Source organism: Fringilla coelebs (genome assembly GCF_963513975.1).
Source record: "Fringilla coelebs genome assembly, contig: SCAFFOLD_124, whole genome shotgun sequence".
Lineage (NCBI taxonomy): Eukaryota > Metazoa > Chordata > Aves > Passeriformes > Fringillidae > Fringilla > Fringilla coelebs.
The window spans coordinates 230,283-299,153 of NW_028167555.1; positions in this window are offsets into that span (position 1 = coordinate 230,283).

Consider the following 68,871-nt stretch of genomic DNA (forward strand, 5'->3'; position numbering starts at 1 on the left):
AGGGCATCCCAGGGGCATCGCAAAACTGCCACAACCTGGCCTCCTCGAGGCCTTTCTCCTTGGCACCTGCCCTAACCCTAGGCTGATTTCCTGCCCAGCCTAGGGTTAGGGTTAGGGTTAGGCCTAGGGTTAGGGTTCCGCAAACTAAAAGGCCCAGAGCTGCGGGCACACTGCAGCTGCAAAGGGCATCCCAGGGGCATCGCAAAACTGCCACAACCTGGCCTCCTCGAGGCCTTTCTCCTTGGCACCTGCCCTAACCCTAGGCTGATTTCCTGCCCGGCCTAGGGTTAGGGTTAGGCCTAGGGTTAGGGTTCCGCAAACTAAAAGGCCCAGAGCTGCGGGCACACTGCAGCTGCAAAGGGCATCCCAGGGGCATCGCAAAACTGCCACAACCTGGCCTCCTCGAGGCCTTTCTCCTTGGCACCTGCCCTAACCCTAGGCTGATTGGCTGCCCTGCCTAGGGTTAGGGTTAGGCCTAGGGTTAGGGTTCCGCAAACTAAAAGGCCCAGAGCTGCGGGCACACTGCAGCTGCAAAGGGCATCCCAGGGGCATCGCAAAACTGCCACAACCTGGCCTCCTCGAGGCCTTTCTCCTTGGCACCTGCCCTAACCCTAGGCTGATTTCCTGCCCGGCCTAGGGTTAGGGTTAGGGTTACGCCTAGGGTTAGGGTTCCGCAAACTAAAAGGCCCAGAGCTGCGGGCACACTGCAGCTGCAAAGGGCATCCCAGGGGCATCGCAAAACTGCCACAACCTGGCCTCCTCGAGGGCTTTCTCCTTGGCACCTGCCCTAACCCTAGGCTGATTTCCTGCCCGGCCTAGGGTTAGGGTTAGGCCTAGGGTTAGGGTTCCGCAAACTAAAAGGCCCAGAGCTGCGGGCACACTGCAGCTGCAAAGGGCATCCCAGGGGCATCGCAAAACTGCCACAACCTGGCCTCCTCGAGGGCTTTCTCCTTGGCACCTGCCCTAACCCTAGGCTGATTTCCTGCCCAGCCTAGGGTTAGGGTTAGGGTTAGGCCTAGGGTTAGGGTTCCGCAAACTAAAAGGCCCAGAGCTGCGGGCACACTGCAGCTGCAAAGGGCATCCCAGGGGCATCGCAAAACTGCCACAACCTGGCCTCCTCGAGGCCTTTCTCCTTGGCACCTGCCCTAACCCTAGGCTGATTTCCTGCCCGGCCTAGGGTTAGGGTTAGGGTTAGGCCTAGGGTTAGGGTTAGGGTTCCGCAAACTAAAAGGCCCAGAGCTGCGGGCACACTGCAGCTGCAAAGGGCATCCCAGGGGCATCGCAAAACTGCCACAACCTGGCCTCCTCGAGGGCTTTCTCCTTGGCACCTGCCCTAACCCTAGGCTGATTGGCTGCCCTGCCTAGGGTTAGGGTTAGGGTTAGGCCTAGGGTTAGGGTTCCGCAAACTAAAAGGCCCAGAGCTGCGGGCACACTGCAGCTGCAAAGGGCATCCCAGGGGCATCGCAAAACTGCCACAACCTGGCCTCCTCGAGGCCTTTCTCCTTGGCACCTGCCCTAACCCTAGGCTGCTTGGCTGCCCTGCCTAGGGTTAGGGTTAGGGTTAGGCCTAGGGTTAGGGTTCCGCAAACTAAAAGGCCCAGAGCTGCGGGCACACTGCAGCTGCAAAGGGCATCCCAGGGGCATCGCAAAACTGCCACAACCTGGCCTCCTCGAGGGCTTTCTCCTTGGCACCTGCCCTAACCCTAGGCTGATTTCCTGCCCGGCCTAGGGTTAGGGTTAGGCCTAGGGTTAGGGTTCCGCAAACTAAAAGGCCCAGAGCTGCGGGCACACTGCAGCTGCAAAGGGCATCCCAGGGGCATCGCAAAACTGCCACAACCTGGCCTCCTCGAGGCCTTTCTCCTTGGCACCTGCCCTAACCCTAGGCTGCTTGGCTGCCCTGCCTAGGGTTAGGGTTAGGGTTACGCCTAGGGTTAGGGTTCCGCAAACTAAAAGGCCCAGAGCTACGGGCACACTGCAGCTGCAAAGGGCATCCCAGGGGCATCGCAAAACTGCCACAACCTGGCCTCCTTGGGGGCTTTCTCCTTGGCACCTGCCCTAACCCTAGGCTGATTTCCTGCCCGGCCTAGGGTTAGGGTTAGGCCTAGGGTTAGGGTTCCGCAAACTAAAAGGCCCAGAGCTGCGGGCACACTGCAGCTGCAAAGGGCATCCCAGGGGCATCGCAAAACTGCCACAACCTGGCCTCCTCGAGGGCTTTCTCCTTGGCACCTGCCCTAACCCTAGGCTGATTGGCTGCCCTGCCTAGGGTTAGGGTTAGGGTTAGGCCTAGGGTTAGGGTTCCGCAAACTAAAAGGCCCAGAGCTGCGGGCACACTGCAGCTGCAAAGGGCATCCCAGGGGCATCGCAAAACTGCCACAACCTGGCCTCCTCGAGGGCTTTCTCCTTGGCACCTGCCCTAACCCTAGGCTGATTTCCTGCCCGGCCTAGGGTTAGGGTTAGGGTTAGGGTTAGGGTTCCGCAAACTAAAAGGCCCAGAGCTGCGGGCACACTGCAGCTGCAAAGGGCATCCCAGGGGCATCGCAAAACTGCCACAACCTGGCCTCCTCGAGGGCTTTCTCCTTGGCACCTGCCCTAACCCTAGGCTGATTGGCTGCCCTGCCTAGGGTTAGGGTTAGGGTTAGGCCTAGGGTTAGGGTTCCGCAAACTAAAAGGCCCAGAGCTGCGGGCACACTGCAGCTGCAAAGGGCATCCCAGGGGCATCGCAAAACTGCCACAACCTGGCCTCCTCGAGGGCTTTCTCCTTGGCACCTGCCCTAACCCTAGGCTGATTGGCTGCCCTGCCTAGGGTTAGGGTTAGGGTTAGGCCTAGGGTTAGGGTTCCGCAAACTAAAAGGCCCAGAGCTGCGGGCACACTGCAGCTGCAAAGGGCATCCCAGGGGCATCGCAAAACTGCCACAACCTGGCCTCCTCGAGGGCTTTCTCCTTGGCACCTGCCCTAACCCTAGGCTGATTTCCTGCCCGGCCTAGGGTTAGGGTTAGGGTTAGGGTTAGGGTTCCGCAAACTAAAAGGCCCAGAGCTGCGGGCACACTGCAGCTGCAAAGGGCATCCCAGGGGCATCGCAAAACTGCCACAACCTGGCCTCCTCGAGGGCTTTCTCCTTGGCACCTGCCCTAACCCTAGGCTGATTTCCTGCCCGGCCTAGGGTTAGGGTTAGGCCTAGGGTTAGGGTTCCGCAAACTAAAAGGCCCAGAGCTGCGGGCACACTGCAGCTGCAAAGGGCATCCCAGGGGCATCGCAAAACTGCCACAACCTGGCCTCCTCGAGGCCTTTCTCCTTGGCACCTGCCCTAACCCTAGGCTGATTTCCTGCCCGGCCTAGGGTTAGGGTTAGGGTTAGGCCTAGGGTTAGGGTTCCGCAAACTAAAAGGCCCAGAGCTGCGGGCACACTGCAGCTGCAAAGGGCATCCCAGGGGCATCGCAAAACTGCCACAACCTGGCCTCCTCGAGGCCTTTCTCCTTGGCACCTGCCCTAACCCTAGGCTGATTTCCTGCCCGGCCTAGGGTTAGGGTTAGGCCTAGGGTTAGGGTTCCGCAAACTAAAAGGCCCAGAGCTGCGGGCACACTGCAGCTGCAAAGGGCATCCCAGGGGCATCGCAAAACTGCCACAACCTGGCCTCCTCGAGGCCTTTCTCCTTGGCACCTGCCCTAACCCTAGGCTGATTTCCTGCCCAGCCTAGGGTTAGGGTTAGGGTTAGGCCTAGGGTTAGGGTTCCGCAAACTAAAAGGCCCAGAGCTGCGGGCACACTGCAGCTGCAAAGGGCATCCCAGGGGCATCGCAAAACTGCCACAACCTGGCCTCCTCGAGGGCTTTCTCCTTGGCACCTGCCCTAACCCTAGGCTGATTGGCTGCCCTGCCTAGGGTTAGGGTTAGGGTTAGGCCTAGGGTTAGGGTTCCGCAAACTAAAAGGCCCAGAGCTGCGGGCACACTGCAGCTGCAAAGGGCATCCCAGGGGCATCGCAAAACTGCCACAACCTGGCCTCCTCGAGGCCTTTCTCCTTGGCACCTGCCCTAACCCTAGGCTGCTTGGCTGCCCTGCCTAGGGTTAGGGTTAGGGTTAGGCCTAGGGTTAGGGTTCCGCAAACTAAAAGGCCCAGAGCTGCGGGCACACTGCAGCTGCAAAGGGCATCCCAGGGGCATCGCAAAACTGCCACAACCTGGCCTCCTCGAGGGCTTTCTCCTTGGCACCTGCCCTAACCCTAGGCTGATTTCCTGCCCGGCCTAGGGTTAGGGTTAGGGTTAGGGTTAGGGTTCCGCAAACTAAAAGGCCCAGAGCTGCGGGCACACTGCAGCTGCAAAGGGCATCCCAGGGGCATCGCAAAACTGCCACAACCTGGCCTCCTCGAGGCCTTTCTCCTTGGCACCTGCCCTAACCCTAGGCTGATTGGCTGCCCTGCCTAGGGTTAGGGTTAGGGTTACGCCTAGGGTTAGGGTTCCGCAAACTAAAAGGCCCAGAGCTACGGGCACACTGCAGCTGCAAAGGGCATCCCAGGGGCATCGCAAAACTGCCACAACCTGGCCTCCTCGAGGGCTTTCTCCTTGGCACCTGCCCTAACCCTAGGCTGATTTCCTGCCCGGCCTAGGGTTAGGGTTAGGCCTAGGGTTAGGGTTCCGCAAACTAAAAGGCCCAGAGCTGCGGGCACACTGCAGCTGCAAAGGGCATCCCAGGGGCATCGCAAAACTGCCACAACCTGGCCTCCTCGAGGCCATTCTCCTTGGCACCTGCCCTAACCCTAGGCTGATTTCCTGCCCGGCCTAGGGTTAGGGTTAGGGTTAGGCCTAGGGTTAGGGTTCCGCAAACTAAAAGGCCCAGAGCTGCGGGCACACTGCAGCTGCAAAGGGCATCCCAGGGGCATCGCAAAACTGCCACAACCTGGCCTCCTCGAGGCCTTTCTCCTTGGCACCTGCCCTAACCCTAGGCTGATTGGCTGCCCTGCCTAGGGTTAGGGTTAGGGTTAGGCCTAGGGTTAGGGTTCCGCAAACTAAAAGGCCCAGAGCTGCGGGCACACTGCAGCTGCAAAGGGCATCCCAGGGGCATCGCAAAACTGCCACAACCTGGCCTCCTCGAGGGCTTTCTCCTTGGCACCTGCCCTAACCCTAGGCTGATTTCCTGCCCGGCCTAGGGTTAGGGTTAGGGTTAGGGTTAGGGTTCCGCAAACTAAAAGGCCCAGAGCTGCGGGCACACTGCAGCTGCAAAGGGCATCCCAGGGGCATCGCAAAACTGCCACAACCTGGCCTCCTCGAGGCCTTTCTCCTTGGCACCTGCCCTAACCCTAGGCTGATTGGCTGCCCTGCCTAGGGTTAGGGTTAGGGTTAGGCCTAGGGTTAGGGTTCCGCAAACTAAAAGGCCCAGAGCTGCGGGCACACTGCAGCTGCAAAGGGCATCCCAGGGGCATCGCAAAACTGCCACAACCTGGCCTCCTCGAGGCCTTTCTCCTTGGCACCTGCCCTAACCCTAGGCTGATTGGCTGCCCTGCCTAGGGTTAGGGTTAGGGTTACGCCTAGGGTTAGGGTTCCGCAAACTAAAAGGCCCAGAGCTGCGGGCACACTGCAGCTGCAAAGGGCATCCCAGGGGCATCGCAAAACTGCCACAACCTGGCCTCCTCGAGGCCTTTCTCCTTGGCACCTGCCCTAACCCTAGGCTGATTGGCTGCCCTGCCTAGGGTTAGGGTTAGGGTTACGCCTAGGGTTAGGGTTCCGCAAACTAAAAGGCCCAGAGCTGCGGGCACACTGCAGCTGCAAAGGGCATCCCAGGGGCATCGCAAAACTGCCACAACCTGGCCTCCTCGAGGGCTTTCTCCTTGGCACCTGCCCTAACCCTAGGCTGATTTCCTGCCCGGCCTAGGGTTAGGGTTAGGCCTAGGGTTAGGGTTCCGCAAACTAAAAGGCCCAGAGCTGCGGGCACACTGCAGCTGCAAAGGGCATCCCAGGGGCATCGCAAAACTGCCACAACCTGGCCTCCTTGAGGGCTTTCTCCTTGGCACCTGCCCTAACCCTAGGCTGATTGGCTGCCCTGCCTAGGGTTAGGGTTAGGGTTAGGCCTAGGGTTAGGGTTCCGCAAACTAAAAGGCCCAGAGCTGCGGGCACACTGCAGCTGCAAAGGGCATCCCAGGGGCATCGCAAAACTGCCACAACCTGGCCTCCTCGAGGGCTTTCTCCTTGGCACCTGCCCTAACCCTAGGCTGATTTCCTGCCCTGCCTAGGGTTAGGGTTAGGCCTAGGGTTAGGGTTCCGCAAACTAAAAGGCCCAGAGCTGCGGGCACACTGCAGCTGCAAAGGGCATCCCAGGGGCATCGCAAAACTGCCACAACCTGGCCTCCTCGAGGGCTTTCTCCTTGGCACCTGCTCTAACCCTAGGCTGATTGGCTGCCCTGCCTAGGGTTAGGGTTAGGGTTACGCCTAGGGTTAGGGTTCCGCAAACTAAAAGGCCCAGAGCTGCGGGCACACTGCAGCTGCAAAGGGCATCCCAGGGGCATCGCAAAACTGCCACAACCTGGCCTCCTCGAGGGCTTTCTCCTTGGCACCTGCCCTAACCCTAGGCTGATTTCCTGCCCAGCCTAGGGTTAGGGTTAGGGTTAGGCCTAGGGTTAGGGTTCCGCAAACTAAAAGGCCCAGAGCTGCGGGCACACTGCAGCTGCAAAGGGCATCCCAGGGGCATCGCAAAACTGCCACAACCTGGCCTCCTCGAGGGCTTTCTCCTTGGCACCTGCCCTAACCCTAGGCTGATTTCCTGCCCGGCCTAGGGTTAGGGTTAGGCCTAGGGTTAGGGTTCCGCAAACTAAAAGGCCCAGAGCTGCGGGCACACTGCAGCTGCAAAGGGCATCCCAGGGGCATCGCAAAACTGCCACAACCTGGCCTCCTCGAGGCCTTTCTCCTTGGCACCTGCCCTAACCCTAGGCTGATTGGCTGCCCTGCCTAGGGTTAGGGTTACGCCTAGGGTTAGGGTTCCGCAAACTAAAAGGCCCAGAGCTGCGGGCACACTGCAGCTGCAAAGGGCATCCCAGGGGCATCGCAAAACTGCCACAACCTGGCCTCCTCGAGGCCTTTCTCCTTGGCACCTGCCCTAACCCTAGGCTGATTTCCTGCCCGGCCTAGGGTTAGGGTTAGGGTTACGCCTAGGGTTAGGATTCCGCAAACTAAAAGGCCCAGAGCTGCGGGCACACTGCAGCTGCAAAGGGCATCCCAGGGGCATCGCAAAACTGCCACAACCTGGCCTCCTCGAGGCCTTTCTCCTTGGCACCTGCCCTAACCCTAGGCTGATTGGCTGCCCTGCCTAGGGTTAGGGTTAGGGTTAGGCCTAGGGTTAGGGTTCCGCAAACTAAAAGGCCCAGAGCTGCGGGCACACTGCAGCTGCAAAGGGCATCCCAGGGGCATCGCAAAACTGCCACAACCTGGCCTCCTCGAGGCCTTTCTCCTTGGCACCTGCCCTAACCCTAGGCTGATTTCCTGCCCGGCCTAGGGTTAGGGTTAGGGTTAGGCCTAGGGTTAGGGTTCCGCAAACTAAAAGGCCCAGAGCTGCGGGCACACTGCAGCTGCAAAGGGCATCCCAGGGGCATCGCAAAACTGCCACAACCTGGCCTCCTCGAGGCCTTTCTCCTTGGCACCTGCCCTAACCCTAGGCTGATTGGCTGCCCTGCCTAGGGTTAGGGTTAGGCCTAGGGTTAGGGTTCCGCAAACTAAAAGGCCCAGAGCTGCGGGCACACTGCAGCTGCAAAGGGCATCCCAGGGGCATCGCAAAACTGCCACAACCTGGCCTCCTCGAGGCCTTTCTCCTTGGCACCTGCCCTAACCCTAGGCTGATTTCCTGCCCGGCCTAGGGTTAGGGTTAGGGTTACGCCTAGGGTTAGGGTTCCGCAAACTAAAAGGCCCAGAGCTGCGGGCACACTGCAGCTGCAAAGGGCATCCCAGGGGCATCGCAAAACTGCCACAACCTGGCCTCCTCGAGGGCTTTCTCCTTGGCACCTGCCCTAACCCTAGGCTGATTTCCTGCCCGGCCTAGGGTTAGGGTTAGGCCTAGGGTTAGGGTTCCGCAAACTAAAAGGCCCAGAGCTGCGGGCACACTGCAGCTGCAAAGGGCATCCCAGGGGCATCGCAAAACTGCCACAACCTGGCCTCCTCGAGGGCTTTCTCCTTGGCACCTGCCCTAACCCTAGGCTGATTTCCTGCCCGGCCTAGGGTTAGGGTTAGGGTTAGGCCTAGGGTTAGGGTTCCGCAAACTAAAAGGCCCAGAGCTGCGGGCACACTGCAGCTGCAAAGGGCATCCCAGGGGCATCGCAAAACTGCCACAACCTGGCCTCCTCGAGGCCTTTCTCCTTGGCACCTGCCCTAACCCTAGGCTGATTTCCTGCCCGGCCTAGGGTTAGGGTTAGGGTTAGGCCTAGGGTTAGGGTTAGGGTTCCGCAAACTAAAAGGCCCAGAGCTGCGGGCACACTGCAGCTGCAAAGGGCATCCCAGGGGCATCGCAAAACTGCCACAACCTGGCCTCCTCGAGGGCTTTCTCCTTGGCACCTGCCCTAACCCTAGGCTGATTGGCTGCCCTGCCTAGGGTTAGGGTTAGGGTTAGGCCTAGGGTTAGGGTTCCGCAAACTAAAAGGCCCAGAGCTGCGGGCACACTGCAGCTGCAAAGGGCATCCCAGGGGCATCGCAAAACTGCCACAACCTGGCCTCCTCGAGGCCTTTCTCCTTGGCACCTGCCCTAACCCTAGGCTGCTTGGCTGCCCTGCCTAGGGTTAGGGTTAGGGTTAGGCCTAGGGTTAGGGTTCCGCAAACTAAAAGGCCCAGAGCTGCGGGCACACTGCAGCTGCAAAGGGCATCCCAGGGGCATCGCAAAACTGCCACAACCTGGCCTCCTCGAGGGCTTTCTCCTTGGCACCTGCCCTAACCCTAGGCTGATTTCCTGCCCGGCCTAGGGTTAGGGTTAGGCCTAGGGTTAGGGTTCCGCAAACTAAAAGGCCCAGAGCTGCGGGCACACTGCAGCTGCAAAGGGCATCCCAGGGGCATCGCAAAACTGCCACAACCTGGCCTCCTCGAGGCCTTTCTCCTTGGCACCTGCCCTAACCCTAGGCTGCTTGGCTGCCCTGCCTAGGGTTAGGGTTAGGGTTACGCCTAGGGTTAGGGTTCCGCAAACTAAAAGGCCCAGAGCTACGGGCACACTGCAGCTGCAAAGGGCATCCCAGGGGCATCGCAAAACTGCCACAACCTGGCCTCCTTGAGGGCTTTCTCCTTGGCACCTGCCCTAACCCTAGGCTGATTTCCTGCCCGGCCTAGGGTTAGGGTTAGGCCTAGGGTTAGGGTTCCGCAAACTAAAAGGCCCAGAGCTGCGGGCACACTGCAGCTGCAAAGGGCATCCCAGGGGCATCGCAAAACTGCCACAACCTGGCCTCCTCGAGGCCTTTCTCCTTGGCACCTGCCCTAACCCTAGGCTGATTGGCTGCCCTGCCTAGGGTTAGGGTTAGGGTTAGGCCTAGGGTTAGGGTTCCGCAAACTAAAAGGCCCAGAGCTGCGGGCACACTGCAGCTGCAAAGGGCATCCCAGGGGCATCGCAAAACTGCCACAACCTGGCCTCCTCGAGGCCTTTCTCCTTGGCACCTGCCCTAACCCTAGGCTGATTTCCTGCCCAGCCTAGGGTTAGGGTTAGGGTTAGGCCTAGGGTTAGGGTTCCGCAAACTAAAAGGCCCAGAGCTGCGGGCACACTGCAGCTGCAAAGGGCATCCCAGGGGCATCGCAAAACTGCCACAACCTGGCCTCCTCGAGGGCTTTCTCCTTGGCACCTGCCCTAACCCTAGGCTGATTTCCTGCCCGGCCTAGGGTTAGGGTTAGGCCTAGGGTTAGGGTTCCGCAAACTAAAAGGCCCAGAGCTGCGGGCACACTGCAGCTGCAAAGGGCATCCCAGGGGCATCGCAAAACTGCCACAACCTGGCCTCCTCGAGGCCTTTCTCCTTGGCACCTGCCCTAACCCTAGGCTGATTGGCTGCCCTGCCTAGGGTTAGGGTTACGCCTAGGGTTAGGGTTCCGCAAACTAAAAGGCCCAGAGCTGCGGGCACACTGCAGCTGCAAAGGGCATCCCAGGGGCATCGCAAAACTGCCACAACCTGGCCTCCTCGAGGCCTTTCTCCTTGGCACCTGCCCTAACCCTAGGCTGATTTCCTGCCCGGCCTAGGGTTAGGGTTAGGCCTAGGGTTAGGGTTCCGCAAACTAAAAGGCCCAGAGCTGCGGGCACACTGCAGCTGCAAAGGGCATCCCAGGGGCATCGCAAAACTGCCACAACCTGGCCTCCTCGAGGCCTTTCTCCTTGGCACCTGCCCTAACCCTAGGCTGATTTCCTGCCCGGCCTAGGGTTAGGGTTAGGGTTAGGCCTAGGGTTAGGGTTCCGCAAACTAAAAGGCCCAGAGCTGCGGGCACACTGCAGCTGCAAAGGGCATCCCAGGGGCATCGCAAAACTGCCACAACCTGGCCTCCTCGAGGCCTTTCTCCTTGGCACCTGCCCTAACCCTAGGCTGATTGGCTGCCCTGCCTAGGGTTAGGGTTAGGGTTAGGCCTAGGGTTAGGGTTCCGCAAACTAAAAGGCCCAGAGCTGCGGGCACACTGCAGCTGCAAAGGGCATCCCAGGGGCATCGCAAAACTGCCACAACCTGGCCTCCTCAAGGGCTTTCTCCTTGGCACCTGCCCTAACCCTAGGCTGATTGGCTGCCCTGCCTAGGGTTAGGGTTAGGGTTACGCCTAGGGTTAGGGTTCCGCAAACTAAAAGGCCCAGAGCTGCGGGCACACTGCAGCTGCAAAGGGCATCCCAGGGGCATCGCAAAACTGCCACAACCTGGCCTCCTCGAGGCCTTTCTCCTTGGCACCTGCCCTAACCCTAGGCTGATTTCCTGCCCGGCCTAGGGTTAGGGTTACGCCTAGGGTTAGGGTTCCGCAAACTAAAAGGCCCAGAGCTGCGGGCACACTGCAGCTGCAAAGGGCATCCCAGGGGCATCGCAAAACTGCCACAACCTGGCCTCCTCGAGGCCTTTCTCCTTGGCACCTGCCCTAACCCTAGGCTGATTGGCTGCCCTGCCTAGGGTTAGGGTTAGGGTTACGCCTAGGGTTAGGGTTCCGCAAACTAAAAGGCCCAGAGCTGCGGGCACACTGCAGCTGCAAAGGGCATCCCAGGGGCATCGCAAAACTGCCACAACCTGGCCTCCTCGAGGCCTTTCTCCTTGGCACCTGCCCTAACCCTAGGCTGATTTCCTGCCCGGCCTAGGGTTAGGGTTAGGCCTAGGGTTAGGGTTCCGCAAACTAAAAGGCCCAGAGCTGCGGGCACACTGCAGCTGCAAAGGGCATCCCAGGGGCATCGCAAAACTGCCACAACCTGGCCTCCTCGAGGGCTTTCTCCTTGGCACCTGCCCTAACCCTAGGATGATTTCCTGCCCGGCCTAGGGTTAGGGTTAGGGTTAGGGTTAGGCCTAGGGTTAGGGTTCCGCAAACTAAAAGGCCCAGAGCTGCGGGCACACTGCAGCTGCAAAGGGCATCCCAGGGGCATCGCAAAACTGCCACAACCTGGCCTCCTTGAGGGCTTTCTCCTTGGCACCTGCCCTAACCCTAGGCTGATTTCCTGCCCGGCCTAGGGTTAGGGTTAGGCCTAGGGTTAGGGTTCCGCAAACTAAAAGGCCCAGAGCTGCGGGCACACTGCAGCTGCAAAGGGCATCCCAGGGGCATCGCAAAACTGCCACAACCTGGCCTCCTCGAGGGCTTTCTCCTTGGCACCTGCCCTAACCCTAGGCTGATTGGCTGCCCTGCCTAGGGTTAGGGTTAGGCCTAGGGTTAGGGTTCCGCAAACTAAAAGGCCCAGAGCTGCGGGCACACTGCAGCTGCAAAGGGCATCCCAGGGGCATCGCAAAACTGCCACAACCTGGCCTCCTCGAGGGCTTTCTCCTTGGCACCTGCCCTAACCCTAGGCTGATTGGCTGCCCTGCCTAGGGTTAGGGTTAGGGTTAGGTCTAGAGTTAGGGTTCCGCAAACTAAAAGGCCCAGAGCTGCGGGCACACTGCAGCTGCAAAGGGCATCCCAGGGGCATCGCAAAACTGCCACAACCTGGCCTCCTCGAGGCCTTTCTCCTTGGCACCTGCCCTAACCCTAGGCTGATTTCCTGCCCGGCCTAGGGTTAGGGTTACGCCTAGGGTTAGGGTTCCGCAAACTAAAAGGCCCAGAGCTGCGGGCACACTGCAGCTGCAAAGGGCATCCCAGGGGCATCGCAAAACTGCCACAACCTGGCCTCCTCGAGGCCTTTCTCCTTGGCACCTGCCCTAACCCTAGGCTGATTGGCTGCCCTGCCTAGGGTTAGGGTTAGGCCTAGGGTTAGGGTTCCGCAAACTAAAAGGCCCAGAGCTGCGGGCACACTGCAGCTGCAAAGGGCATCCCAGGGGCATCGCAAAACTGCCACAACCTGGCCTCCTCGAGGCCTTTCTCCTTGGCACCTGCCCTAACCCTAGGCTGATTTCCTGCCCGGCCTAGGGTTAGGGTTAGGGTTACGCCTAGGGTTAGGGTTCCGCAAACTAAAAGGCCCAGAGCTGCGGGCACACTGCAGCTGCAAAGGGCATCCCAGGGGCATCGCAAAACTGCCACAACCTGGCCTCCTCGAGGGCTTTCTCCTTGGCACCTGCCCTAACCCTAGGCTGATTTCCTGCCCGGCCTAGGGTTAGGGTTACGCCTAGGGTTAGGGTTCCGCAAACTAAAAGGCCCAGAGCTGCGGGCACACTGCAGCTGCAAAGGGCATCCCAGGGGCATCGCAAAACTGCCACAACCTGGCCTCCTCGAGGGCTTTCTCCTTGGCACCTGCCCTAACCCTAGGCTGATTTCCTGCCCGGCCTAGGGTTAGGGTTAGGGTTAGGCCTAGGGTTAGGGTTCCGCAAACTAAAAGGCCCAGAGCTGCGGGCACACTGCAGCTGCAAAGGGCATCCCAGGGGCATCGCAAAACTGCCACAACCTGGCCTCCTCGAGGCCTTTCTCCTTGGCACCTGCCCTAACCCTAGGCTGATTTCCTGCCCGGCCTAGGGTTAGGGTTAGGCCTAGGGTTAGGGTTCCGCAAACTAAAAGGCCCAGAGCTGCGGGCACACTGCAGCTGCAAAGGGCATCCCAGGGGCATCGCAAAACTGCCACAACCTGGCCTCCTCGAGGGCTTTCTCCTTGGCACCTGCCCTAACCCTAGGCTGATTGGCTGCCCGGCCTAGGGTTAGGGTTAGGGTTAGGCCTAGGGTTAGGGTTCCGCAAACTAAAAGGCCCAGAGCTGCGGGCACACTGCAGCTGCAAAGGGCATCCCAGGGGCATCGCAAAACTGCCACAACCTGGCCTCCTCGAGGCCTTTCTCCTTGGCACCTGCCCTAACCCTAGGCTGCTTGGCTGCCCTGCCTAGGGTTAGGGTTAGGGTTAGGCCTAGGGTTAGGGTTCCGCAAACTAAAAGGCCCAGAGCTGCGGGCACACTGCAGCTGCAAAGGGCATCCCAGGGGCATCGCAAAACTGCCACAACCTGGCCTCCTCGAGGGCTTTCTCCTTGGCACCTGCCCTAACCCTAGGCTGATTTCCTGCCCGGCCTAGGGTTAGGGTTAGGCCTAGGGTTAGGGTTCCGCAAACTAAAAGGCCCAGAGCTGCGGGCACACTGCAGCTGCAAAGGGCATCCCAGGGGCATCGCAAAACTGCCACAACCTGGCCTCCTCGAGGCCTTTCTCCTTGGCACCTGCCCTAACCCTAGGCTGCTTGGCTGCCCTGCCTAGGGTTAGGGTTAGGGTTACGCCTAGGGTTAGGGTTCCGCAAACTAAAAGGCCCAGAGCTACGGGCACACTGCAGCTGCAAAGGGCATCCCAGGGGCATCGCAAAACTGCCACAACCTGGCCTCCTCGAGGGCTTTCTCCTTGGCACCTGCCCTAACCCTAGGCTGATTTCCTGCCCGGCCTAGGGTTAGGGTTAGGCCTAGGGTTAGGGTTCCGCAAACTAAAAGGCCCAGAGCTGCGGGCACACTGCAGCTGCAAAGGGCATCCCAGGGGCATCGCAAAACTGCCACAACCTGGCCTCCTCGAGGCCTTTCTCCTTGGCACCTGCCCTAACCCTAGGCTGATTGGCTGCCCTGCCTAGGGTTAGGGTTAGGGTTAGGCCTAGGGTTAGGGTTACGCAAACTAAAAGGCCCAGAGCTGCGGGCACACTGCAGCTGCAAAGGGCATCCCAGGGGCATCGCAAAACTGCCACAACCTGGCCTCCTCGAGGGCTTTCTCCTTGGCACCTGCCCTAACCCTAGGCTGATTTCCTGCCCGGCCTAGGGTTAGGGTTAGGGTTAGGGTTAGGGTTCCGCAAACTAAAAGGCCCAGAGCTGCGGGCACACTGCAGCTGCAAAGGGCATCCCAGGGGCATCGCAAAACTGCCACAACCTGGCCTCCTCGAGGGCTTTCTCCTTGGCACCTGCCCTAACCCTAGGCTGATTGGCTGCCCTGCCTAGGGTTAGGGTTAGGGTTAGGCCTAGGGTTAGGGTTCCGCAAACTAAAAGGCCCAGAGCTGCGGGCACACTGCAGCTGCAAAGGGCATCCCAGGGGCATCGCAAAACTGCCACAACCTGGCCTCCTCGAGGGCTTTCTCCTTGGCACCTGCCCTAACCCTAGGCTGATTTCCTGCCCGGCCTAGGGTTAGGGTTAGGGTTAGGGTTAGGGTTCCGCAAACTAAAAGGCCCAGAGCTGCGGGCACACTGCAGCTGCAAAGGGCATCCCAGGGGCATCGCAAAACTGCCACAACCTGGCCTCCTCGAGGGCTTTCTCCTTGGCACCTGCCCTAACCCTAGGCTGATTTCCTGCCCGGCCTAGGGTTAGGGTTAGGCCTAGGGTTAGGGTTCCGCAAACTAAAAGGCCCAGAGCTGCGGGCACACTGCAGCTGCAAAGGGCATCCCAGGGGCATCGCAAAACTGCCACAACCTGGCCTCCTCGAGGCCTTTCTCCTTGGCACCTGCCCTAACCCTAGGCTGATTTCCTGCCCGGCCTAGGGTTAGGGTTAGGGTTAGGCCTAGGGTTAGGGTTCCGCAAACTAAAAGGCCCAGAGCTGCGGGCACACTGCAGCTGCAAAGGGCATCCCAGGGGCATCGCAAAACTGCCACAACCTGGCCTCCTTGAGGGCTTTCTCCTTGGCACCTGCCCTAACCCTAGGCTGATTTCCTGCCCGGCCTAGGGTTAGGGTTAGGCCTAGGGTTAGGGTTCCGCAAACTAAAAGGCCCAGAGCTGCGGGCACACTGCAGCTGCAAAGGGCATCCCAGGGGCATCGCAAAACTGCCACAACCTGGCCTCCTCGAGGGCTTTCTCCTTGGCACCTGCCCTAACCCTAGGCTGATTGGCTGCCCTGCCTAGGGTTAGGGTTAGGCCTAGGGTTAGGGTTCCGCAAACTAAAAGGCCCAGAGCTGCGGGCACACTGCAGCTGCAAAGGGCATCCCAGGGGCATCGCAAAACTGCCACAACCTGGCCTCCTCGAGGGCTTTCTCCTTGGCACCTGCCCTAACCCTAGGCTGATTGGCTGCCCTGCCTAGGGTTAGGGTTAGGGTTAGGTCTAGAGTTAGGGTTCCGCAAACTAAAAGGCCCAGAGCTGCGGGCACACTGCAGCTGCAAAGGGCATCCCAGGGGCATCGCAAAACTGCCACAACCTGGCCTCCTCGAGGCCTTTCTCCTTGGCACCTGCCCTAACCCTAGGCTGATTTCCTGCCCGGCCTAGGGTTAGGGTTACGCCTAGGGTTAGGGTTCCGCAAACTAAAAGGCCCAGAGCTGCGGGCACACTGCAGCTGCAAAGGGCATCCCAGGGGCATCGCAAAACTGCCACAACCTGGCCTCCTCGAGGCCTTTCTCCTTGGCACCTGCCCTAACCCTAGGCTGATTGGCTGCCCTGCCTAGGGTTAGGGTTAGGCCTAGGGTTAGGGTTCCGCAAACTAAAAGGCCCAGAGCTGCGGGCACACTGCAGCTGCAAAGGGCATCCCAGGGGCATCGCAAAACTGCCACAACCTGGCCTCCTCGAGGCCTTTCTCCTTGGCACCTGCCCTAACCCTAGGCTGATTTCCTGCCCGGCCTAGGGTTAGGGTTAGGGTTACGCCTAGGGTTAGGGTTCCGCAAACTAAAAGGCCCAGAGCTGCGGGCACACTGCAGCTGCAAAGGGCATCCCAGGGGCATCGCAAAACTGCCACAACCTGGCCTCCTCGAGGGCTTTCTCCTTGGCACCTGCCCTAACCCTAGGCTGATTTCCTGCCCGGCCTAGGGTTAGGGTTACGCCTAGGGTTAGGGTTCCGCAAACTAAAAGGCCCAGAGCTGCGGGCACACTGCAGCTGCAAAGGGCATCCCAGGGGCATCGCAAAACTGCCACAACCTGGCCTCCTCGAGGGCTTTCTCCTTGGCACCTGCCCTAACCCTAGGCTGATTTCCTGCCCGGCCTAGGGTTAGGGTTAGGGTTAGGCCTAGGGTTAGGGTTCCGCAAACTAAAAGGCCCAGAGCTGCGGGCACACTGCAGCTGCAAAGGGCATCCCAGGGGCATCGCAAAACTGCCACAACCTGGCCTCCTCGAGGCCTTTCTCCTTGGCACCTGCCCTAACCCTAGGCTGATTTCCTGCCCGGCCTAGGGTTAGGGTTAGGCCTAGGGTTAGGGTTCCGCAAACTAAAAGGCCCAGAGCTGCGGGCACACTGCAGCTGCAAAGGGCATCCCAGGGGCATCGCAAAACTGCCACAACCTGGCCTCCTCGAGGGCTTTCTCCTTGGCACCTGCCCTAACCCTAGGCTGATTGGCTGCCCGGCCTAGGGTTAGGGTTAGGGTTAGGCCTAGGGTTAGGGTTCCGCAAACTAAAAGGCCCAGAGCTGCGGGCACACTGCAGCTGCAAAGGGCATCCCAGGGGCATCGCAAAACTGCCACAACCTGGCCTCCTCGAGGCCTTTCTCCTTGGCACCTGCCCTAACCCTAGGCTGCTTGGCTGCCCTGCCTAGGGTTAGGGTTAGGGTTAGGCCTAGGGTTAGGGTTCCGCAAACTAAAAGGCCCAGAGCTGCGGGCACACTGCAGCTGCAAAGGGCATCCCAGGGGCATCGCAAAACTGCCACAACCTGGCCTCCTCGAGGGCTTTCTCCTTGGCACCTGCCCTAACCCTAGGCTGATTTCCTGCCCGGCCTAGGGTTAGGGTTAGGCCTAGGGTTAGGGTTCCGCAAACTAAAAGGCCCAGAGCTGCGGGCACACTGCAGCTGCAAAGGGCATCCCAGGGGCATCGCAAAACTGCCACAACCTGGCCTCCTCGAGGCCTTTCTCCTTGGCACCTGCCCTAACCCTAGGCTGCTTGGCTGCCCTGCCTAGGGTTAGGGTTAGGGTTACGCCTAGGGTTAGGGTTCCGCAAACTAAAAGGCCCAGAGCTACGGGCACACTGCAGCTGCAAAGGGCATCCCAGGGGCATCGCAAAACTGCCACAACCTGGCCTCCTCGAGGGCTTTCTCCTTGGCACCTGCCCTAACCCTAGGCTGATTTCCTGCCCGGCCTAGGGTTAGGGTTAGGCCTAGGGTTAGGGTTCCGCAAACTAAAAGGCCCAGAGCTGCGGGCACACTGCAGCTGCAAAGGGCATCCCAGGGGCATCGCAAAACTGCCACAACCTGGCCTCCTCGAGGCCTTTCTCCTTGGCACCTGCCCTAACCCTAGGCTGATTGGCTGCCCTGCCTAGGGTTAGGGTTAGGGTTAGGCCTAGGGTTAGGGTTACGCAAACTAAAAGGCCCAGAGCTGCGGGCACACTGCAGCTGCAAAGGGCATCCCAGGGGCATCGCAAAACTGCCACAACCTGGCCTCCTCGAGGGCTTTCTCCTTGGCACCTGCCCTAACCCTAGGCTGATTTCCTGCCCGGCCTAGGGTTAGGGTTAGGGTTAGGCCTAGGGTTAGGGTTCCGCAAACTAAAAGGCCCAGAGCTGCGGGCACACTGCAGCTGCAAAGGGCATCCCAGGGGCATCGCAAAACTGCCACAACCTGGCCTCCTCGAGGGCTTTCTCCTTGGCACCTGCCCTAACCCTAGGCTGATTTCCTGCCCGGCCTAGGGTTAGGGTTAGGGTTAGGGTTAGGGTTCCGCAAACTAAAAGGCCCAGAGCTGCGGGCACACTGCAGCTGCAAAGGGCATCCCAGGGGCATCGCAAAACTGCCACAACCTGGCCTCCTCGAGGGCTTTCTCCTTGGCACCTGCCCTAACCCTAGGCTGATTTCCTGCCCGGCCTAGGGTTAGGGTTAGGCCTAGGGTTAGGGTTCCGCAAACTAAAAGGCCCAGAGCTGCGGGCACACTGCAGCTGCAAAGGGCATCCCAGGGGCATCGCAAAACTGCCACAACCTGGCCTCCTCGAGGCCTTTCTCCTTGGCACCTGCCCTAACCCTAGGCTGATTTCCTGCCCGGCCTAGGGTTAGGGTTAGGGTTAGGCCTAGGGTTAGGGTTCCGCAAACTAAAAGGCCCAGAGCTGCGGGCACACTGCAGCTGCAAAGGGCATCCCAGGGGCATCGCAAAACTGCCACAACCTGGCCTCCTCGAGGCCTTTCTCCTTGGCACCTGCCCTAACCCTAGGCTGATTTCCTGCCCGGCCTAGGGTTAGGGTTAGGCCTAGGGTTAGGGTTCCGCAAACTAAAAGGCCCAGAGCTGCGGGCACACTGCAGCTGCAAAGGGCATCCCAGGGGCATCGCAAAACTGCCACAACCTGGCCTCCTCGAGGCCTTTCTCCTTGGCACCTGCCCTAACCCTAGGCTGATTTCCGGCCCGGCCTAGGGTTAGGGTTACGCCTAGGGTTAGGGTTCCGCAAACTAAAAGGCCCAGAGCTGCGGGCACACTGCAGCTGCAAAGGGCATCCCAGGGGCATCGCAAAACTGCCACAACCTGGCCTCCTCGAGGCCTTTCTCCTTGGCACCTGCCCTAACCCTAGGCTGATTTCCTGCCCGGCCTAGGGTTAGGGTTAGGGTTAGGCCTAGGGTTAGGGTTCCGCAAACTAAAAGGCCCAGAGCTGCGGGCACACTGCAGCTGCAAAGGGCATCCCAGGGGCATCGCAAAACTGCCACAACCTGGCCTCCTCGAGGGCTTTCTCCTTGGCACCTGCCCTAACCCTAGGCTGATTGGCTGCCCTGCCTAGGGTTAGGGTTAGGGTTAGGCCTAGGGTTAGGGTTCCGCAAACTAAAAGGCCCAGAGCTGCGGGCACACTGCAGCTGCAAAGGGCATCCCAGGGGCATCGCAAAACTGCCACAACCTGGCCTCCTCGAGGCCTTTCTCCTTGGCACCTGCCCTAACCCTAGGCTGATTTCCTGCCCGGCCTAGGGTTAGGGTTAGGGTTAGGCCTAGGGTTAGGGTTCCGCAAACTAAAAGGCCCAGAGCTGCGGGCACACTGCAGCTGCAAAGGGCATCCCAGGGGCATCGCAAAACTGCCACAACCTGGCCTCCTCGAGGGCTTTCTCCTTGGCACCTGCCCTAACCCTAGGCTGATTGGCTGCCCTGCCTAGGGTTAGGGTTAGGCCTAGGGTTAGGGTTCCGCAAACTAAAAGGCCCAGAGCTGCGGGCACACTGCAGCTGCAAAGGGCATCCCAGGGGCATCGCAAAACTGCCACAACCTGGCCTCCTCGAGGGCTTTCTCCTTGGCACCTGCCCTAACCCTAGGCTGATTGGCTGCCCTGCCTAGGGTTAGGGTTAGGGTTAGGTCTAGGGTTAGGGTTCCGCAAACTAAAAGGCCCAGAGCTGCGGGCACACTGCAGCTGCAAAGGGCATCCCAGGGGCATCGCAAAACTGCCACAACCTGGCCTCCTCGAGGGCTTTCTCCTTGGCACCTGCCCTAACCCTAGGCTGATTTCCTGCCCGGCCTAGGGTTAGGGTTACGCCTAGGGTTAGGGTTCCGCAAACTAAAAGGCCCAGAGCTGCGGGCACACTGCAGCTGCAAAGGGCATCCCAGGGGCATCGCAAAACTGCCACAACCTGGCCTCCTCGAGGCCTTTCTCCTTGGCACCTGCCCTAACCCTAGGCTGATTGGCTGCCCTGCCTAGGGTTAGGGTTAGGCCTAGGGTTAGGGTTCCGCAAACTAAAAGGCCCAGAGCTGCGGGCACACTGCAGCTGCAAAGGGCATCCCAGGGGCATCGCAAAACTGCCACAACCTGGCCTCCTCGAGGGCTTTCTCCTTGGCACCTGCCCTAACCCTAGGCTGATTTCCTGCCCGGCCTAGGGTTAGGGTTAGGGTTACGCCTAGGGTTAGGGTTCCGCAAACTAAAAGGCCCAGAGCTGCGGGCACACTGCAGCTGCAAAGGGCATCCCAGGGGCATCGCAAAACTGCCACAACCTGGCCTCCTCGAGGGCTTTCTCCTTGGCACCTGCCCTAACCCTAGGCTGATTTCCTGCCCGGCCTAGGGTTAGGGTTACGCCTAGGGTTAGGGTTCCGCAAACTAAAAGGCCCAGAGCTGCGGGCACACTGCAGCTGCAAAGGGCATCCCAGGGGCATCGCAAAACTGCCACAACCTGGCCTCCTCGAGGGCTTTCTCCTTGGCACCTGCCCTAACCCTAGGCTGCTTGGCTGCCCTGCCTAGGGTTAGGGTTAGGGTTAGGCCTAGGGTTAGGGTTCCGCAAACTAAAAGGCCCAGAGCTGCGGGCACACTGCAGCTGCAAAGGGCATCCCAGGGGCATCGCAAAACTGCCACAACCTGGCCTCCTCGAGGCCTTTCTCCTTGGCACCTGCCCTAACCCTAGGCTGATTTCCTGCCCGGCCTAGGGTTAGGGTTAGGCCTAGGGTTAGGGTTCCGCAAACTAAAAGGCCCAGAGCTGCGGGCACACTGCAGCTGCAAAGGGCATCCCAGGGGCATCGCAAAACTGCCACAACCTGGCCTCCTCGAGGCCTTTCTCCTTGGCACCTGCCCTAACCCTAGGCTGATTTCCTGCCCGGCCTAGGGTTAGGGTTAGGGTTAGGCCTAGGGTTAGGGTTCCGCAAACTAAAAGGCCCAGAGCTGCGGGCACACTGCAGCTGCAAAGGGCATCCCAGGGGCATCGCAAAACTGCCACAACCTGGCCTCCTCGAGGGCTTTCTCCTTGGCACCTGCCCTAACCCTAGGCTGATTGGCTGCCCTGCCTAAGGTTAGGGTTAGGGTTAGGCCTAGGGTTAGGGTTCCGCAAACTAAAAGGCCCAGAGCTGCGGGCACACTGCAGCTGCAAAGGGCATCCCAGGGGCATCGCAAAACTGCCACAACCTGGCCTCCTCGAGGCCTTTCTCCTTGGCACCTGCCCTAACCCTAGGCTGCTTGGCTGCCCTGCCTAGGGTTAGGGTTAGGGTTAGGCCTAGGGTTAGGGTTCCGCAAACTAAAAGGCCCAGAGCTGCGGGCACACTGCAGCTGCAAAGGGCATCCCAGGGGCATCGCAAAACTGCCACAACCTGGCCTCCTCGAGGGCTTTCTCCTTGGCACCTGCCCTAACCCTAGGCTGATTTCCTGCCCGGCCTAGGGTTAGGGTTAGGCCTAGGGTTAGGGTTCCGCAAACTAAAAGGCCCAGAGCTGCGGGCACACTGCAGCTGCAAAGGGCATCCCAGGGGCATCGCAAAACTGCCACAACCTGGCCTCCTCGAGGCCTTTCTCCTTGGCACCTGCCCTAACCCTAGGCTGCTTGGCTGCCCTGCCTAGGGTTAGGGTTAGGGTTACGCCTAGGGTTAGGGTTCCGCAAACTAAAAGGCCCAGAGCTACGGGCACACTGCAGCTGCAAAGGGCATCCCAGGGGCATCGCAAAACTGCCACAACCTGGCCTCCTCGAGGGCTTTCTCCTTGGCACCTGCCCTAACCCTAGGCTGATTTCCTGCCCGGCCTAGGGTTAGGGTTAGGCCTAGGGTTAGGGTTCCGCAAACTAAAAGGCCCAGAGCTGCGGGCACACTGCAGCTGCAAAGGGCATCCCAGGGGCATCGCAAAACTGCCACAACCTGGCCTCCTCGAGGGCTTTCTCCTTGGCACCTGCCCTAACCCTAGGCTGATTGGCTGCCCTGCCTAGGGTTAGGGTTAGGGTTAGGCCTAGGGTTAGGGTTACGCAAACTAAAAGGCCCAGAGCTGCGGGCACACTGCAGCTGCAAAGGGCATCCCAGGGGCATCGCAAAACTGCCACAACCTGGCCTCCTCGAGGGCTTTCTCCTTGGCACCTGCCCTAACCCTAGGCTGATTTCCTGCCCGGCCTAGGGTTAGGGTTAGGGTTAGGGTTAGGGTTCCGCAAACTAAAAGGCCCAGAGCTGCGGGCACACTGCAGCTGCAAAGGGCATCCCAGGGGCATCGCAAAACTGCCACAACCTGGCCTCCTCGAGGGCTTTCTCCTTGGCACCTGCCCTAACCCTAGGCTGATTTCCTGCCCGGCCTAGGGTTAGGGTTAGGGTTACGCCTAGGGTTAGGGTTCCGCAAACTAAAAGGCCCAGAGCTGCGGGCACACTGCAGCTGCAAAGGGCATCCCAGGGGCATCGCAAAACTGCCACAACCTGGCCTCCTCGAGGGCTTTCTCCTTGGCACCTGCCCTAACCCTAGGCTGATTGGCTGCCCTGCCTAGGGTTAGGGTTAGGGTTACGCCTAGGGTTAGGGTTCCGCAAACTAAAAGGCCCAGAGCTGCGGGCACACTGCAGCTGCAAAGGGCATCCCAGGGGCATCGCAAAACTGCCACAACCTGGCCTCCTCGAGGGCTTTCTCCTTGGCACCTGCCCTAACCCTAGGCTGATTTCCTGCCCGGCCTAGGGTTAGGGTTAGGGTTAGGGTTCCGCAAACTAAAAGGCCCAGAGCTGCGGGCACACTGCAGCTGCAAAGGGCATCCCAGGGGCATCGCAAAACTGCCACAACCTGGCCTCCTCGAGGGCTTTCTCCTTGGCACCTGCCCTAACCCTAGGCTGATTTCCTGCCCGGCCTAGGGTTAGGGTTAGGCCTAGGGTTAGGGTTCCGCAAACTAAAAGGCCCAGAGCTGCGGGCACACTGCAGCTGCAAAGGGCATCCCAGGGGCATCGCAAAACTGCCACAACCTGGCCTCCTCGAGGCCTTTCTCCTTGGCACCTGCCCTAACCCTAGGCTGATTTCCTGCCCGGCCTAGGGTTAGGGTTAGGCCTAGGGTTAGGGTTCCGCAAACTAAAAGGCCCAGAGCTGCGGGCACACTGCAGCTGCAAAGGGCATCCCAGGGGCATCGCAAAACTGCCACAACCTGGCCTCCTCGAGGCCTTTCTCCTTGGCACCTGCCCTAACCCTAGGCTGATTGGCTGCCCTGCCTAGGGTTAGGGTTAGGGTTAGGCCTAGGGTTAGGGTTCCGCAAACTAAAAGGCCCAGAGCTGCGGGCACACTGCAGCTGCAAAGGGCATCCCAGGGGCATCGCAAAACTGCCACAACCTGGCCTCCTCGAGGCCTTTCTCCTTGGCACCTGCCCTAACCCTAGGCTGCTTGGCTGCCCTGCCTAGGGTTAGGGTTAGGGTTAGGCCTAGGGTTAGGGTTCCGCAAACTAAAAGGCCCAGAGCTGCGGGCACACTGCAGCTGCAAAGGGCATCCCAGGGGCATCGCAAAACTGCCACAACCTGGCCTCCTCGAGGGCTTTCTCCTTGGCACCTGCCCTAACCCTAGGCTGATTTCCTGCCCGGCCTAGGGTTAGGGTTAGGCCTAGGGTTAGGGTTCCGCAAACTAAAAGGCCCAGAGCTGCGGGCACACTGCAGCTGCAAAGGGCATCCCAGGGGCATCGCAAAACTGCCACAACCTGGCCTCCTCGAGGCCTTTCTCCTTGGCACCTGCCCTAACCCTAGGCTGCTTGGCTGCCCTGCCTAGGGTTAGGGTTAGGGTTACGCCTAGGGTTAGGGTTCCGCAAACTAAAAGGCCCAGAGCTACGGGCACACTGCAGCTGCAAAGGGCATCCCAGGGGCATCGCAAAACTGCCACAACCTGGCCTCCTCGAGGGCTTTCTCCTTGGCACCTGCCCTAACCCTAGGCTGATTTCCTGCCCGGCCTAGGGTTAGGGTTAGGCCTAGGGTTAGGGTTCCGCAAACTAAAAGGCCCAGAGCTGCGGGCACACTGCAGCTGCAAAGGGCATCCCAGGGGCATCGCAAAACTGCCACAACCTGGCCTCCTCGAGGGCTTTCTCCTTGGCACCTGCCCTAACCCTAGGCTGATTTCCTGCCCGGCCTAGGGTTAGGGTTAGGGTTAGGCCTAGGGTTAGGGTTACGCAAACTAAAAGGCCCAGAGCTGCGGGCACACTGCAGCTGCAAAGGGCATCCCAGGGGCATCGCAAAACTGCCACAACCTGGCCTCCTCGAGGGCTTTCTCCTTGGCACCTGCCCTAACCCTAGGCTGATTTCCTGCCCGGCCTAGGGTTAGGGTTAGGGTTAGGGTTAGGGTTCCGCAAACTAAAAGGCCCAGAGCTGCGGGCACACTGCAGCTGCAAAGGGCATCCCAGGGGCATCGCAAAACTGCCACAACCTGGCCTCCTCGAGGGCTTTCTCCTTGGCACCTGCCCTAACCCTAGGCTGATTGGCTGCCCTGCCTAGGGTTAGGGTTAGGGTTAGGCCTAGGGTTAGGGTTCCGCAAACTAAAAGGCCCAGAGCTGCGGGCACACTGCAGCTGCAAAGGGCATCCCAGGGGCATCGCAAAACTGCCACAACCTGGCCTCCTCGAGGCCTTTCTCCTTGGCACCTGCCCTAACCCTAGGCTGATTGGCTGCCCTGCCTAGGGTTAGGGTTAGGGTTAGGCCTAGGGTTAGGGTTCCGCAAACTAAAAGGCCCAGAGCTGCGGGCACACTGCAGCTGCAAAGGGCATCCCAGGGGCATCGCAAAACTGCCACAACCTGGCCTCCTCGAGGGCTTTCTCCTTGGCACCTGCCCTAACCCTAGGCTGATTTCCTGCCCGGCCTAGGGTTAGGGTTAGGGTTAGGGTTAGGGTTCCGCAAACTAAAAGGCCCAGAGCTGCGGGCACACTGCAGCTGCAAAGGGCATCCCAGGGGCATCGCAAAACTGCCACAACCTGGCCTCCTCGAGGGCTTTCTCCTTGGCACCTGCCCTAACCCTAGGCTGATTTCCTGCCCGGCCTAGGGTTAGGGTTAGGCCTAGGGTTAGGGTTCCGCAAACTAAAAGGCCCAGAGCTGCGGGCACACTGCAGCTGCAAAGGGCATCCCAGGGGCATCGCAAAACTGCCACAACCTGGCCTCCTCGAGGCCTTTCTCCTTGGCACCTGCCCTAACCCTAGGCTGATTTCCTGCCCGGCCTAGGGTTAGGGTTAGGGTTAGGCCTAGGGTTAGGGTTCCGCAAACTAAAAGGCCCAGAGCTGCGGGCACACTGCAGCTGCAAAGGGCATCCCAGGGGCATCGCAAAACTGCCACAACCTGGCCTCCTCGAGGCCTTTCTCCTTGGCACCTGCCCTAACCCTAGGCTGATTTCCTGCCCGGCCTAGGGTTAGGGTTAGGCCTAGGGTTAGGGTTCCGCAAACTAAAAGGCCCAGAGCTGCGGGCACACTGCAGCTGCAAAGGGCATCCCAGGGGCATCGCAAAACTGCCACAACCTGGCCTCCTCGAGGCCTTTCTCCTTGGCACCTGCCCTAACCCTAGGCTGATTTCCTGCCCGGCCTAGGGTTAGGGTTAGGGTTAGGCCTAGGGTTAGGGTTCCGCAAACTAAAAGGCCCAGAGCTGCGGGCACACTGCAGCTGCAAAGGGCATCCCAGGGGCATCGCAAAACTGCCACAACCTGGCCTCCTTGAGGGCTTTCTCCTTGGCACCTGCCCTAACCCTAGGCTGCTTGGCTGCCCTGCCTAGGGTTAGGGTTAGGGTTAGGCCTAGGGTTAGGGTTCCGCAAACTAAAAGGCCCAGAGCTGCGGGCACACTGCAGCTGCAAAGGGCATCCCAGGGGCATCGCAAAACTGCCACAACCTGGCCTCCTCGAGGGCTTTCTCCTTGGCACCTGCCCTAACCCTAGGCTGATTGGCTGCCCTGCCTAGGGTTAGGGTTAGGGTTACGCCTAGGGTTAGGGTTCCGCAAACTAAAAGGCCCAGAGCTACGGGCACACTGCAGCTGCAAAGGGCATCCCAGGGGCATCGCAAAACTGCCACAACCTGGCCTCCTCGAGGGCTTTCTCCTTGGCACCTGCCCTAACCCTAGGCTGATTTCCTGCCCGGCCTAGGGTTAGGGTTAGGCCTAGGGTTAGGGTTCCGCAAACTAAAAGGCCCAGAGCTGCGGGCACACCGCAGCTGCAAAGGGCATCCCAGGGGCATCGCAAAACTGCCACAACCTGGCCTCCTCGAGGGCTTTCTCCTTGGCACCTGCCCTAACCCTAGGCTGATTTCCTGCCCGGCCTAGGGTTAGGGTTAGGCCTAGGGTTAGGGTTCCGCAAACTAAAAGGCCCAGAGCTGCGGGCACACTGCAGCTGCAAAGGGCATCCCAGGGGCATCGCAAAACTGCCACAACCTGGCCTCCTCGAGGCCTTTCTCCTTGGCACCTGCCCTAACCCTAGGCTGATTTCCTGCCCGGCCTAGGGTTAGGGTTAGGCCTAGGGTTAGGGTTCCGCAAACTAAAAGGCCCAGAGCTGCGGGCACACTGCAGCTGCAAAGGGCATCCCAGGGGCATCGCAAAACTGCCACAACCTGGCCTCCTCGAGGCCTTTCTCCTTGGCACCTGCCCTAACCCTAGGCTGATTTCCTGCCCGGCCTAGGGTTAGGGTTAGGGTTAGGCCTAGGGTTAGGGTTCCGCAAACTAAAAGGCCCAGAGCTGCGGGCACACTGCAGCTGCAAAGGGCATCCCAGGGGCATCGCAAAACTGCCACAACCTGGCCTCCTCGAGGGCTTTCTCCTTGGCACCTGCCCTAACCCTAGGCTGATTGGCTGCCCTGCCTAGGGTTAGGGTTAGGGTTAGGCCTAGGGTTAGGGTTCCGCAAACTAAAAGGCCCAGAGCTGCGGGCACACTGCAGCTGCAAAGGGCATCCCAGGGGCATCGCAAAACTGCCACAACCTGGCCTCCTCGAGGGCTTTCTCCTTGGCACCTGCCCTAACCCTAGGCTGATTTCCTGCCCGGCCTAGGGTTAGGGTTAGGGTTAGGCCTAGGGTTAGGGTTCCGCAAACTAAAAGGCCCAGAGCTGCGGGCACACTGCAGCTGCAAAGGGCATCCCAGGGGCATCGCAAAACTGCCACAACCTGGCCTCCTCGAGGGCTTTCTCCTTGGCACCTGCCCTAACCCTAGGCTGATTGGCTGCCCTGCCTAGGGTTAGGGTTAGGCCTAGGGTTAGGGTTCCGCAAACTAAAAGGCCCAGAGCTGCGGGCACACTGCAGCTGCAAAGGGCATCCCAGGGGCATCGCAAAACTGCCACAACCTGGCCTCCTCGAGGGCTTTCTCCTTGGCACCTGCCCTAACCCTAGGCTGATTGGCTGCCCTGCCTAGGGTTAGGGTTAGGGTTAGGTCTAGGGTTAGGGTTCCGCAAACTAAAAGGCCCAGAGCTGCGGGCACACTGCAGCTGCAAAGGGCATCCCAGGGGCATCGCAAAACTGCCACAACCTGGCCTCCTCGAGGGCTTTCTCCTTGGCACCTGCCCTAACCCTAGGCTGATTTCCTGCCCGGCCTAGGGTTAGGGTTAGGCCTAGGGTTAGGGTTCCGCAAACTAAAAGGCCCAGAGCTGCGGGCACACTGCAGCTGCAAAGGGCATCCCAGGGGCATCGCAAAACTGCCACAACCTGGCCTCCTCGAGGGCTTTCTCCTTGGCACCTGCCCTAACCCTAGGCTGATTTCCTGCCCGGCCTAGGGTTAGGGTTAGGCCTAGGGTTAGGGTTCCGCAAACTAAAAGGCCCAGAGCTGCGGGCACACTGCAGCTGCAAAGGCCATCCCAGGGGCATCGCAAAACTGCCACAACCTGGCCTCCTCGAGGCCTTTCTCCTTGGCACCTGCCCTAACCCTAGGCTGCTTGGCTGCCCTGCCTAGGGTTAGGGTTAGGGTTACGCCTAGGGTTAGGGTTCCGCAAACTAAAAGGCCCAGAGCTACGGGCACACTGCAGCTGCAAAGGGCATCCCAGGGGCATCGCAAAACTGCCACAACCTGGCCTCCTCGAGGGCTTTCTCCTTGGCACCTGCCCTAACCCTAGGCTGATTTCCTGCCCGGCCTAGGGTTAGGGTTAGGCCTAGGGTTAGGGTTCCGCAAACTAAAAGGCCCAGAGCTGCGGGCACACTGCAGCTGCAAAGGGCATCCCAGGGGCATCGCAAAACTGCCACAACCTGGCCTCCTCGAGGGCTTTCTCCTTGGCACCTGCCCTAACCCTAGGCTGATTGGCTGCCCTGCCTAGGGTTAGGGTTAGGGTTAGGCCTAGGGTTAGGGTTACGCAAACTAAAAGGCCCAGAGCTGCGGGCACACTGCAGCTGCAAAGGGCATCCCAGGGGCATCGCAAAACTGCCACAACCTGGCCTCCTCGAGGGCTTTCTCCTTGGCACCTGCCCTAACCCTAGGCTGATTTCCTGCCCGGCCTAGGGTTAGGGTTAGGGTTAGGGTTAGGGTTCCGCAAACTAAAAGGCCCAGAGCTGCGGGCACACTGCAGCTGCAAAGGGCATCCCAGGGGCATCGCAAAACTGCCACAACCTGGCCTCCTCGAGGGCTTTCTCCTTGGCACCTGCCCTAACCCTAGGCTGATTTCCTGCCCGGCCTAGGGTTAGGGTTAGGGTTAGGGTTAGGGTTCCGCAAACTAAAAGGCCCAGAGCTGCGGGCACACTGCAGCTGCAAAGGGCATCCCAGGGGCATCGCAAAACTGCCACAACCTGGCCTCCTCGAGGGCTTTCTCCTTGGCACCTGCCCTAACCCTAGGCTGATTTCCTGCCCGGCCTAGGGTTAGGGTTAGGCCTAGGGTTAGGGTTCCGCAAACTAAAAGGCCCAGAGCTGCGGGCACACTGCAGCTGCAAAGGGCATCCCAGGGGCATCGCAAAACTGCCACAACCTGGCCTCCTCGAGGCCTTTCTCCTTGGCACCTGCCCTAACCCTAGGCTGATTTCCTGCCCGGCCTAGGGTTAGGGTTAGGGTTAGGCCTAGGGTTAGGGTTCCGCAAACTAAAAGGCCCAGAGCTGCGGGCACACTGCAGCTGCAAAGGGCATCCCAGGGGCATCGCAAAACTGCCACAACCTGGCCTCCTCGAGGCCTTTCTCCTTGGCACCTGCCCTAACCCTAGGCTGATTTCCTGCCCGGCCTAGGGTTAGGGTTAGGCCTAGGGTTAGGGTTCCGCAAACTAAAAGGCCCAGAGCTGCGGGCACACTGCAGCTGCAAAGGGCATCCCAGGGGCATCGCAAAACTGCCACAACCTGGCCTCCTCGAGGCCTTTCTCCTTGGCACCTGCCCTAACCCTAGGCTGATTTCCTGCCCGGCCTAGGGTTAGGGTTAGGGTTAGGCCTAGGGTTAGGGTTCCGCAAACTAAAAGGCCCAGAGCTGCGGGCACACTGCAGCTGCAAAGGGCATCCCAGGGGCATCGCAAAACTGCCACAACCTGGCCTCCTTGAGGGCTTTCTCCTTGGCACCTGCCCTAACCCTAGGCTGCTTGGCTGCCCTGCCTAGGGTTAGGGTTAGGGTTAGGCCTAGGGTTAGGGTTCCGCAAACTAAAAGGCCCAGAGCTGCGGGCACACTGCAGCTGCAAAGGGCATCCCAGGGGCATCGCAAAACTGCCACAACCTGGCCTCCTCGAGGGCTTTCTCCTTGGCACCTGCCCTAACCCTAGGCTGATTGGCTGCCCTGCCTAGGGTTAGGGTTAGGGTTACGCCTAGGGTTAGGGTTCCGCAAACTAAAAGGCCCAGAGCTACGGGCACACTGCAGCTGCAAAGGGCATCCCAGGGGCATCGCAAAACTGCCACAACCTGGCCTCCTCGAGGGCTTTCTCCTTGGCACCTGCCCTAACCCTAGGCTGATTTCCTGCCCGGCCTAGGGTTAGGGTTAGGCCTAGGGTTAGGGTTCCGCAAACTAAAAGGCCCAGAGCTGCGGGCACACCGCAGCTGCAAAGGGCATCCCAGGGGCATCGCAAAACTGCCACAACCTGGCCTCCTCGAGGGCTTTCTCCTTGGCACCTGCCCTAACCCTAGGCTGATTGGCTGCCCTGCCTAGGGTTAGGGTTAGGGTTAGGCCTAGGGTTAGGGTTCCGCAAACTAAAAGGCCCAGAGCTGCGGGCACACTGCAGCTGCAAAGGGCATCCCAGGGGCATCGCAAAACTGCCACAACCTGGCCTCCTCGAGGGCTTTCTCCTTGGCACCTGCCCTAACCCTAGGCTGATTTCCTGCCCGGCCTAGGGTTAGGGTTAGGGTTAGGGTTCCGCAAACTAAAAGGCCCAGAGCTGCGGGCACACTGCAGCTGCAAAGGGCATCCCAGGGGCATCGCAAAACTGCCACAACCTGGCCTCCTCGAGGCCTTTCTCCTTGGCACCTGCCCTAACCCTAGGCTGATTGGCTGCCCTGCCTAGGGTTAGGGTTAGGGTTAGGCCTAGGGTTAGGGTTCCGCAAACTAAAAGGCCCAGAGCTGCGGGCACACTGCAGCTGCAAAGGGCATCCCAGGGGCATCGCAAAACTGCCACAACCTGGCCTCCTCGAGGGCATTCTCCTTTGCACCTGCCCTAACCCTAGGCTGATTTCCTGCCCGGCCTAGGGTTAGGGTTACGCCTAGGGTTAGGGTTCCGCAAACTAAAAGGCCCAGAGCTGCGGGCACACTGCAGCTGCAAAGGGCATCCCAGGGGCATCGTAAAACTGCCACAACCTGGCCTCCTCCAGGGCTTTCTCCTTGGCACCTGCCCTAACCCTAGGCTGATTGGCTGCCCTGCCTAGGGTTAGGGTTAGGGTTACGCCTAGGGTTAGGGTTCCGCAAACTAAAAGGCCCAGAGCTGCGGGCACACTGCAGCTGCAAAGGGCATCCCAGGGGCATCGCAAAACTGCCACAACCTGGCCTCCTCGAGGGCTTTCTCCTTGGCACCTGCCCTAACCCTAGGCTGATTTCCTGCCCTACCTAGGGTTAGGGTTAGGGTTACGCCTAGGGTTAGGGTTCCGCAAACTAAAAGGCCCAGAGCTACGGGCACACTGCAGCTGCAAAGGGCATCCCAGGGGCATCGCAAAACTGCCACAACCTGGCCTCCTCGAGGGCTTTCTTCTTGGCACCTGCCCTAACCCTAGGCTGATTGGCTGCCCTGCCTAGGGTTAGGGTTAGGGTTACGCCTAGGGTTAGGGTTCCGCAAACTAAAAGGCCCAGAGCTGCGGGCACACTGCAGCTGCAAAGGGCATCCCAGGGGCATCGCAAAACTGCCACAACCTGGCCTCCTCGAGGGCTTTCTCCTTGGCACCTGCCCTAACCCTAGGCTGATTTCCTGCCCGGCCTAGGGTTAGGGTTAGGCCTAGGGTTAGGGTTCCGCAAACTAAAAGGCCCAGAGCTGCGGGCACACTGCAGCTGCAAAGGGCATCCCAGGGGCATCGCAAAACTGCCACAACCTGGCCTCCTCGAGGGCATTCTCCTTGGCACCTGCCCTAACCCTAGGCTGATTGGCTGCCCTGCCTAGGGTTAGGGTTAGGGTTACGCCTAGGGTTAGGGTTCCGCAAACTAAAAGGCCCAGAGCTGCGGGCACACTGCAGCTGCAAAGGGCATCCCAGGGGCATGGCAAAACTGCCACAACCTGGCCTCCTCGAGGCCTTTCTCCTTGGCACCTGCCCTAACCCTAGGCTGATTTCCTGCCCGGCCTAGGGTTAGGGTTACGCCTAGGGTTAGGGTTCCGCAAACTAAAAGGCCCAGAGCTGCGGGCACACTGCAGCTGCAAAGGGCATCCCAGGGGCATCGCAAAACTGCCACAACCTGGCCTCCTCGAGGCCTTTCTCCTTGGCACCTGCCCTAACCCTAGGCTGATTGGCTGCCCTGCCTAGGGTTAGGGTTAGGGTTAGGCCTAGGGTTAGGGTTCCGCAAACTAAAAGGCCCAGAGCTGCGGGCACACTGCAGCTGCAAAGGGCATCCCAGGGGCATCGCAAAACTGCCACAACCTGGCCTCCTCGAAGCCTTTCTCCTTGGCACCTGCCCTAACCCTAGGCTGATTTCCTGCCCTGCCCAGGGTTAGGGTTAGGGTTACGCCTAGGGTTAGGGTTCCGCAAACTAAAAGGCCCAGAGCTGCGGGCACACTGCAGCTGCAAAGGGCATCCCAGGGGCATTGCAAAACTGCCACAACCTGGCCTCCTCGAGGGCATACTCCTTTGCACCTGCCCTAACCCTAGGCTGATTTCCTGCCCGGCCTAGGGTTAGGGTTACGCCTAGGGTTAGGGTTCCGCAAACTAAAAGGCCCAGAGCTGCGGGCACACTGCAGCTGCAAAGGGCATCCCACGGGCATCGCAAAACTGCCACAACCTGGCCTCCTCGAGGCCTTTCTCCTTGGCACCTGCCCTAACCCTAGGCTGATTGGCTGCCCTGCCTAGGGTTAGGGTTAGGGTTACGCCTAGGGTTAGGGTTCCGCAAACTAAAAGGCCCAGAGCTGCGGGCACACTGCAGCTGCAAAGGGCATCCCAGGGGCATCGCAAAACTGCCACAACCTGGCCTCCTCGAGGGCTTTCTCCTTGGCACCTGACCTAACCCTAGGCTGATTTCCTGCCGGGCCTAGGGTTAGGGTTAGGCCTAGGGTTAGGGTTCCGCAAACTAAAAGGCCCAGAGCTGCGGGCACACTGCAGCTGCAAAGGGCATCCCAGGGGCATCGCAAAACTGCCACAACCTGGCCTCCTCGAGGCCTTTCTCCTTGGCACCTGCCCTAAACCTAGGCTAATTTCCTGCCCGGCCTAGGGTTAGGGTTACGCCTAGGGTTAGGGTTCCGCAAACTAAAAGGCCCAGAGCTGCGGGCACACTGCAGCTGCAAAGGGCATCCCAGGGGCATCGCAAAACTGCCACAACCTGGCCTCCTCGAGGGCTTTCTCCTTGGCACCTGCCCTAACCCTAGGCTGATTGGCTGCCCTGCCTAGGGTTAGGGTTAGGGTTAGGCCTAGGGTTAGGGTTCCGCAAACTAAAAGGCCCAGAGCTGCGGGCACACTGCAGCTGCAAAGGGCATCCCAGGGGCATCGCAAAACTGCCACAACCTGGCCTCCTCGAGGGCTTTCTCCTTGGCACCTGCCCTAACCCTAGGCTGATTTCCTGCCCGGCCTAGGGTTAGGGTTAGGGTTATGCCTAGGGTTAGGGTTCCGCAAACTAAAAGGCCCAGAGCTGCGGGCACACTGCAGCTGCAAAGGGCATCCCAGGGGCATCGCAAAACTGCCACAACCTGGCCTCCTCGAGGGCATTCTCCTTGGCACCTGCCCTAACCCTAGGCTGATTGGCTGCCCTGCCTAGGGTTAGGGTTAGGGTTAGGCCTAGGGTTAGGGTTCCGCAAACTAAAAGGCCCAGAGCTGCGGGCACACTGCAGCTGCAAAGGGCATCCCAGGGGCATCGCAAAACTGCCACAACCTGGCCTCCTCGAGGGCTTTCTCCTTGGCACCTGCCCTAACCCTAGGCTGATTGGCTGCCCTGCCTAGGGTTAGGGTTAGGGTTAGGCCTAGGGTTAGGGTTCCGCAAACTAAAAGGCCCAGAGCTGCGGGCACACTGCAGCTGCAAAGGGCATCCCAGGGGCATCGCAAAACTGCCACAACCTGGCCTCCTCGAGGGCTTTCTCCTTGGCACCTGCCCTAACCCTAGGCTGATTGGCTGCCCGGCCTAGGGTTAGGGTTAGGGTTACGCCTAGGGTTAGGGTTCCGCAAACTAAAAGGCCCAGAGCTGCGGGCACACTGCAGCTGCAAAGGGCATCCCAGGGGCATCGCAAAACTGCCACAACCTGGCCTCCTCGAGGCCTTTCTCCTTGGCACCTGCCCTAACCCTAGGCTGATTGGCTGCCCTGCCTAGGGTTAGGGTTAGGGTTACGCCTAGGGTTAGGGTTCCGCAAACTAAAAGGCCCAGAGCTGCGGGCACACTGCAGCTGCAAAGGGCATCCCAGGGGCATCGCAAAACTGCCACAACCTGGCCTCCTCGAGGGCATTCTCCTTTGCACCTGCCCTAACCCTAGGCTGATTTCCTGCCCGGCCTAGTGTTAGGGTTACGCCTAGGGTTAGGGTTCCGCAAACTAAAAGGCCCAGAGCTGCGGGCACACTGCAGCTGCAAAGGGCATCCCAGGGGCATCGCAAAACTGCCACAACCTGGCCTCCTCCAGGGCATTCTCCTTGGCACCTGCCCTAACCCTAGGCTGATTGGCTGCCCTGCCTAGGGTTAGGGTTAGGGTTACGCCTAGGGTTAGGGTTCCGCAAACTAAAAGGCCCAGAGCTGCGGGCACACTGCAGCTGCAAAGGGCATCCCAGGGGCATCGCAAAACTGCCACAACCTGGCCTCCTCGAGGGCTTTCTCCTTGGCACCTGCCCTAACCCTAGGCTCATTTCCTGCCCTGCCTAGGGTTAGGGTTAGGGTTACGCCTAGGGTTAGGGTTCCGCAAACTAAAAGGCCCAGAGCTGCGGGCACACTGCAGCTGCAAAGGGCATCCCAGGGGCATCGCAAAACTGCCACAACCTGGCCTCCTCGAGGGCTTTCTCCTTGGCACCTGCCCTAACCCTAGGCTGATTGGCTGCCCTGCCTAGGGTTAGGGTTAGGGTTACGCCTAGGGTTAGGGTTCCGCAAACAAAAAGGCCCAGAGCTGCGGGCACACTGCAGCTGCAAAGGGCATCCCAGGGGCATCGCAAAACTGCCACAACCTGGCCTCCTCGAGGCCTTTCTCCTTGGCACCTGCCCTAACCCTAGGTTGATTGGCTGCCCTGCCTAGGGTTAGGGTTAGGGTTAGGCCTAGGGTTAGGGTTCCGCAAACTAAAAGGCCCAGAGCTGCGGGCACACTGCAGCTGCAAAGGGCATCCCAGGGGCATCGCAAAACTGCCACAACCTGGCCTCCTCGAGGGCATTCTCCTTTGCGCCTGCCCTAACCCTAGGCTGATTTCCTGCCCGGCCTAGGGTTAGGGTTACGCCTAGGGTTAGGGTTCCGCAAACTAAAAGGCCCAGAGCTGCGGGCACACTGCAGCTGCAAAGGGCATCCCAGGGGCATCGCAAAACTGCCACAACCTGGCCTCCTCGAGGGCTTTCTCCTTGGCACCTGCCCTAACCCTAGGCTGATTTCCTGCCCTACCTAGGGTTAGGGTTAGGGTTACGCCTAGGGTTAGGGTTCCGCAAACTAAAAGGCCCAGAGCTGCGGGCACACTGCAGCTGCAAAGGGCATCCCAGGGGCATCGCAAAACTGCCACAACCTGGCCTCCTCGAGGGCTTTCTCCTTGGCACCTGCCCTAACCCTAGGCTGATTGGCTGCCCTGCCTAGGGTTAGGGTTAGGGTTACGCCTAGGGTTAGGGTTCCGCAAACTAAAAGGCCCAGAGCTGCGGGCACACTGCAGCTGCAAAGGGCATCCCAGGGGCATCACAAAACTGCCACAACCTGGCCTCCTCGAGGGCTTTCTCCTTGGCACCTGCCCTAACCCTAGGCTGATTTCCTGCCCGGCCTAGGGTTAGGGTTACGCCTAGGGTTAGGGTTCCGCAAACTAAAAGGCCCAGAGCTGCGGGCACACTGCAGCTGCAAAGGGCATCCCAGGGGCATCGCAAAACTGCCACAACCTGGCCTCCTCGAGGGCATTCTCCTTGGCACCTGCCCTAACCCTAGGCTGATTGGCTGCCCTGCCTAGGGTTAGGGTTAGGGTTACGCCTAGGGTTAGGGTTCCGCAAACTAAAAGGCCCAGAGCTGCGGGCACACTGCAGCTGCAAAGGGCATCCCAGGGGCATCGCAAAACTGCCACAACCTGGCCTCCTCGAGGCCTTTCTCCTTGGCACCTGCCCTAACCCTAGGCTGATTTCCTGCCCGGCCTAGGGTTAGGGTTAGGGTTAGGCCTAGGGTTAGGGTTCCGCAAACTAAAAGGCCCAGAGCTACGGGCACACTGCAGCTGCAAAGGGCATCCCAGGGGCATCGCAAAACTGCCACAACCTGGCCTCCTCGAGGGCTTTCTCCTTGGCACCTGCCCTAACCCTAGGCTGATTTCCTGCCCTGCCTAGGGTTAGGGTTAGGGTTAGGCCTAGGGTTAGGGTTCCGCAAACTAAAAGGCCCAGAGCTGCGGGCACACTGCAGCTGCAAAGGGCATCCCAGGGGCATCGCAAAACTGCCACAACCTGGCCTCCTCGAGGGCTTTCTCCTTGGCACCTGCCCTAACCCTAGGCTGATTGGCTGCCCTGCCTAGGGTTAGGGTTACGCCTAGGGTTAGGGTTCCGCAAACTAAAAGGCCCAGAGCTGTGGGCACACTGCAGCTGCAAAGGGCATCCCAGGGGCATCGCAAAACTGCCACAACCTGGCCTCCTCGAGGGCATTCTCCTTGGCACCTGCCCTAACCCTAGGCTGATTGGCTGCCCTGCCTAGGGTTAGGGTTAGGGTTACGCCTAGGGTTAGGGTTCCGCAAACTAAAAGGCCCAGAGCTGCGGGCACACTGCAGCTGCAAAGGGCATCCCAGGGGCATCGCAAAACTGCCACAACCTGGCCTCCTCGAGGCCTTTCTCCTTGGCACCTGCCCTAACCCTAGGCTGATTGGCTGCCCTGCCTAGGGTGAGGGTTAGGGTTACGCCTAGGGTTAGGGTTCCGCAAACTAAAAGGCCCAGAGCTGCGGGCACACTGCAGCTGCAAAGGGCATCCCAGGGGCATCGCAAAACTGCCACAACCTGGCCTCCTCGAGGGCTTTCTCCTTGGCACCTGCCCTAACCCTAGGCTGATTGGCTGCCCTGCCTAGGGTTAGGGTTAGGGTTACGCCTAGGGTTAGGGTTCCGCAAACTAAAAGGCCCAGAGCTGCGGGCACACTGCAGCTGCAAAGGGCATCCCAGGGGCATCGCAAAACTGCCACAACCTGGCCTCCTCGAGGGCTTTCTCCTTGGCACCTGCCCTAACCCTAGGCTGATTGGCTGCCCTGCCTAGGGTTAGGGTTAGGGTTACGCCTAGGGTTAGGGTTCCGCAAACTAAAAGGCCCAGAGATGCGGGCACACTGCAGCTGCAAAGGGCATCCCAGGGGCATCGCAAAACTGCCACAACCTGGCCTCCTCGAGGGCATTCTCCTTTGCACCTGCCCTAACCCTAGGCTGATTTCCTGCCCGGCCTAGGGTTAGGGTTACGCCTAGGGTTAGGGTTCCGCAAACTAAAAGGCCCAGAGCTGCGGGCACACTGCAGCTGCAAAGGGCATCCCAGGGGCATCGCAAAACTGCCACAACCTGGCCTCCTCGAGGCCTTTCTCCTTGGCACCTGCCCTAACCCTAGGCTGATTGGCTGCCCTGCCTAGGGTGAGGGTTAGGGTTACGCCTAGGGTTAGGGTTCCGCAAACTAAAAGGCCCAGAGCTGCGGGCACACTGCAGCTGCAAAGGGCATCCCAGGGGCATCGCAAAACTGCCACAACCTGGCCTCCTCGAGGGCTTTCTCCTTGGCACCTGCCCTAACCCTAGGCTGATTGGCTGCCCTGCCTAGGGTTAGGGTTAGGGTTAGGCCTAGGGTTAGGGTTCCGCAAACTAAAAGGCCCAGAGCTGCGGGCACACTGCAGCTGCAAAGGGCATCCCAGGGGCATCGCAAAACTGCCACAACCTGGCCTCCTCGAGGCCTTTCTCCTTGGCACCTGCCCTAACCCTAGGCTGATTGGCTGCCCTGCCTAGGGTGAGGGTTAGGGTTACGCCTAGGGTTAGGGTTCCGCAAACTAAAAGGCCCAGAGCTGCGGGCACACTGCAGCTGCAAAGGGCATCCCAGGGGCATCGCAAAACTGCCACAACCTGGCCTCCTCGAGGGCTTTCTCCTTGGCACCTGCCCTAACCCTAGGCTGATTGGCTGCCCTGCCTAGGGTTAGGGTTAGGGTTACGCCTAGGGTTAGGGTTCCGCAAACTAAAAGGCCCAGAGCTGCGGGCACACTGCAGCTGCAAAGGGCATCCCAGGGGCATCGCAAAACTGCCACAACCTGGCCTCCTCGAGGCCTTTCTCCTTGGCACCTGCCCTAACCCTAGGCTGATTGGCTGCCCTGCCTAGGGTTAGGGTTAGGGTTACGCCTAGGGTTAGGGTTCCGCAAACTAAAAGGCCCAGAGATGCGGGCACACTGCAGCTGCAAAGGGCATCCCAGGGGCATCGCAAAACTGCCACAACCTGGCCTCCTCGAGGGCATTCTCCTTTGCACCTGCCCTAACCCTAGGCTGATTTCCTGCCCGGCCTAGGGTTAGGGTTACGCCTAGGGTTAGGGTTCCGCAAACTAAAAGGCCCAGAGCTGCGGGCACACTGCAGCTGCAAAGGGCATCCCAGGGGCATCGCAAAACTGCCACAACCTGGCCTCCTCGAGGCCTTTCTCCTTGGCACCTGCCCTAACCCTAGGTTGATTGGCTGCCCTGCCTAGGGTGAGGGTTAGGGTTACGCCTAGGGTTAGGGTTCCGCAAACTAAAAGGCCCAGAGCTGCGGGCACACTGCAGCTGCAAAGGGCATCCCAGGGGCATCGCAAAACTGCCACAACCTGGCCTCCTCGAGGGCTTTCTCCTTGGCACCTGCCCTAACCCTAGGCTGATTGGCTGCCCTGCCTAGGGTTAGGGTTAGGGTTACGCCTAGGGTTAGGGTTCCGCAAACTAAAAGGCCCAGAGCTGCGGGCACACTGCAGCTGCAAAGGGCATCCCAGGGGCATCGCAAAACTGCCACAACCTGGCCTCCTCGAGGGCTTTCTCCTTGGCACCTGCCCTAACCCTAGGCTGATTGGCTGCCCTGCCTAGGGTTAGGGTTAGGGTTACGCCTAGGGTTAGGGTTCCGCAAACTAAAAGGCCCAGAGATGCGGGCACACTGCAGCTGCAAAGGGCATCCCAGGGGCATCGCAAAACTGCCACAACCTGGCCTCCTCGAGGGCATTCTCCTTTGCACCTGCCCTAACCCTAGGCTGATTTCCTGCCCGGCCTAGGGTTAGGGTTACGCCTAGGGTTAGGGTTCCGCAAACTAAAAGGCCCAGAGCTGCGGGCACACTGCAGCTGCAAAGGGCATCCCAGGGGCATCGCAAAACTGCCACAACCTGGCCTCCTCGAGGGCTTTCTCCTTGGCACCTGCCCTAACCCTAGGCTGATTTCCTGCCCTGCCTAGGGTTAGGGTTAGTGTTACGCCTAGGGTTAGGGTTCCACAAACTAAAAGGCCCAGAGCTGCGGGCACACTGCAGCTGCAAAGGGCATCCCAGGGGCATCGCAAAACTGCCACAACCTGGCCTCCTCGAGGGCTTTCTCCTTGGCACCTGCCCTAACCCTAGGCTGATTTCCTGCCCTGCCTAGGGTTAGGGTTAGGGTTACGCCTAGGGTTAGGGTTCCGCAAACTAAAAGGCCCAGAGCTACGGGCACACTGCAGCTGCAAAGGGCATCCCAGGGGCATCGCAAAACTGCCACAACCTGGCCTCCTCGAGGGCTTTCTCCTTGGCACCTGCCCTAACCCTAGGCTGATTGGCTGCCCTGCCTAGGGTTAGGGTTAGGGTTACGCCTAGGGTTAGGGTTCCGCAAACTAAAAGGCCCAGAGCTGCGGGCACACTGCAGCTGCAAAGGGCATCCCAGGGGCATCGCAAAACTGCCACAACCTGGCCTCCTCGAGGCCTTTCTCCTTGGCACCTGCCCTAACCCTAGGCTGATTGGCTGCCCTGCCTAGGGTTAGGGTTAGGGTTACGCCTAGGGTTAGGGTTCCGCAAACTAAAAGGCCCAGAGCTGCGGGCACACTGCAGCTGCAAAGGGCATCCCAGGGGCATCGCAAAACTGCCACAACCTGGCCTCCTCGAGGCCTTTCTCCTTGGCACCTGCCCTAACCCTAGGCTGATTGGCTGCCCTGCCTAGGGTTAGGGTTAGGCCTAGGGTTAGGGTTCCGCAAACTAAAAGGCCCAGAGCTGCGGGCACACTGCAGCTGCAAAGGGCATCCCAGGGGCATCGCAAAACTGCCACAACCTGGCCTCCTCGAGGCCTTTCTCCTTGGCACCTGCCCTAACCCTAGGTTGATTGGCTGCCCTGCCTAGGGTTAGGGTTAGGGTTACGCCTAGGGTTAGGGTTCCGCAAACTAAAAGGCCCAGAGCTGCGGGCACACTGCAGCTGCAAAGGGCATCCCAGGGGCATCGCAAAACTGCCACAACCTGGCCTCCTCGAGGGCATTCTCCTTTGCACCTGCCCTAACCCTAGGCTGATTTCCTGCCCGGCCTAGGGTTAGGGTTACGCCTAGGGTTAGGGTTCCGCAAACTAAAAGGCCCAGAGCTGCGGGCACACTGCAGCTGCAAAGGGCATCCCAGGGGCATCGCAAAACTGCCACAACCTGGCCTCCTCGAGGGCTTTCTCCTTGGCACCTGCCCTAACCCTAGGCTGATTTCCTGCCCTACCTAGGGTTAGGGTTAGGGTTACGCCTAGGGTTAGGGTTCCGCAAACTAAAAGGCCCAGAGCTATGGGCACACTGCAGCTGCAAAGGGCATCCCAGGGGCATCGCAAAACTGCCACAACCTGGCCTCCTCGAGGCCTTTCTCCTTGGCACCTGCCCTAACCCTAGGCTGATTGGCTGCCCTGCCTAGGGTTAGGGTTAGGGTTACGCCTAGGGTTAGGGTTCCGCAAACTAAAAGGCCCAGAGCTGCGGGCACACTGCAGCTGCAAAGGGCATCCCAGGGGCATCGCAAAACTGCCACAACCTGGCCTCCTCGAGGGCTTTCTCCTTGGCACCTGCCCTAACCCTAGGCTGATTTCCTGCCCGGCCTAGGGTTAGGGTTACGCCTAGGGTTAGGGTTCCGCAAACTAAAAGGCCCAGAGCTGCGGGCACACTGCAGCTGCAAAGGGCATCCCAGGGGCATCGCAAAACTGCCACAACCTGGCCTCCTCGAGGGCATTCTCCTTGGCACCTGCCCTAACCCTAGGCTGATTGGCTGCCCTGCCTAGGGTTAGGGTTAGGGTTACGCCTAGGGTTAGGGTTCCGCAAACTAAAAGGCCCAGAGCTGCGGGCACACTGCAGCTGCAAAGGGCATCCCAGGGGCATCGCAAAACTGCCACAACCTGGCCTCCTCGAGGCCTTTCTCCTTGGCACCTGCCCTAACTCTAGGCTGATTTCCTGCCCGGCCTAGGGTTAGGGTTAGGGTTACGCCTAGGGTTAGGGTTCCGCAAACTAAAAGGCCCAGAGCTGCTGGCACACTGCAGCTGCAAAGGGCATCCCAGGGGCATCGCAAAACTGCCACAACCTGGCCTCCTCGAGGGCTTTCTCCTTGGCACCTGCCCTAACCCTAGGCTGATTTCCTGCCCTGCCTAGGATTAGGGTTAGGGTTACGCCTAGGGTTAGGGTTCCGCAAACTAAAAGGCCCAGAGCTGCGGGCACACTGCAGCTGCAAAGGGCATCCCAGGGGCATCGCAAAACTGCCACAACCTGGCCTCCTCGAGGCCTTTCTCCTTGGCACCTGCCCTAACCCTAGGCTGATTGGCTGCCCTGCCTAGGGTTAGGGTTAGGGTTACGCCTAGGGTTAGGGTTCCGCAAACTAAAAGGCCCAGAGCTGCGGGCACACTGCAGCTGCAAAGGGCATCCCAGGGGCATCGCAAAACTGCCACAACCTGGCCTCCTCGAGGGCTTTCTCCTTGGCACCTGCCCTAACCCTAGGCTGATTGGCTGCCCTGCCTAGGGTTAGGGTTAGGGTTACGCCTAGGGTTAGGGTTTCGCAAACTAAAAGGCCCAGAGCTGCGGGCACACTGCAGCTGCAAAGGGCATCCCACGGGCATCGCAAAACTGCCACAACCTGGCCTCCTCGAGGGCATTCTCCTTTGCACCTGCCCTAACCCTAGGCTGATTTCCTAACCGGCCTAGGGTTAGGGTTACGCCTAGGGTTAGGGTTCCGCAAACTAAAAGGCCCAGAGCTGCGGGCACACTGCAGCTGCAAAGGGCATCCCAGGGGCATCGCAAAACTGCCACAACCTGGCCTCCTCGAGGGCTTTCTCCTTGGCACCTGCCCTAACCCTAGGCTGATTGGCTGCCCTGCCTAGGGTTAGGGTTAGGGTTACGCCTAGGGTTAGGGTTCCACAAACTAAAAGGCCCAGAGCTGCGGGCACACTGCAGCTGCAAAGGGCATCCCAGGGGCATCGCAAAACTGCCACAACCTGGCCTCCTCGAGGGCTTTCTCCTTGGCACCTGCCCTAACCCTAGGCTGATTTCCTGCCCTGCCTAGGGTTAGGGTTAGGGTTACGCCTAGGGTTAGGGTTCCGCAAACTAAAAGGCCCAGAGATGCGGGCACACTGCAGCTGCAAAGGGCATCCCAGGGGCATCGCAAAACTGCCACAACCTGGCCTCCTCGAGGGCATTCTCCTTTGCACCTGCCCTAACCCTAGGCTGATTTCCTGCCCGGCCTAGGGTTAGGGTTACGCCTAGGGTTAGGGTTCCGCAAACTAAAAGGCCCAGAGCTGCGGGCACACTGCAGCTGCAAAGGGCATCCCAGGGGCATCGCAAAACTGCCACAACCTGGCCTCCTCGAGGGCTTTCTCCTTGGCACCTGCCCTAACCCTAGGCTGATTGGCTGCCCTGCCTAGGGTTAGGGTTAGTGTTACGCCTAGGGTTAGGGTTCCACAAACTAAAAGGCCCAGAGCTGCGGGCACACTGCAGCTGCAAAGGGCATCCCAGGGGCATCGCAAAACTGCCACAACCTGGCCTCCTCGAGGGCTTTCTCCTTGGCACCTGCCCTAACCCTAGGCTGATTTCCTGCCCTGCCTAGGGTTAGGGTTAGGGTTACGCCTAGGGTTAGGGTTCCGCAAACTAAAAGGCCCAGAGCTACGGGCACACTGCAGCTGCAAAGGGCATCCCAGGGGCATCGCAAAACTGCCACAACCTGGCCTCCTCGAGGGCTTTCTCCTTGGCACCTGCCCTAACCCTAGGCTGATTGGCTGCCCTGCCTAGGGTTAGGGTTAGGGTTACGCCTAGGGTTAGGGTTCCGCAAACTAAAAGGCCCAGAGCTGCGGGCACACTGCAGCTGCAAAGGGCATCCCAGGGGCATCGCAAAACTGCCACAACCTGGCCTCCTCGAGGCCTTTCTCCTTGGCACCTGCCCTAACCCTAGGCTGATTTCCTGCCCGGCCTAGGGTTAGGGTTAGGGTTACGCCTAGGGTTAGGGTTCCGCAAACTAAAAGGCCCAGAGCTGCGGGCACACTGCAGCTGCAAAGGGCATCCCAGGGGCATCGCAAAACTGCCACAACCTGGCCTCCTCGAGGCCTTTCTCCTTGGCACCTGCCCTAACCCTAGGCTGATTGGCTGCCCTGCCTAGGGTTAGGGTTAGGGTTACGCCTAGGGTTAGGGTTCCGCAAACTAAAAGGCCCAGAGCTGCGGGCACACTGCAGCTGCAAAGGGCATCCCAGGGGCATCGCAAAACTGCCACAACCTGGCCTCCTCGAGGGCTTTCTCCTTGGCACCTGCCCTAACCCTAGGCTGATTTCCTGCCCGGCCTAGGGTTAGGGTTAGGGTTACGCCTAGGGTTAGGGTTCCGCAAACTAAAAGGCCCAGAGCTGCGGGCACACTGCAGCTGCAAAGGGCATCCCAGGGGCATCGCAAAACTGCCACAACCTGGCCTCCTCGAGGGCTTTCTCCTTGGCACCTGCCCTAACCCTAGGCTGATTTCCTGCCCTGCCTAGGGTTAGGGTTAGGGTTACGCCTAGGGTTAGGGTTCCGCAAACTAAAAGGCCCAGAGCTGCGGGCACACTGCAGCTGCAAAGGGCATCCCAGGGGCATCGCAAAACTGCCACAACCTGGCCTCCTCGAGGCCTTTCTCCTTGGCACCTGCCCTAACCCTAGGCTGATTGGCTGCCCTGCCTAGGGTTAGGGTTAGGCCTAGGGTTAGGGTTCCGCAAACTAAAAGGCCCAGAGCTGCGGGCACACTGCAGCTGCAAAGGGCATCCCAGGGGCATCGCAAAACTGCCACAACCTGGCCTCCTCGAGGCCTTTCTCCTTGGCACCTGCCCTAACCCTAGGTTGATTGGCTGCCCTGCCTAGGGTTAGGGTTAGGGTTACGCCTAGGGTTAGGGTTCCGCAAACTAAAAGGCCCAGAGCTGCGGGCACACTGCAGCTGCAAAGGGCATCCCAGGGGCATCGCTAAACTGCCACAACCTGGCCTCCTCGAGGGCATTCTCCTTTGCACCTGCCCTAACCCTAGGCTGATTTCCTGCCCGGCCTAGGGTTAGGGTTACGCCTAGGGTTAGGGTTCCGCAAACTAAAAGGCCCAGAGCTGCGGGCACACTGCAGCTGCAAAGGGCATCCCAGGGGCATCGCAAAACTGCCACAACCTGGCCTCCTCGAGGGCTTTCTCCTTGGCACCTGCCCTAACCCTAGGCTGATTTCCTGCCCTACCTAGGGTTAGGGTTAGGGTTACGCCTAGGGTTAGGGTTCCGCAAACTAAAAGGCCCAGAGCTATGGGCACACTGCAGCTGCAAAGGGCATCCCAGGGGCATCGCAAAACTGCCACAACCTGGCCTCCTCGAGGCCTTTCTCCTTGGCACCTGCCCTAACCCTAGGCTGATTGGCTGCCCTGCCTAGGGTTAGGGTTAGGGTTACGCCTAGGGTTAGGGTTCCGCAAACTAAAAGGCCCAGAGCTGCGGGCACACTGCAGCTGCAAAGGGCATCCCAGGGGCATCGCAAAACTGCCACAACCTGGCCTCCTCGAGGGCTTTCTCCTTGGCACCTGCCCTAACCCTAGGCTGATTTCCTGCCCGGCCTAGGGTTAGGGTTACGCCTAGGGTTAGGGTTCCGCAAACTAAAAGGCCCAGAGCTGCGGGCACACTGCAGCTGCAAAGGGCATCCCAGGGGCATCGCAAAACTGCCACAACCTGGCCTCCTCGAGGGCATTCTCCTTGGCACCTGCCCTAACCCTAGGCTGATTGGCTGCCCTGCCTAGGGTTAGGGTTAGGGTTACGCCTAGGGTTAGGGTTCCGCAAACTAAAAGGCCCAGAGCTGCGGGCACACTGCAGCTGCAAAGGGCATCCCAGGGGCATCGCAAAACTGCCACAACCTGGCCTCCTCGAGGCCTTTCTCCTTGGCACCTGCCCTAACTCTAGGCTGATTTCCTGCCCGGCCTAGGGTTAGGGTTAGGGTTACGCCTAGGGTTAGGGTTCCGCAAACTAAAAGGCCCAGAGCTGCTGGCACACTGCAGCTGCAAAGGGCATCCCAGGGGCATCGCAAAACTGCCACAACCTGGCCTCCTCGAGGGCTTTCTCCTTGGCACCTGCCCTAACCCTAGGCTGATTTCCTGCCCTGCCTAGGATTATGGTTAGGGTTACGCCTAGGGTTAGGGTTCCGCAAACTAAAAGGCCCAGAGCTGCGGGCACACTGCAGCTGCAAAGGGCATCCCAGGGGCATCGCAAAACTGCCACAACCTGGCCTCCTCGAGGCCTTTCTCCTTGGCACCTGCCCTAACCCTAGGCTGATTGGCTGCCCTGCCTAGGGTTAGGGTTAGGGTTACGCCTAGGGTTAGGGTTCCGCAAACTAAAAGGCCCAGAGCTGCGGGCACACTGCAGCTGCAAAGGGCATCCCAGGGGCATCGCAAAACTGCCACAACCTGGCCTCCTCGAGGGCTTTCTCCTTGGCACCTGCCCTAACCCTAGGCTGATTGGCTGCCCTGCCTAGGGTTAGGGTTAGGGTTACGCCTAGGGTTAGGGTTTCGCAAACTAAAAGGCCCAGAGCTGCGGGCACACTGCAGCTGCAAAGGGCATCCCAGGGGCATCGCAAAACTGCCACAACCTGGCCTCCTCGAGGGCATTCTCCTTTGCACCTGCCCTAACCCTAGGCTGATTTCCTAACCGGCCTAGGGTTAGGGTTACGCCTAGGGTTAGGGTTCCGCAAACTAAAAGGCCCAGAGCTGCGGGCACACTGCAGCTGCAAAGGGCATCCCAGGGGCATCGCAAAACTGCCACAACCTGGCCTCCTCGAGGGCTTTCTCCTTGGCACCTGCCCTAACCCTAGGCTGATTGGCTGCCCTGCCTAGGGTTAGGGTTAGGGTTACGCCTAGGGTTAGGGTTCCACAAACTAAAAGGCCCAGAGCTGCGGGCACACTGCAGCTGCAAAGGGCATCCCAGGGGCATCGCAAAACTGCCACAACCTGGCCTCCTCGAGGGCTTTCTCCTTGGCACCTGCCCTAACCCTAGGCTGATTTCCTGCCCTGCCTAGGGTTAGGGTTAGGGTTAGGCCTAGGGTTAGGGTTCCGCAAACTAAAAGGCCCAGAGCTACGGGCACACTGCAGCTGCAAAGGGCATCCCAGGGGCATCGCAAAACTGCCACAACCTGGCCTCCTCGAGGGCTTTCTCCTTGGCACCTGCCCTAACCCTAGGCTGATTGGCTGCCCTGCCTAGGGTTAGGGTTAGGGTTACGCCTAGGGTTAGGGTTCCGCAAACTAAAAGGCCCAGAGCTGCGGGCACACTGCAGCTGCAAAGGGCATCCCAGGGGCATCGCAAAACTGCCACAACCTGGCCTCCTCGAGGGCTTTCTCCTTGGCACCTGCCCTAACCCTAGGCTGATTTCCTGCCCGGCCTAGGGTTAGGGTTAGGGTTAGGCCTAGGGTTAGGGTTCCGCAAACTAAAAGGCCCAGAGCTGCGGGCACACTGCAGCTGCAAAGGGCATCCCAGGGGCATCGCAAAACTGCCACAACCTGGCCTCCTCGAGGGCTTTCTCCTTGGCACCTGCCCTAACCCTAGGCTGATTTCCTGCCCGGCCTAGGGTTAGGGTTAGGCCTAGGGTTAGGGTTCCGCCAACTAAAAGGCCCAGAGCTGCGGGCACACTGCAGCTGCAAAGGGCATCCCAGGGGCATCGCAAAACTGCCACAACCTGGCCTCCTCGAGGGCTTTCTCCTTGGCACCTGCCCTAAACCTAGGCTAATTTCCTGCCCGGCCTAGGGTTAGGGTTACGCCTAGGGTTAGGGTTCCGCAAACTAAAAGGCCCAGAGCTGCGGGCACACTGCAGCTGCAAAGGGCATCCCAGGGGCATCGCAAAACTGCCACAACCTGGCCTCCTCGAGGCCTTTCTCCTTGGCACCTGCCCTAACCCTAGGCTGATTTCCTGCCCGGCCTAGGGTTAGGGTTAGGGTTACGCCTAGGGTTAGGGTTCCGCAAACTAAAAGGCCCAGAGCTGCGGGCACACTGCAGCTGCAAAGGGCATCCCAGGGGCATCGCAAAACTGCCACAACCTGGCCTCCTCGAGGGCTTTCTCCTTGGCACCTGCCCTAACCCTAGGCTGATTTCCTGCCCAGCCTAGGGTTAGGGTTACGCCTAGGGTTAGGGTTCCGCAAACTAAAAGGCCCAGAGCTGCGGGCACACTGCAGCTGCAAAGGGCATCCCAGGGGCATCGCAAAACTGCCACAACCTGGCCTCCTCGAGGCCTTTCTCCTTGGCACCTGCCCTAACCCTAGGCTGATTGGCTGCCCTGCCTAGGGTTAGGGTTAGGGTTACGCCTAGGGTTAGGGTTCCGCAAACTAAAAGGCCCAGAGCTGCGGGCACACTGCAGCTGCAAAGGGCATCCCAGGGGCATCGCAAAACTGCCACAACCTGGCCTCCTCGAGGGCATTCTCCTTGGCACCTGCCCTAACCCTAGGCTGATTGGCTGCCCTGCCTAGGGTTAGGGTTAGGGTTACGCCTAGGGTTAGGGTTCCGCAAACTAAAAGGCCCAGAGCTGCGGGCACACTGCAGCTGCAAAGGGCATCCCAGGGGCATCGCAAAACTGCCACAACCTGGCCTCCTCGAGGCCTTTCTCCTTGGCACCTGCCCTAACCCTAGGCTGATTGGCTGCCCTGCCTAGGGTTAGGGTTAGGGTTACGCCTAGGGTTAGGGTTCCGCAAACTAAAAGGCCCAGAGCTGCGGGCACACTGCAGCTGCAAAGGGCATCCCAGGGGCATCGCAAAACTGCCACAACCTGGCCTCCTCGAGGGCATTCTCCTTTGCACCTGCCCTAACCCTAGGCTGATTTCCTGCCCGGCCTAGGGTTAGGGTTAGGGCTACGCCTAGGGTTAGGGTTCCGCAAACTAAAAGGCCCAGAGCTGCGGGCACACTGCAGCTGCAAAGGGCATCCCAGGGGCATCGCAAAACTGCCACAACCTGGCCTCCTCGAGGGCATTCTCCTTTGCACCTGCTCTAACCCTAGGCTGATTTCCTGCCCGGTCTAGGGTTAGGGTTAGGGCTACGCCTAGGGTTAGGGTTCCGCAAACTAAAAGGCCCAGAGCTGCGGGCACACTGCAGCTGCAAAGGGCATCCCAGGGGCATCGCAAAACTGCCACAACCTGGCCTCCTCGAGGGCATTCTCCTTGGCACCTGCCCTAACCCTAGGCTGATTGGCTGCCCTGCCTAGGGTTAGGGTTAGGGTTAGGGTTAGGCCTAGGGTTAGGGTTCCGCAAACTAAAAGGCCCAGAGCTGCGGGCACACTGCAGCTGCAAAGGGCATCCCAGGGGCATCGCAAAACTGCCACAACCTGGCCTCCTCGAGGGCTTTCTCCTTGGCACCTGCCCTAACCCTAGGCTGATTGGCTGCCCTGCCTAGGGTTAGGGTTAGGGTTAGGCCTAGGGTTAGGGTTCCGCAAACTAAAAGGCCCAGAGCTGCGGGCACACTGCAGCTGCAAAGGGCATCCCAGGGGCATCGCAAAACTGCCACAACCTGGCCTCCTCGAGGCCTTTCTCCTTGGCACCTGCCCTAACCCTAGGCTGATTGGCTGCCCTGCCTAGGGTTAGGGTTAGGGTTACGCCTAGGGTTAGGGTTCCGCAAACTAAAAGGCCCAGAGCTGCGGGCACACTGCAGCTGCAAAGGGCATCCCAGGGGCATCGCAAAACTGCCACAACCTGGCCTCCTCCAGGGCATTCTCCTTTGCACCTGCCCTAACCCTAGGCTGATTTCCTGCCCGGCCTAGGGTTAGGGTTAGGGTTACGCCTAGGGTTAGGGTTCCGCAAACTAAAAGGCCCAGAGCTGCGGGCACACTGCAGCTGCAAAGGGCATCCCAGGGGCATCGCAAAACTGCCACAACCTGGCCTCCTCGAGGGCTTTCTCCTTGGCACCTGCCCTAACCCTAGGCTGATTGGCTGCCCTGCCTAGGGTTAGGGTTAGGGTTACGCCTAGGGTTAGGGTTCCGCAAACTAAAAGGCCCAGAGCTGCGGGCACACTGCAGCTGCAAAGGGCATCCCAGGGGCATCGCAAAACTGCCACAACCTGGCCTCCTCGAGGGCTTTCTCCTTGGCACCTGCCCTAACCCTAGGCTGATTGGCTGCCCTGCCTAGGGTTAGGGTTAGGGTTACGCCTAGGGTTAGGGTTCCACAAACTAAAAGGCCCAGAGCTGCGGGCACACTGCAGCTGCAAAGGGCATCCCAGGGGCATCGCAAAACTGCCACAACCTGGCCTCCTCGAGGGCTTTCTCCTTGGCACCTGCCCTAACCCTAGGCTGATTTCCTGCCCTGCCTAGGGTTAGGGTTAGGGTTAGGCCTAGGGTTAGGGTTCCGCAAACTAAAAGGCCCAGAGCTACGGGCACACTGCAGCTGCAAAGGGCATCCCAGGGGCATCGCAAAACTGCCACAACCTGGCCTCCTCGAGGGCTTTCTCCTTGGCACCTGCCCTAACCCTAGGCTGATTTCCTGCCCGGCCTAGGGTTAGGGTTAGGGTTAGGCCTAGGGTTAGGGTTCCGCAAACTAAAAGGCCCAGAGCTGCGGGCACACTGCAGCTGCAAAGGGCATCCCAGGGGCATCGCAAAACTGCCACAACCTGGCCTCCTCGAGGGCTTTCTCCTTGGCACCTGCCCTAACCCTAGGCTGATTGGCTGCCCTGCCTAGGGTTAGGGTTACGCCTAGGGTTAGGGTTCCGCAAACTAAAAGGCCCAGAGCTGCGGGCACACTGCAGCTGCAAAGGGCATCCCAGGGGCATCGCAAAACTGCCACAACCTGGCCTCCTCGAGGGCATTCTCCTTGGCACCTGCCCTAACCCTAGGCTGATTTCCTGCCCGGCCTAGGGTTAGGGTTAGGGTTACGCCTAGGGTTAGGGTTCCGCAAACTAAAAGGCCCAGAGCTGCGGGCACACTGCAGCTGCAAAGGGCATCCCAGGGGCATCGCAAAACTGCCACAACCTGGCCTCCTCGAGGGCATTCTCCTTTGCACCTGCCCTAACCCTAGGCTGATTTCCTGCCCGGCCTAGGGTTAGGGTTAGGGCTACGCCTAGGGTTAGGGTTCCGCAAACTAAAAGGCCCAGAGCTGCGGGCACACTGCAGCTGCAAAGGGCATCCCAGGGGCATCGCAAAACTTCCACAACCTGGCCTCCTCGAGGGCATTCTCCTTGGCACCTGCCCTAACCCTAGGCTGATTGGCTGCCCTGCCTAGGGTTAGGGTTAGGGTTAGGCCTAGGGTTAGGGTTCCGCAAACTAAAAGGCCCAGAGCTGCGGGCACACTGCAGCTGCAAAGGGCATCCCAGGGGCATCGCAAAACTGCCACAACCTGGCCTCCTCGAGGGCTTTCTCCTTGGCACCTGCCCTAACCCTAGGCTGATTGGCTGCCCTGCCTAGGGTTAGGGTTAGGGTTAGGCCAAGGGTTAGGGTTCCGCAAACTAAAAGGCCCAGAGCTGCGGGCACACTGCAGCTGCAAAGGGCATCCCAGGGGCATCGCAAAACTGCCACAACCTGGCCTCCTCGAGGCCTTTCTCCTTGGCACCTGCCCTAACCCTAGGCTGATTGGCTGCCCTGCCTAGGGTTAGGGTTAGGGTTACGCCTAGGGTTAGGGTTCCGCAAACTAAAAGGCCCAGAGCTGCGGGCACACTGCAGCTGCAAAGGGCATCCCAGGGGCATCGCAAAACTGCCACAAACTGGCCTCCTCCAGGGCATTCTCCTTTGCAACTGCCCTAACCCTAGGCTGATTTCCTGCCCGGCCTAGGGTTAGGGTTAGGGTTACGCCTAGGGTTAGGGTTCCGCAAACTAAAAGGCCCAGAGCTGCGGGCACACTGCAGCTGCAAAGGGCATCCCAGGGGCATCGCAAAACTGCCACAACCTGGCCTCCTCGAGGCCTTTCTCCTTGGCACCTGCCCTAACCCTAGGCTGATTGGCTGCCCTGCCTAGGGTTAGGGTTAGGGTTAGGCCTAGGGTTAGGGTTCCGCAAACTAAAAGGCCCAGAGCTGCGGGCACACTGCAGCTGCAAAGGGCATCCCAGGGGCATCGCAAAACTGCCACAACCTGGCCTCCTCGAGGGCTTTCTCCTTGGCACCTGCCCTAACCCTAGGCTGATTGGCTGCCCTGCCTAGGATTAGGGTTAGGGTTACGCCTAGGGTTAGGGTTCCACAAACTAAAAGGCCCAGAGCTGCGGGCACACTGCAGCTGCAAAGGGCATCCCAGGGGCATCGCAAAACTGCCACAACCTGGCCTCCTCGAGGGCTTTCTCCTTGGCACCTGCCCTAACCCTAGGCTGATTTCCTGCCCGGCCTAGGGTTAGGGTTAGGGTTAGGCCTAGGGTTAGGGTTCCGCAAACTAAAAGGCCCAGAGCTACGGGCACACTGCAGCTGCAAAGGGCATCCCAGGGGCATCGCAAAACTGCCACAACCTGGCCTCCTCGAGGGCATTCTCCTTGGCACCTGCCCTAACCCTAGGCTGATTGGCTGCCCGGCCTAGGGTTAGGGTTAGGGTTACGCCTAGGGTTAGGGTTCCGCAAACTAAAAGGCCCAGAGCTGCGGGCACACTGCAGCTGCAAAGGGCATCCCAGGGGCATCGCAAAACTGCCACAACCTGGCCTCCTCGAGGCCTTTCTCCTTGGCACCTGCCCTAACCCTAGGCTGATTTCCTGCCCGGCCTAGGGTTAGGGTTACGCCTAGGGTTAGGGTTCCGCAAACTAAAAGGCCCAGAGCTGCGGGCACACTGCAGCTGCAAAGGGCATCCCAGGGGCATCGCAAAACTGCCACAACCTGGCCTCCTCGAGGGCATTCTCCTTGGCACCTGCCCTAACCCTAGGCTGATTGGCTGCCCTGCCTAGGGTTAGGGTTAGGGTTACGCCTAGGGTTAGGGTTCCGCAAACTAAAAGGCCCAGAGCTGCGGGCACACTGCAGCTGCAAAGGGCATCCCAGGGGCATCGCAAAACTGCCACAACCTGGCCTCCTCGAGGGCTTTCTCCTTGGCACCTGCCCTAACCCTAGGCTGATTTCCTGCCCGGCCTAGGGTTAGGGTTAGGGTTACGCCTAGGGTTAGGGTTCCGCAAACTAAAAGGCCCAGAGCTGCGGGCACACTGCAGCTGCAAAGGGCATCCCAGGGGCATCGCAAAACTGCCACAACCTGGCCTCCTCGAGGCCTTTCTCCTTGGCACCTGCCCTAACCCTAGGCTGATTTCCTGCCCTGCCTAGGGTTAGGGTTAGGGTTACGCCTAGGGTTAGGGTTCCGCAAACTAAAAGGCCCAGAGCTGCGGGCACACTGCAGCTGCAAAGGGCATCCCAGGGGCATCGCAAAACTGCCACAACCTGGCCTCCTCGAGGGCTTTCTCCTTGGCACCTGCCCTAACCCTAGGCTGATTGGCTGCCCTGCCTAGGGTTAGGGTTAGGCCTAGGGTTAGGGTTCCGCAAACTAAAAGGCCCAGAGCTGCGGGCACACTGCAGCTGCAAAGGGCATCCCAGGGGCATCGCAAAACTGCCACAACCTGGCCTCCTCGAGGGCTTTCTCCTTGGCACCTGCCCTAACCCTAGGCTGATTGGCTGCCCTGCCTAGGGTTAGGGTTAGGGTTACGCCTAGGGTTAGGGTTCCGCAAACTAAAAGGCCCAGAGCTGCGGGCACACTGCAGCTGCAAAGGGCATCCCAGGGGCATCGCAAAACTGCCACAACCTGGCCTCCTCGAGGGCTTTCTCCTTGGCACCTGCCCTAACCCTAGGCTGATTTCCTGCCCTGTCTAGGGTTAGGGTTAGGGTTACGCCTAGGGTTAGGGTTCCGCAAACTAAAAGGCCCAGAGCTGCGGGCACACTGCAGCTGCAAAGGGCATCCCAGGGGCATCGCAAAACTGCCACAACCTGGCCTCCTCGAGGCCTTTCTCCTTGGCACCTGCCCTAACCCTAGGCTGATTGGCTGCCCTGCCTAGGGTTAGGGTTAGGGTTACGCCTAGGGTTAGGGTTCCGCAAACTAAAAGGCCCAGAGCTGCGGGCACACTGCAGCTGCAAAGGGCATCCCAGGGGCATCGCAAAACTGCCACAACCTGGCCTCCTCGAGGGCTTTCTCCTTGGCACCTGCCCTAACCCTAGGCTGATTGGCTGCCCTGCCTAGGGTTAGGGTTAGGGTTACGCCTAGGGTTAGGGTTCCGCAAACTAAAAGGCCCAGAGCTGCGGGCACACTGCAGCTGCAAAGGGCATCCCAGGGGCATCGCAAAACTGCCACAACCTGGCCTCCTCGAGGGCTTTCTCCTTGGCACCTGCCCTAACCCTAGGCTGATTGGCTGCCCTGCCTAGGGTTAGGGTTAGGGTTACGCCTAGGGTTAGGGTTCCACAAACTAAAAGGCCCAGAGCTGCGGGCACACTGCAGCTGCAAAGGGCATCCCAGGGGCATCGCAAAACTGCCACAACCTGGCCTCCTCGAGGCCTTTCTCCTTGGCACCTGCCCTAACCCTAGGCTGATTTCCTGCCCTGCCTAGGGTTAGGGTTAGGGTTACGCCTAGGGTTAGGGTTCCGCAAACTAAAAGGCCCAGAGCTGCGGGCACACTGCAGCTGCAAAGGGCATCCCAGGGGCATCGCAAAACTGCCACAACCTGGCCTCCTCGAGGCCTTTCTCCTTGGCACCTGCCCTAACCCTAGGCTGATTGGCTGCCCTGCCTAGGGTTAGGGTTACGCCTAGGGTTAGGGTTCCGCAAACTAAAAGGCCCAGAGCTGCGGGCACACTGCAGCTGCAAAGGGCATCCCAGGGGCATCGCAAAACTGCCACAACCTGGCCTCCTCGAGGGCTTTCTCCTTGGCACCTGCCCTAACCCTAGGCTGATTGGCTGCCCTGCCTAGGGTTAGGGTTAGGGTTACGCCTAGGGTTAGGGTTCCGCAAACTAAAAGGCCCAGAGCTGCGGGCACACTGCAGCTGCAAAGGGCATCCCAGGGGCATCGCAAAACTGCCACAACCTGGCCTCCTCGAGGGCTTTCTCCTTGGCACCTGCCCTAACCCTAGGCTGATTTCCTGCCCTGCCTAGGGTTAGGGTTAGGGTTACGCCTAGGGTTAGGGTTCCGCAAACTAAAAGGCCCAGAGCTGCGGGCACACTGCAGCTGCAAAGGGCATCCCAGGGGCATCGCAAAACTGCCACAACCTGGCCTCCTCGAGGGCTTTCTCCTTGGCACCTGCCCTAACCCTAGGCTGATTGGCTGCCCTGCCTAGGGTTAGGGTTAGGGTTACGCCTAGGGTGAGGGTTCCGCAAACTAAAAGGCCCAGAGCTGCGGGCACACTGCAGCTGCAAAGGGCATCCCAGGGGCATCGCAAAACTGCCACAACCTGGCCTCCTCGAGGGCTTTCTCCTTGGCACCTGCCCTAACCCTAGGCTGATTGGCTGCCCTGCCTAGGGTTAGGGTTAGGGTTACGCCTAGGGTTAGGGTTCCGCAAACTAAAAGGCCCAGAGCTGCGGGCACACTGCAGCTGCAAAGGGCATCCCAGGGGCATCGCAAAACTGCCACAACCTGGCCTCCTCGAGGGCATTCTCCTTTGCACCTGCCCTAACCCTAGGCTGCTTTCCTGCCCGGCCTAGGGTTAGGGTTACGCCTAGGGTTAGGGTTCCGCAAACTAAAAGGCCCAGAGCTGCGGGCACACTGCAGCTGCAAAGGGCATCCCAGGGGCATCGCAAAACTGCCACAACCTGGCCTCCTCGAGGGCATTCTCCTTTGCACCTGCCCTAACCCTAGGCTGATTTCCTGCCCGGCCTAGGGTTAGGGTTACGCCTAGGGTTAGGGTTCCGCAAACTAAAAGGCCCAGAGCTGCGGGCACACTGCAGCTGCAAAGGGCATCCCAGGGGCATCGCAAAACTGCCACAACCTGGCCTCCTCGAGGGCTTTCTCCTTGGAACCTGCCCTAACCCTAGGCTGATTGGCTGCCCTGCCTAGGGTTAGGGTTAGGGTTACGCCTAGGGTTAGGGTTCCACAAACTAAAAGGCCCGGAGCTGCGGGCACACTGCAGCTGCAAAGGGCATCCCAGGGGCATCGCAAAACTGCCACAACCTGGCCTCCTCGAGGGCTTTCTCCTTGGCACCTGCCCTAACCCTAGGCTGATTTCCTGCCCTGCCTAGGGTTAGGGTTAGGGTTACGCCTAGGGTTAGGGTTCCGCAAACTAAAAGGCCCAGAGCTACGGGCACACTGCAGCTGCAAAGGGCATCCCAGGGGCATCGCAAAACTGCCACAACCTGGCCTCCTCGAGGGCTTTCTCCTTGGCACCTGCCCTAACCCTAGGCTGATTGGCTGCCCTGCCTAGGGTTAGGGTTAGGGTTAGGCCTAGGGTTAGGGTTCCGCAAACTAAAAGGCCCAGAGCTGCGGGCACACTGCAGCTGCAAAGGGCATCCCAGGGGCATCGCAAAACTGCCACAACCTGGCCTCCTCGAGGGCTTTCTCCTTGGCACCTGCCCTAACCCTAGGCTGATTTCCTGCCCGGCCTAGGGTTAGGGTTAGGGTTAGGGTTAGGGTTCCGCAAACTAAAAGGCCCAGAGCTGCGGGCACACTGCAGCTGCAAAGGGCATCCCAGGGGCATCGCAAAACTGCCACAACCTGGCCTCCTCGAGGGCTTTCTCCTTGGCACCTGCCCTAACCCTAGGCTGATTTCCTGCCCTGCCTAGGGTTAGGGTTAGGGTTACGCCTAGGGTTAGGGTTCCGCAAACTAAAAGGCCCAGAGCTGCGGGCACACTGCAGCTGCAAAGGGCATCCCAGGGGCATCGCAAAACTGCCACAACCTGGCCTCCTCGAGGCCTTTCTCCTTGGCACCTGCCCTAACCCTAGGCTGATTGGCTGCCCTGCCTAGGGTTAGGGTTACGCCTAGGGTTAGGGTTCCGCAAACTAAAAGGCCCAGAGCTGCGGGCACACTGCAGCTGCAAAGGGCATCCCAGGGGCATCGCAAAACTGCCACAACCTGGCCTCCTCGAGGCCTTTCTCCTTGGCACCTGCCCTAACCCTAGGCTGATTGGCTGCCCTGCCTAGGGTTAGGGTTAGGGTTACGCCTAGGGTTAGGGTTCCGCAAACTAAAAGGCCCAGAGCTGCGGGCACACTGCAGCTGCAAAGGGCATCCCAGGGGCATCGCAAAACTGCCACAACCTGGCCTCCTCGAGGCCTTTCTCCTTGGCACCTGCCCTAACCCTAGGCTGATTTCCTGCCCGGCCTAGGGTTAGGGTTAGGGTTACGCCTAGGGTTAGGGTTCCGCAAACTAAAAGGCCCAGAGCTGCGGGCACACTGCAGCTGCAAAGGGCATCACAGGGGCATCGCAAAACTGCCACAACCTGGCCTCCTCGAGGGCTTTCTCCTTGGCACCTGCCCTAACCCTAGGCTGATTGGCTGCCCTGCCTAGGGTTAGGGTTAGGGTTAGGCCTAGGGTTAGGGTTCCGCAAACTAAAAGGCCCAGAGCTGCGGGCACACTGCAGCTGCAAAGGGCATCCCAGGGGCATCGCAAAACTGCCACAACCTGGCCTCCTCGAGGGCTTTCTCCTTGGCACCTGCCCTAACCCTAGGCTGATTGGCTGCCCTGCCTAGGGTTAGGGTTAGGGTTACGCCTAGGGTTAGGGTTCCGCAAACTAAAAGGCCCAGAGCTGCGGGCACACTGCAGCTGCAAAGGGCATCCCAGGGGCATCGCAAAACTGCCACAACCTGGCCTCCTCGAGGGCATTCTCCTTTGCACCTGCCCTAACCCTAGGCTGATTTCCTGCCCGGCCTAGGGTTAGGGTTACGCCTAGGGTTAGGGTTCCGCAAACTAAAAGGCCCAGAGCTGCGGGCACACTGCAGCTGCAAAGGGCATCCCAGGGGCATCGCAAAACTGCCACAACCTGGCCTCCTCGAGGGCTTTCTCCTTGGCACCTGCCCTAACCCTAGGCTGATTGGTTGCCCTGCCTAGGGTTAGGGTTAGGGTTAGGCCTAGGGTTAGGGTTCCGCAAACTAAAAGGCCCAGAGCTGCGGGCACACTGCAGCTGCAAAGGGCATCCCAGGGGCATCGCAAAACTGCCACAACCTGGCCTCCTCGAGGGCATTCTCCTTGGCACCTGCCCTAACCCTAGGCTGATTGGCTGCCCTGCCTAGGGTTAGGGTTAGGGTTAGGCCTAGGGTTAGGGTTCCGCAAACTAAAAGGCCCAGAGCTGCGGGCACACTGCAGCTGCAAAGGGCATCCCAGGGGCATCGCAAAACTGCCACAACCTGGCCTCCTCGAGGCCTTTCTCCTTGGCACCTGCCCTAACCCTAGGCTGATTTCCTGCCCGGCCTAGGGTTAGGGTTAGGCCTAGGGTTAGGGTTCCGCAAACTAAAAGGCCCAGAGCTGCGGGCACACTGCAGCTGCAAAGGGCATCCCAGGGGCATCGCAAAACTGCCACAACCTGGCCTCCTCGAGGGCTTTCTCCTTGGCACCTGCCCTAACCCTAGGCTGATTGGCTGCCCTGCCTAGGGTTAGGGTTAGGGTTAGGCCTAGGGTTAGGGTTCCGCAAACTAAAAGGCCCAGAGCTGCGGGCACACTGCAGCTGCAAAGGGCATCCCAGTGGCATCGCAAAACTGCCACAACCTGGCCTCCTCAAGGGCTTTCTCCTTGGCACCTGCCCTAACCCTAGGCTGATTTCCTGCCCGGCCTAGGGTTAGGGTTACGCCTAGGGTTAGGGTTCCGCAAACTAAAAGGCCCAGAGCTGCGGGCACACTGCAGCTGCAAAGGGCATCCCAGGGGCATCGCAAAACTGCCACAACCTGGCCTCCTCGAGGGCTTTCTCCTTGGCACCTGCCCTAACCCTAGGCTGATTGGTTGCCCTGCCTAGGGTTAGGGTTAGGGCTACGCCTAGGGTTAGGGTTCCGCAAACTAAAAGGCCCAGAGCTGCGGGCACACTGCAGCTGCAAAGGGCATCCCAGGGGCATCGCAAAACTGCCACAACCTGGCCTCCTCGAGGGCATTCTCCTTGGCACCTGCCCTAACCCTAGGCTGATTGGCTGCCCTGCCTAGGGTAAGGGTTAGGGTTAGGCCTAGGGTTAGGGTTCCGCAAACTAAAAGGCCCAGAGCTGCGGGCACACTGCAGCTGCAAAGGGCATCCCAGGGGCATCGCAAAACTGCCACAACCTGGCCTCCTCGAGGCCTTTCTCCTTGGCACCTGCCCTAACCCTAGGCTGATTTCCTGCCCGGCCTAGGGTTAGGGTTAGGCCTAGGGTTAGGGTTCCGCAAACTAAAAGGCCCAGAGCTGCGGGCACACTGCAGCTGCAAAGGGCATCCCAGGGGCATCGCAAAACTGCCACAACCTGGCCTCCTCGAGGCCTTTCTCCTTGGCACCTGCCCTAACCCTAGGCTGATTGGCTGCCCTGCCTAGGGTTAGGGTTAGGGTTACGCCTAGGGTTAGGGTTCCGCAAACTAAAAGGCCCAGAGCTGCGGGCACACTGCAGCTGCAAAGGGCATCCCAGTGGCATCGCAAAACTGCCACAACCTGGCCTCCTCAAGGGCTTTCTCCTTGGCACCTGCCCTAACCCTAGGCTGATTTCCTGCCCGGCCTAGGGTTAGGGTTACGCCTAGGGTTAGGGTTCCGCAAACTAAAAGGCCCAGAGCTGCGGGCACACTGCAGCTGCAAAGGGCATCCCAGGGGCATCGCAAAACTGCCACAACCTGGCCTCCTCGAGGGCTTTCTCCTTGGCACCTGCCCTAACCCTAGGCTGATTGGCTGCCCTGCCTAGGGTTAGGGTTAGGGTTACGCCTAGGGTTAGGGTTCCGCAAACTAAAAGGCCCAGAGCTGCGGGCACACTGCAGCTGCAAAGGGCATCCCAGGGGCATCGCAAAACTGCCACAACCTGGCCTCCTCGAGGGCTTTCTCCTTGGCACCTGCCCTAACCCTAGGCTGATTGGCTGCCCTGCCTAGGGTTAGGGTTAGGGTTACGCCTAGGGTTAGGGTTCCGCAAACTAAAAGGCCCAGAGCTGCGGGCACACTGCAGCTGCAAAGGGCATCCCAGGGGCATCGCAAAACTGCCACAACCTGGCCTCCTCGAGGCCTTTCTCCTTGGCACCTGCCCTAACCCTAGGCTGATTTCCTGCCCGGCCTAGGGTTAGGGTTAGGGTTAGGCCTAGGGTTAGGGTTCCGCAAACTAAAAGGCCCAGAGCTGCGGGCACACTGCAGCTGCAAAGGGCATCCCAGGGGCATCGCAAAACTGCCACAACCTGGCCTCCTCGAGGCCTTTCTCCTTGGCACCTGCCCTAACCCTAGGCTGATTTCCTGCCCGGCCTAGGGTTAGGGTTAGGGTTAGGCCTAGGGTTAGGGTTCCGCAAACTAAAAGGCCCAGAGCTGCGGGCACACTGCAGCTGCAAAGGGCATCCCAGGGGCATCGCAAAACTGCCACAACCTGGCCTCCTCGAGGCCTTTCTCCTTGGCACCTGCCCTAACCCTAGGCTGATTTCCTGCCCGGCCTAGGGTTAGGGTTAGGGTTAGGCCTAGGGTTAGGGTTCCGCAAACTAAAAGGCCCAGAGCTGCGGGCACACTGCAGCTGCAAAGGGCATCCCAGGGGCATCGCAAAACTGCCACAACCTGGCCTCCTCGAGGGCTTTCTCCTTGGCACCTGCCCTAACCCTAGGCTGATTTCCTGCCCGGCCTAGGGTTAGGGTTAGGGTTACGCCTAGGGTTAGGGTTCCGCAAACTAAAAGGCCCAGAGGTGCGGGCACACTGCAGCTGCAAAGGGCATCCCAGGGGCATCGCAAAACTGCCACAACCTGGCCTCCTCGAGGCCTTTCTCCTTGGCACCTGCCCTAACCCTAGGCTGATTTCCTGCCCAGCCTAGGGTTAGGGTTAGGCCTAGGGTTAGGGTTCCGCAAACTAAAAGGCCCAGAGCTGCGGGCACACTGCAGCTGCAAAGGGCATCCCAGGGGCATCGCAAAACTGCCACAACCTGGCCTCCTCGAGGCCTTTCTCCTTGGCACCTGCCCTAACCCTAGGCTGATTTCCTGCCCGGCCTAGGGTTAGGGTTAGGCCTAGGGTTAGGGTTCCGCAAACTAAAAGGCCCAGAGCTGCGGGCACACTGCAGCTGCAAAGGGCATCCCAGGGGCATCGCAAAACTGCCACAACCTGGCCTCCTCGAGGCCTTTCTCCTTGGCACCTGCCCTAACCCTAGGCTGATTAGCTGCCCTGCCTAGGGTTAGGGTTAGGGTTAGGCCTAGGGTTAGGGTTCCGCAAACTAAAAGGCCCAGAGCTGCGGGCACACTGCAGCTGCAAAGGGCATCCCAGGGGCATCGCAAAACTGCCACAACCTGGCCTCCTCGAGGGCTTTCTCCTTGGCACCTGCCCTAACCCTAGGCTGATTTCCTGCCCGGCCTAGGGTTAGGGTTACGCCTAGGGTTAGGGTTCCGCAAACTAAAAGGCCCAGAGCTGCGGGCACACTGCAGCTGCAAAGGGCATCCCAGGGGCATCGCAAAACTGCCACAACCTGGCCTCCTCGAGGGCTTTCTCCTTGGCACCTGCCCTAACCCTAGGCTGATTGGTTGCCCTGCCTAGGGTTAGGGTTAGGGCTACGCCTAGGGTTAGGGTTCCGCAAACTAAAAGGCCCAGAGCTGCGGGCACACTGCAGCTGCAAAGGGCATCCCAGGGGCATCGCAAAACTGCCACAACCTGGCCTCCTCGAGGGCATTCTCCTTGGCACCTGCCCTAACCCTAGGCTGATTGGCTGCCCTGCCTAGGGTTAGGGTTAGGGTTAGGCCTAGGGTTAGGGTTCCGCAAACTAAAAGGCCCAGAGCTGCGGGCACACTGCAGCTGCAAAGGGCATCCCAGGGGCATCGCAAAACTGCCACAACCTGGCCTCCTCGAGGCCTTTCTCCTTGGCACCTGCCCTAACCCTAGGCTGATTTCCTGCCCGGCCTAGGGTTAGGGTAAGGCCTAGGGTTAGGGTTCCGCAAACTAAAAGGCCCAGAGCTGCGGGCACACTGCAGCTGCAAAGGGCATCCCAGGGGCATCGCAAAACTGCCACAACCTGGCCTCCTTGAGGCCTTTCTCCTTGGCACCTGCCCTAACCCTAGGCTGATTGGCTGCCCTGCCTAGGGTTAGGGTTAGGGTTAGGCCTAGGGTTAGGGTTCCGCAAACTAAAAGGCCCAGAGCTGCGGGCACACTGCAGCTGCAAAGGGCATCCCAGTGGCATCGCAAAACTGCCACAACCTGGCCTCCTCAAGGGCTTTCTCCTTGGCACCTGCCCTAACCCTAGGCTGATTTCCTGCCCGGCCTAGGGTTAGGGTTACGCCTAGGGTTAGGGTTCCGCAAACTAAAAGGCCCAGAGCTGCGGGCACACTGCAGCTGCAAAGGGCATCCCAGGGGCATCGCAAAACTGCCACAACCTGGCCTCCTCGAGGGCTTTCTCCTTGGCACCTGCCCTAACCCTAGGCTGATTGGCTGCCCTGCCTAGGGTTAGGGTTAGGGTTAGGCCTAGGGTTAGGGTTCCGCAAACTAAAAGGCCCAGAGCTGCGGGCACACTGCAGCTGCAAAGGGCATCCCAGGGGCATCGCAAAACTGCCACAACCTGGCCTCCTCGAGGGCTTTCTCCTTGGCACCTGCCCTAACCCTAGGCTGATTGGCTGCCCTGCCTAGGGTTAGGGTTAGGGTTACGCCTAGGGTTAGGGTTCCGCAAACTAAAAGGCCCAGAGCTGCGGGCACACTGCAGCTGCAAAGGGCATCCCAGGGGCATCGCAAAACTGCCACAACCTGGCCTCCTCGAGGCCTTTCTCCTTGGCACCTGCCCTAACCCTAGGCTGATTGGCTGCCCTGCCTAGGGTTAGGGTTAGGGTTAGGCCTAGGGTTAGGGTTCCGCAAACTAAAAGGCCCAGAGCTGCGGGCACACTGCAGCTGCAAAGGGCATCCCAGGGGCATCGCAAAACTGCCACAACCTGGCCTCCTCGAGGGCTTTCTCCTTGGCACCTGCCCTAACCCTAGGCTGATTTCCTGCCCGGCCTAGGGTTAGGGTTAGGGTTAGGCCTAGGGTTAGGGTTCCGCAAACTAAAAGGCCCAGAGCTGCGGGCACACTGCAGCTGCAAAGGGCATCCCAGGGGCATCGCAAAACTGCCACAACCTGGCCTCCTCGAGGCCTTTCTCCTTGGCACCTGCCCTAACCCTAGGCTGATTTCCTGCCCGGCCTAGGGTTAGGGTTAGGGTTAGGCCTAGGGTTAGGGTTCCGCAAACTAAAAGGCCCAGAGCTGCGGGCACACTGCAGCTGCAAAGGGCATCCCAGGGGCATCGCAAAACTGCCACAACCTGGCCTCCTCGAGGGCTTTCTCCTTGGCACCTGCCCTAACCCTAGGCTGATTGGCTGCCCTGCCTAGGGTTAGGGTTAGGGTTAGGCCTAGGGTTAGGGTTCCGCAAACTAAAAGGCCCAGAGCTGCGGGCACACTGCAGCTGCAAAGGGCATCCCAGTGGCATCGCAAAACTGCCACAACCTGGCCTCCTCAAGGGCTTTCTCCTTGGCACCTGCCCTAACCCTAGGCTGATTTCCTGCCCGGCCTAGGGTTAGGGTTACGCCTAGGGTTAGGGTTCCGCAAACTAAAAGGCCCAGAGCTGCGGGCACACTGCAGCTGCAAAGGGCATCCCAGGGGCATCGCAAAACTGCCACAACCTGGCCTCCTCGAGGGCTTTCTCCTTGGCACCTGCCCTAACCCTAGGCTGATTGGCTGCCCTGCCTAGGGTTAGGGTTAGGGTTAGGCCTAGGGTTAGGGTTCCGCAAACTAAAAGGCCCAGAGCTGCGGGCACACTGCAGCTGCAAAGGGCATCCCAGGGGCATCGCAAAACTGCCACAACCTGGCCTCCTCGAGGGCTTTCTCCTTGGCACCTGCCCTAACCCTAGGCTGATTGGCTGCCCTGCCTAGGGTTAGGGTTAGGGTTACGCCTAGGGTTAGGGTTCCGCAAACTAAAAGGCCCAGAGCTGCGGGCACACTGCAGCTGCAAAGGGCATCCCAGGGGCATCGCAAAACTGCCACAACCTGGCCTCCTCGAGGCCTTTCTCCTTGGCACCTGCCCTAACCCTAGGCTGATTGGCTGCCCTGCCTAGGGTTAGGGTTAGGGTTAGGCCTAGGGTTAGGGTTCCGCAAACTAAAAGGCCCAGAGCTGCGGGCACACTGCAGCTGCAAAGGGCATCCCAGGGGCATCGCAAAACTGCCACAACCTGGCCTCCTCGAGGCCTTTCTCCTTGGCACCTGCCCTAACCCTAGGCTGATTGGCTGCCCTGCCTAGGGTTAGGGTTAGGGTTAGGCCTAGGGTTAGGGTTCCGCAAACTAAAAGGCCCAGAGCTGCGGGCACACTGCAGCTGCAAAGGGCATCCCAGGGGCATCGCAAAACTGCCACAACCTGGCCTCCTCGAGGGCTTTCTCCTTGGCACCTGCCCTAACCCTAGGCTGATTTCCTGCCCGGCCTAGGGTTAGGGTTAGGGTTAGGCCTAGGGTTAGGGTTCCGCAAACTAAAAGGCCCAGAGCTGCGGGCACACTGCAGCTGCAAAGGGCATCCCAGGGGCATCGCAAAACTGCCACAACCTGGCCTCCTCGAGGCCTTTCTCCTTGGCACCTGCCCTAACCCTAGGCTGATTTCCTGCCCGGCCTAGGGTTAGGGTTAGGGTTAGGCCTAGGGTTAGGGTTCCGCAAACTAAAAGGCCCAGAGCTGCGGGCACACTGCAGCTGCAAAGGGCATCCCAGGGGCATCGCAAAACTGCCACAACCTGGCCTCCTCGAGGGCTTTCTCCTTGGCACCTGCCCTAACCCTAGGCTGATTGGCTGCCCTGCCTAGGGTTAGGGTTAGGGTTAGGCCTAGGGTTAGGGTTCCGCAAACTAAAAGGCCCAGAGCTGCGGGCACACTGCAGCTGCAAAGGGCATCCCAGTGGCATCGCAAAACTGCCACAACCTGGCCTCCTCAAGGGCTTTCTCCTTGGCACCTGCCCTAACCCTAGGCTGATTTCCTGCCCGGCCTAGGGTTAGGGTTACGCCTAGGGTTAGGGTTCCGCAAACTAAAAGGCCCAGAGCTGCGGGCACACTGCAGCTGCAAAGGGCATCCCAGGGGCATCGCAAAACTGCCACAACCTGGCCTCCTCGAGGGCTTTCTCCTTGGCACCTGCCCTAACCCTAGGCTGATTGGCTGCCCTGCCTAGGGTTAGGGTTAGGGTTAGGCCTAGGGTTAGGGTTCCGCAAACTAAAAGGCCCAGAGCTGCGGGCACACTGCAGCTGCAAAGGGCATCCCAGGGGCATCGCAAAACTGCCACAACCTGGCCTCCTCGAGGGCTTTCTCCTTGGCACCTGCCCTAACCCTAGGCTGATTGGCTGCCCTGCCTAGGGTTAGGGTTAGGGTTACGCCTAGGGTTAGGGTTCCGCAAACTAAAAGGCCCAGAGCTGCGGGCACACTGCAGCTGCAAAGGGCATCCCAGGGGCATCGCAAAACTGCCACAACCTGGCCTCCTCGAGGCCTTTCTCCTTGGCACCTGCCCTAACCCTAGGCTGATTGGCTGCCCTGCCTAGGGTTAGGGTTAGGGTTAGGCCTAGGGTTAGGGTTCCGCAAACTAAAAGGCCCAGAGCTGCGGGCACACTGCAGCTGCAAAGGGCATCCCAGGGGCATCGCAAAACTGCCACAACCTGGCCTCCTCGAGGGCTTTCTCCTTGGCACCTGCCCTAACCCTAGGCTGATTTCCTGCCCGGCCTAGGGTTAGGGTTAGGGTTAGGCCTAGGGTTAGGGTTCCGCAAACTAAAAGGCCCAGAGCTGCGGGCACACTGCAGCTGCAAAGGGCATCCCAGGGGCATCGCAAAACTGCCACAACCTGGCCTCCTCGAGGGCTTTCTCCTTGGCACCTGCCCTAACCCTAGGCTGATTTCCTGCCCGGCCTAGGGTTAGGGTTAGGGTTACGCCTAGGGTTAGGGTTCCGCAAACTAAAAGGCCCAGAGGTGCGGGCACACTGCAGCTGCAAAGGGCATCCCAGGGGCATCGCAAAACTGCCACAACCTGGCCTCCTCGAGGGCTTTCTCCTTGGCACCTGCCCTAACCCTAGGCTGATTTCCTGCCCAGCCTAGGGTTAGGGTTAGGCCTAGGGTTAGGGTTCCGCAAACTAAAAGGCCCAGAGCTGCGGGCACACTGCAGCTGCAAAGGGCATCCCAGGGGCATCGCAAAACTGCCACAACCTGGCCTCCTCGAGGCCTTTCTCCTTGGCACCTGCCCTAACCCTAGGCTGATTTCCTGCCCGGCCTAGGGTTAGGGTTAGGCCTAGGGTTAGGGTTCCGCAAACTAAAAGGCCCAGAGCTGCGGGCACACTGCAGCTGCAAAGGGCATCCCAGGGGCATCGCAAAACTGCCACAACCTGGCCTCCTCGAGGGCTTTCTCCTTGGCACCTGCCCTAACCCTAGGCTGATTGGCTGCCCTGCCTAGGGTTAGGGTTAGGCCTAGGGTTAGGGTTCCGCAAACTAAAAGGCCCAGAGCTGCGGGCACACTGCAGCTGCAAAGGGCATCCCAGGGGCATCGCAAAACTGCCACAACCTGGCCTCCTCGAGGCCTTTCTCCTTGGCACCTGCCCTAACCCTAGGCTGATTTCCTGCCCGGCCTAGGGTTAGGGTTAGGGTTACGCCTAGGGTTAGGGTTCCGCAAACTAAAAGGCCCAGAGGTGCGGGCACACTGCAGCTGCAAAGGGCATCCCAGGGGCATCGCAAAACTGCCACAACCTGGCCTCCTCGAGGGCTTTCTCCTTGGCACCTGCCCTAACCCTAGGCTGATTGGCTGCCCTGCCTAGGGTTAGGGTTAGGGTTACGCCTAGGGTTAGGGTTCCGCAAACTAAAAGGCCCAGAGCTGCGGGCACACTGCAGCTGCAAAGGGCATCCCAGGGGCATCGCAAAACTGCCACAACCTGGCCTCCTCGAGGCCTTTCTCCTTGGCACCTGCCCTAACCCTAGGCTGATTTCCTGCCCGGCCTAGGGTTAGGGTTAGGCCTAGGGTTAGGGTTCCGCAAACTAAAAGGCCCAGAGCTGCGGGCACACTGCAGCTGCAAAGGGCATCCCAGGGGCATCGCAAAACTGCCACAACCTGGCCTCCTCGAGGGCTTTCTCCTTGGCACCTGCCCTAACCCTAGGCTGATTTCCTGCCCGGCCTAGGGTTAGGGTTAGGGTTACGCCTAGGGTTAGGGTTCCGCAAACTAAAAGGCCCAGAGCTGCGGGCACACTGCAGCTGCAAAGGGCATCACAGGGGCATCGCAAAACTGCCACAACCTGGCCTCCTCGAGGGCTTTCTCCTTGGCACCTGCCCTAACCCTAGGCTGATTGGCTGCCCTGCCTAGGGTTAGGGTTACGCCTAGGGTTAGGGTTCCGCAAACTAAAAGGCCCAGAGCTGCGGGCACACTGCAGCTGCAAAGGGCATCCCAGGGGCATCGCAAAACTGCCACAACCTGGCCTCCTCGAGGGCTTTCTCCTTGGCACCTGCCCTAACCCTAGGCTGATTTCCTGCCCGGCCTAGGGTTAGGGTTAGGGTTACGCCTAGGGTTAGGGTTCCGCAAACTAAAAGGCCTAGAGCTGCGGGCACACTGCAGCTGCAAAGGGCATCCCAGGGGCATCGCAAAACTGCCACAACCTGGCCTCCTCGAGGCCTTTCTCCTTGGCACCTGCCCTAACCCTAGGCTGATTAGCTGCCCTGCCTAGGGTTAGGGTTAGGGTTAGGCCTAGGGTTAGGGTTCCGCAAACTAAAAGGCCCAGAGCTGCGGGCACACTGCAGCTGCAAAGGGCATCCCAGGGGCATCGCAAAACTGCCACAACCTGGCCTCCTCGAGGGCTTTCTCCTTGGCACCTGCCCTAACCCTAGGCTGATTTCCTGCCCGGCCTAGGGTTAGGGTTAGGGTTAGGCCTAGGGTTAGGGTTCCGCAAACTAAAAGGCCCAGAGCTGCGGGCACACTGCAGCTGCAAAGGGCATCCCAGGGGCATCGCAAAACTGCCACAACCTGGCCTCCTCGAGGCCTTTCTCCTTGGCACCTGCCCTAACCCTAGGCTGATTTCCTGCCCTGCCTAGGGTTAGGGTTAGGGTTACGCCTAGGGTTAGGGTTCCGCAAACTAAAAGGCCCAGAGCTGCGGGCACACTGCAGCTGCAAAGGGCATCCCAGGGGCATCGCAAAACTGCCACAACCTGGCCTCCTCGAGGGCTTTCTCCTTGGCACCTGCCCTAACCCTAGGCTGATTTCCTGCCCTGCCTAGGGTTAGGGTTAGGGTTAGGCCTAGGGTTAGGGTTCCGCAAACTAAAAGGCCCAGAGCTGCGGGCACACTGCAGCTGCAAAGGGCATCCCAGGGGCATCGCAAAACTGCCACAACCTGGCCTCCTCGAGGCCTTTCTCCTTGGCACCTGCCCTAACCCTAGGCTGATTGGCTGCCCTGCCTAGGGTTAGGGTTAGGGTTAGGCCTAGGGTTAGGGTTCCGCAAACTAAAAGGCCCAGAGCTGCGGGCACACTGCAGCTGCAAAGGGCATCCCAGGGGCATCGCAAAACTGCCACAACCTGGCCTCCTCGAGGGCTTTCTCCTTGGCACCTGCCCTAACCCTAGGCTGATTGGCTGCCCTGCCTAGGGTTAGGGTTAGGGTTACGCCTAGGGTTAGGGTTCCACAAACTAAAAGGCCCAGAGCTGCGGGCACACTGCAGCTGCAAAGGGCATCCCAGGGGCATCGCAAAACTGCCACAACCTGGCCTCCTCGAGGGCATTATCCTTTGCACCTGCCCTAACCCTAGGCTGATTTCCTGCCCGGCCTAGGGTTAGGGTTACGCCTAGGGTTAGGGTTCCGCAAACTAAAAGGCCCAGAGCTGCGGGCACACTGCAGCTGCAAAGGGCATCCCAGGGGCATCGCAAAACTGCCACAACCTGGCCTCCTCGAGGCCTTTCTCCTTGGCACCTGCCCTAACCCTAGGCTGATTGGTTGCCCTGCCTAGGGTTAGGGTTAGGGCTACGCCTAGGGTTAGGGTTCCGCAAACTAAAAGGCCCAGAGCTACGGGCACACTGCAGCTGCAAAGGGCATCCCAGGGGCATCGCAAAACTGCCACAACCTGGCCTCCTCGAGGGCATTCTCCTTGGCACCTGCCCTAACCCTAGGCTGATTGGCTGCCCTGCCTAGGGTTAGGGTTAGGGTTAGGCCTAGGGTTAGGGTTCCGCAAACTAAAAGGCCCAGAGCTGCGGGCACACTGCAGCTGCAAAGGGCATCCCAGGGGCATCGCAAAACTGCCACAACCTGGCCTCCTCGAGGCCTTTCTCCTTGGCACCTGCCCTAACCCTAGGCTGATTTCCTGCCCGGCCTAGGGTTAGGGTTAGGCCTAGGGTTAGGGTTCCGCAAACTAAAAGGCCCAGAGCTGCGGGCACACTGCAGCTGCAAAGGGCATCCCAGGGGCATCGCAAAACTGCCACAACCTGGCCTCCTTGAGGCCTTTCTCCTTGGCACCTGCCCTAACCCTAGGCTGATTGGCTGCCCTGCCTAGGGTTAGGGTTAGGGTTACGCCTAGGGTTAGGGTTCCGCAAACTAAAAGGCCCAGAGCTGCGGGCACACTGCAGCTGCAAAGGGCATCCCAGTGGCATCGCAAAACTGCCACAACCTGGCCTCCTCAAGGGCTTTCTCCTTGGCACCTGCCCTAACCCTAGGCTGATTTCCTGCCCGGCCTAGGGTTAGGGTTACGCCTAGGGTTAGGGTTCCGCAAACTAAAAGGCCCAGAGCTGCGGGCACACTGCAGCTGCAAAGGGCATCCCAGGGGCATCGCAAAACTGCCACAACCTGGCCTCCTCGAGGGCTTTCTCCTTGGCACCTGCCCTAACCCTAGGCTGATTGGCTGCCCTGCCTAGGGTTAGGGTTAGGGTTAG